Source organism: Pan paniscus, chromosome 11 (assembly GCF_029289425.2).
Source record: "Pan paniscus chromosome 11, NHGRI_mPanPan1-v2.0_pri, whole genome shotgun sequence".
NCBI lineage: Eukaryota > Metazoa > Chordata > Mammalia > Primates > Hominidae > Pan > Pan paniscus.
Window position 1 is genome coordinate 64,444,327 of NC_073260.2, and position 72,089 is coordinate 64,516,415.

Below are 72,089 nucleotides of genomic sequence, written 5' to 3' on the forward strand. Positions count from 1 at the left end.
CCATTCCATTCGGGTGGATTCCATTAAATTCCATTCCATTCCATTCGTGTTGATTCCATTCCGTTCCATTCCATTCCATTCCATTCCAGTCAGGTAAGTTCCATTCCATTTCATTCCATTCCATTCCATTCCATTCCATTCGATTCCATTCCATTCCATTCGATTTGATTCCATTCCATTCCATTCCATTCCATTGTATTCAGGTTGATTCCACTCCATTCCATGGCATTCCAGTCCATACCATTCTGGGTGATTCCATTCCATTCCATTCCATTCCATTCCATTCGGGTTGATTCCATTCCATTCCTTTCCATTCCTTTTGGGTAGATTCCATTCCATTCCATTCCATCCCATTGCATTCCATTCCATTTGGGCTGATTCCATTCCATTCCATTCAGGTTGATTCTATTCCTTTCCATTCCATTCCATTCCATTCTGGTTGATTCCGTTCCATTCCATTCCATTCCATTCCATTGGTATTGATTCCCTTCCATTCCATTCCATTCCATTCGGGTTTATTCCATTCCATTCCATTCCATTCCATTCCATTCCATTCGATTCCATTCGGGCTGATTCCATTCCATTCCATTCCATTAAGGTTGATTCTATTCCTTTCCATTCCATTCCATTCCATTCCATTCCGTTCCATTCCACTCAGGTTGATTCCGTTCCATTCCATTCCATTCCATTCCATTCCATTCGTGTTGATTCCATTCCATTCCATTCCATTCCATTCCATTCCATTCTGGTTGATTCCATTCCATTCCATTCCTTTCCATTCGATTCCATTCCATTCCATTCCATTCCATTCCATTCCATTCCATTCCATTCTATTCGGGTTGATTCCACTCCATTCCATTGAATTCCAGCATATAGCATTCTGGGTGATTCCATTCCATTCCATTCCATTCCATTCCATTCCATTCCATTCCATTCCATTCGTGTTGATTCCATTCCGTTCCATTCCATTCCATTCCATTCCATTCCATTCCATTCCATTCAGCTTGGTTCCATTCCATTTCATTCCATTCCATTCCATTCAATTCCATTCAATTCCATTCCATTCCATTCGAGTTGATTCCATTCCATTCCATTCCATTCCATTCCATTCCATTCCACTCTCTTCGGGTTGATTCCTCTCCATTCCATTGCATTCCAGTCCATACCATTCTGGGTGATTCCATTCCATTCCATTCCATTCCATTCCATTCCATTCCATTCGGGTTGATTCCATTCCATTCCATTCCATTCCATTCCATTCCATTGGGGTGATTCCATTCCATTCGATTTCATTCCATTCCATTCCTTTCCATTCCATTTTATTCGGGTTGATTCCATTCCATTCCATTCCATTCCATTCCGGTAGATTCCATTCCATTCCATTCCATTCCATTAGATTCCAATCCATTCCATTCGGGTAGATTCCTTTCCATTCCATTCGATTCCATTCCATTCCATTCGGGTGGATTCCATTCCATTCCATTCCATTCTGTTCGTGATGATTCCATTTCATTCGATTCCATTCCATTCCATTCCATTCCATTAGATTCCAATCCATTCAATTCGAGTTGATTCCTTTCCATTCCATTCCATTCGGGTGGATTCCATTCCATTTCATTCCATTCCATTCCATACCATTCAGGTTGGTTCCATTCCATTTCATTCCATTCCATTCCATTCCATTCCATTCGATTCCATTCCATTACATTCTAGTGGATTCCATTCCATTCCATTCCATTCCATTCCATACCATTCAGGTTGGTTCCATTCCATTTCATTCCATTCCATTCCATTCCATTCCATTCGATTCCATTCCATTCCATTCGAGTTGATTCCATTCCATTCCATTCCATTCCATTCCATTCCATTCCATTCCATTCCATTGTATTCAGGTTGATTCCACTCCATTCCTTTGCATTCCAGTCCATACCATTCTGGGTGATTCCATTCCATTCCATTCCATTCGGGTTGATTCCGTTCCATTCCATTCCATTCCATTCCATTCCATTCCATTCCATTCGTGTTGATTCCATTCCATTCCATTCCATTCCATTGGGGTGATTCCATTCTATTCCATTCCATTCCATTCCATTCTATTCGGGTTGATTCCATTCCATTACATTCCATTCCGGTTGATTCCATTCCATTCCATTCAATTCCATTCCGGTGGATTCCATTCCCTCCCATTCCATTCCATTCCATTTTATTCGGTTTGATTCCATTCCATTCGATTCCATTCCATTCCTTTCCATTTCATTCCATTCCATTCCATTCGGGTTGATGGCATTTCATTCCATTCCTTTCCATTCCATTTGGGTTGATTCCATCCCATTCCATTTGCACTCTATTGCATTCCATTCCATTCCATTCTATTCCATTCCATTCCATTCCATTCCACTCCAATCCCGTCCACTCCACTCCACTCCACTCCATTCCAATCCAATCAATTCCATTCGGGTTGATTCCATTCCATTCCATTCCATTCAATTCCATGCCATTCCATTGGGGTGATTCGATTCTATTCCGTTCCGTTCCATACCATTCCATTCCATTCCATTCCATTCGGGTTGATTCCATTCCATTCCATTCCATTCTGGTTGATTCCATTCCATTCCATTCCATTCCATTCCATTCCACTCCATTCCGTTTGATTCTATTCCATTCCATTCCATTCCATTCCATTCCATTCCATTCCATTCCATTCCATTCATGTTGATTCCATTCCGTTCATGTTGATTTCATTCCATTGCAATCGGGTTGATTCCATTCCATTCCATTCCATTCCATTTGGGTAGATTCCATTCCATTCCATTCCATCCCATTGCATTCCATTCCATTTGGGCTGATTCCATTCCATTCCATTCCATTCCGTTCAGGTTGATTCTATTCCATTCCATTCCATTCTGGTTGATTCCGTTCCATTCCATTCCATTCCATTCCATTGGTATTGATTCCCTTCCATTCCATTCCATTCATTCGGGTTGATTCCATTCCATTCCATTCCTTTCCATTCGATTCGATTCCATTCCATTCCATTCCATTCCATTCCATTCCATTCTATTCGGGTTGATTCCACTCCATTCCATTGAATTCCAGCATATAGCATTCTGGGTGATTCCATTCCATTCCATTCCATTCCATTCCATTCCATTCCATTCCATTCGTGTTGATTCCATTCCGTTCCATTCCATTCCATTCCATTCCATTCCATTCCATTCCATTCAGCTTGGTTCCATTCCATTTCATTCCATTCCATTCCATTCAATTCCATTCAATTCCATTCCATTGCATTCGAGTTGATTCCATTCCATTCCATTCCATTCCATTCCATTCCATTCCATTCCACTCTCTTCGGGTTGATTCCTCTCCATTCCATTGCATTCCAGTCCATACCATTCTGGGTGATTCCATTCCATTCCATTCCATTCCATTCCATTCGGGTTGATTCCATTCCATTCCATTCCATTCCATTCCATTCCATTGGGGTGATTCCATTCCATTCGATTTCATTCCGTTCCATTCCTTTCCATTCCATTTTATTCGGGTTGATTCCATTCCATTCCATTCCATTCCGGTAGATTCCATTCCATTCCATTCCATTCCATTAGATTCCAATCCATTCCATTCGGGTAGATTCCTTTCCATTCCATTCGATTCCATTCCATTCCATTCGGGTGGATTCCATTCCATTCCATTCCATTCTGTTCGTGATGATTCCATTTCATTCGATTCCATTCCATTCTATTCCATTCCATTAGATTCCAATCCATTCAATTCGAGTTGATTCCTTTCCATTCCATTCCATTCGGGTGGATTCCATTCCATTTCATTCCATTCCATTCCATACCATTCAGGTTGGTTCCATTCCATTTCATTCCATTCCATTCCATTCCATTCCATTCGATTCCATTCCATTACATTCTAGTGGATTCCATTCCATTCCATTCCATTCCATTCCATACCATTCAGGTTGGTTCCATTCCATTTCATTCCATTCCATTCCATTCCATTCCATTCGATTCCATTCCATTCCATTCGAGTTGATTCCATTCCATTCCATTCCATTCCATTCCATTCCATTCCATTCCATTCCATTGTATTCAGGTTGATTCCACTCCATTCCATTGCATTCCAGTCCATACCATTCTGGGTGATTCCATTCCATTCCATTCCATTCGGGTTGATTCCGTTCCATTCCATTCCATTCCATTCCATTCCATTCCATTCGTGTTGATTCCATTCCATTCCATTCCATTCCATTGGGTGATTCCATTCTATTCCATTCCATTCCATTCCATTCTATTCGGGTTGATTCCATTCCATTACATTCCATTCCGGTTGATTCCATTCCATTCCATTCAATTCCATTCCGGTGGATTCCATTCCCTCCCATTCCATTCCATTCCATTTTATTCGGTTTGATTCCATTCCATTCGATTCCATTCCATTCCTTTCCATTTCATTCCATTCCATTCCATTCGGGTTGATGGCATTTCATTCCATTCCTTTCCATTCCATTTGGGTTGATTCCATCCCATTCCATTTGCACTCTATTGCATTCCATTCCATTCCATTCTATTCCATTCCATTCCATTCCATTCCACTCCAATCCCGTCCACTCCACTCCACTCCACTCCATTCCAATCCAATCAATTCCATTCGGGTTGATTCCATTCCATTCCATTCCATTCAATTCCATGCCATTCCATTGGGGTGATTCGATTCTATTCCGTTCCGTTCCATACCATTCCATTCCATTCCATTCCATTCGGGTTGATTCCATTCCATTCCATTCCATTCTGGTTGATTCCATTCCATTCCATTCCATTCCATTCCATTCCACTCCATTCCGTTTGATTCTATTCCATTCCATTCCATTCCATTCCATTCCATTCCATTCATGTTGATTCCATTCCGTTCATGTTGATTTCATTCCATTGCAATCGGGTTGATTCCATTCCATTCCATTCCATTCCATTTGGGTAGATTCCATTCCATTCCATTCCATCCCATTGCATTCCATTCCATTTGGGCTGATTCCATTCCATTCCATTCCATTCCATTCAGGTTGATTCTATTCCATTCCATTCCATTCTGGTTGATTCCGTTCCATTCCATTCCATTCCATTCCATTGGTATTGATTCCCTTCCATTCCATTCCATTCCATTCGGGTTTATTCCATTCCATTCCATTCCATTCCATTCCATTCCATACGGGCTGATTCCATTCCATTCCATTCCATTGAGTTTGATTCTATTCCTTTCCATTCCATTCCATTCCATTCCATTCCGTTCCATTCCACTCAGGTTGATTCCGTTCCATTCCATTCCGTTCCATTCCATTCGTGTTGATTCCATTCCATTCCATTCCATTCCATTCCATTCCATTCCATTCGGGTTGCTTCCATTCCATTCCATTCCTTTCCATTCCATTCCATTCCATTCCATTCCACTCCATTCCCGTCCACTCCACTCCACTCCACTCCATTCCAATCCAATCAATTCCATTCGGGTTGATTCCATTCCATTCCATTCAATTCAATTCCATTCCATTCCATTGGGGTGATTCGATTCTATTCCGTTCCGTTCCATTCCATTCCATTCCATTCGGGTTGATTCCATTCCATTCCATTCCATTCTGGTTGATTCCATTCCATTCCATTCCATTCCATTCCATTCCATTCCATTCCATTCCACTCCATTCCGTTTGATTCTATTCCATTCCATTCCATTCCATTCCATTCCATTCCATTTATGTTGATTCCATTCCATTCATGTTGATTTCATTCCATTGCAATCGGGTTGATTCCATTCCATTCCATTCCATTCCATTTGGGTAGATTCCATTCCATTCCATTCCATCCCATTGCATTCCATTCCATTTGGGCTGATTCCATTGCATTCCATTCCATTCCATTCAGGTTGATTCTATTCCTTTCCATTCCATTCCATTCCATTCTGGTTGATTCCGTTCCATTCCATTCCATTCCATTCCATTGGTATTGATTCCCTTCCATTCCATTCCATTCCATTCGGGTTTATTCCATTCCATTCCATTCCATTCCATTCCATTCCATTCCATTCCATTCCATTCCATTCGGGCTGATACCATTCCATTCCATTCCATTAAGGTTGATTCTATTCCTTTCCATTCCATTCCATTCCATTCCACTCCGTTCCATTCCACTCAGGTTGATTCCGTTCCATTCCATTCCATTCCATCCCATTCCATTCGTGTTGATTCCATTCCATTCCCTTCCATTCCATTCCATTCCATTCCATTCCATTCGGGTTGATTCCATTCCATTCCATTCCTTTCCATTCCATTCCATTCGGGTGGTTTCCATTCCATTCCATTCCTTTCCATTCCATTCCATTCCATTCCATTCCATTCCATTCCATTCCATTCTATTCGGGTTGATTCCACTCCATTCCATTGAATTCCAGTATATACCATTCTGGGTGATTCCATTCCATTCCATTCCATTCCATTCCATTCCATTCGTGTTGATTCCATTCCATTCCATTCCATTCCATTCCATTCCATTCAGCTTGGTTCCATTCCATTTCATTCCATTCCATTCCATTCAATTCCATTCAATTCCATTCCATTCCATTCGAGTTGATTCCATTCCATTCCATTCCATTCCATTCCATTCCATTCCATTCCACTCTATTCGGGTTGATTCCTCTCCATTCCATTGCATTCCAGTCCATATCATTCTGGGTGATTCCATTCCATTCCATTCCATTCCATTCCATTCCATTCGGGTTGATTCCATTCCATTCCATTCCATTCCATTCCATTCCATTGGGGTGATTCCATTCCATTCGATTTCATTCCATTCCATTCCTTTCCATTCCATTTTATTCGGGTTGATTCCATTGCATTCCATTCCATTCCATTCCATTCCGGTAGATTCCATTCCATTCCATTCCATTCCATTAGATTCCAATCCATTCCATTCGGGTAGATTCCTTTCCATTCCATTCGATTCCATTCCATTCCATTCATGTGGATTCCATTCCATTCCATTCCATTCCGTTCGTGATGATTCCATTTCATTCGATTCCATTCCATTCCATTCCATTCCATTAGATTCCAATCCATTCAATTCGAGTTGATTCCTTTCCATTCCATTCCATTCGGGTGGATTCCATTCCATTTCATTCCATTCCATTCCATACCATTCAGGTTGGTTCCATTCAATTCCATTCCATTCCATTCCATTCCATTCGAGTGGATTCCATTCCATTCCATTCCATTCCATTCCATTCCATTCCATTGTATTCAGGTTGATTCCACTCCATTCCATTGCATTCCAGTCCATACCATTCTCGATGATTCCATTCCATTCCATTCCATTCGGGTTGATTCCGTTCCATTCCATTCCATTCCATTCCATTCCATTCCATTCGTGTTGATTCCTTTCCATTCCATTCCATTCCATTGGGGTGATTCCCTTCTATTCCTTTCCATTCCATTCCATTCTATTCGGGTTGATTCCATTCCATTACATTCCATTCCGGTTGATTCCATTCCATTCCATTCCATTCCATTCCGGTGGATTCCATTCCCTCCCATTCCATTCCATTCCATTTTATTCGGTTTGATTCCATTCCATTCCATTCCATTCCATTCCATTCCTTTCCATTTCATTCCATTCCATTCCATTCGGGTTGATGGCATTTCATTCCTTTCCTTTCCATTCCATTTGCGTTGATTCCATCCCATTCCATTGCACTCTATTGCATTCCATTCCATTCCAATCTATTCCATTCCATTCCATTCCATTCCACTCCAATCCCGTCCACTCCACTCCACTCCACTCCATTCCAATCCAATCAATTCCATTCGGGTTGATTCCATTCCATTCCATTCCATTCAATTCCATGCCATTCCATTGGGGTGATTCGATTCTATTCCGTTCCGTTCCATACCATTCCATTCCATTCCATTCCATTCGGGTTGATTCCATTCCATTCCATTCCATTCTGGTTGATTCCATTCCATTCCATTCCATTCCATTCCACTCCATTCCGTTTGATTCTATTCCATTCCATTCCATTCCATTCCATTCCATTCCATTCCATTCCATTCCATTCATGTTGATTCCATTCCGTTCATGTTGATTTCATTCCATTGCAATCGGGTTGATTCCATTCCATTCCATTCCATTTGGGTAGATTCCATTCCATTCCATTCCAACCCATTGCATTCCATTCCATTTGGGCTGATTCCATTCCATTCCATTCCATTCCATTCAGGTTGATTCTATTCCAGTCCATTCCATTCCATTCCATTCCATCCCATTGCATTCCATTCCATTTGGGCTGATTCCATTCCATTTCATTCCATTCCATTCAGGTTGATTCTATTCCATTCCATTCCATTCCATTCCATTCTGGTTGATTCCGTTCCATTCCATTCCATTCCATTCCATTGACATTGATTCCCTTCCATTCCATTCCATTCCATTCGGGTTTATTCCATTCCATTCCATTCCATTCATTCCATTCGGGCTGATTCCATTCCATTCCATTCCATTGAGGTTGATTCTATTCCTTTCCATTCCATTCCATTCCATTCCGTTCCATTCCACTCAGGTTGATTCCGTTCCATTCCATTCCGTTCCATTCCCTTCGTGTTGATTCCATTCCATTCCATTCCATTCCATTCCATTCCATTCCATTCCATTCGGGTTGATTCCATTCCATTCTTTCCTTTCCATTCCATTCCATTCCATTCCATTCCATTCCATTCCATTCCATTCCACTCCAATCCCGTCCACTCCACTCCTCTCCACTCCATTCCAATCCAATCAATTCCATTCGGGTTGATTCCATTCCATTCCATTCCATTCCATTCCATTCCATTCCACTCTATTCGGGTTGATTCCTCTCCATTCCATTGCATTCCAGTCCATATCATTCTGGGTGATTCCATTCCATTCCATTCCATTCCATTCCATTCGGGTTGATTCCATTCCATTCCATTCCATTACATTCCATTCCATTGGGGTGATTCCATTCCATTCGATTTCATTCCATTCCATTCCTTTCCATTCCATTTTATTCGGGTTGATTCCATTCCATTCCATTCCATTCCATTCCATTCCGGTAGATTCCATTCCATTCCATTCCATTCCATTAGATTCCAATCCATTCCATTCGGGTAGATTCCTTTCCATTCCATTCGATTCCATTCCATTCCATTCATGTGGATTCCATTCCATTCCATTCCATTCCGTTCGTGATGATTCCATTTCATTCGATTCCATTCCATTCCATTCCATTCCATTAGATTCCAATCCATTCAATTCGAGTTGATTCCTTTCCATTCCATTCCATTCGGGTGGATTCCATTCCATTTCATTCCATTCCATTCCATACCATTCAGGTTGGTTCCATTCAATTCCATTCCATTCCATTCCATTCCATTCGAGTGGATTCCATTCCATTCCATTCCATTCCATTCCATTCCATTCCATTGTATTCAGGTTGATTCCACTCCATTCCATTGCATTCCAGTCCATACCATTCTCGGTGATTCCATTCCATTCCATTCCATTCGGGTTGATTCCGTTCCATTCCATTCCATTCCATTCCATTCCATTCCATTCCATTCGTGTTGATTCCTTTCCATTCCATTCCATTCCATTGGGGTGATTCCATTCTATTCCTTTCCATTCCATTCCATTCTATTCGGGTTGATTCCATTCCATTACATTCCATTCCGGTTGATTCCATTCCATTCCATTCCATTCCATTCCGGTGGATTCCATTCCCTCCCATTCCATTCCATTCCATTTTATTCGGTTTGATTCCATTCCATTCCATTCCATTCCATTCCTTTCCATTTCATTCCATTCCATTCCATTCGGGTTGATGGCATTTCATTCCATTCCTTTCCATTCCATTTGCGTTGATTCCATCCCATTCCATTGCACTCTATTGCATTCCATTCCATTCCAATCTATTCCATTCCATTCCATTCCATTCCACTCCAATCCCGTCCACTCCACTCCACTCCACTCCATTCCAATCCAATCAATTCCATTCGGGTTGATTCCATTCCATTCCATTCCATTCAATTCCATGCCATTCCATTGGGTTGATTCGATTCTATTCCGTTCCGTTCCATACCATTCCATTCCATTCCATTCCATTCGGGTTGATTCCATTCCATTCCATTCCATTCTATTTGATTCCATTCCATTCCATTCCATTCCATTCCACTCCATTCCGTTTGATTCTATTCCATTCCATTCCATTCCATTCCATTCCATTCCATTCCATTCATGTTGATTCCATTCCGTTCATGTTGATTTCATTCCATTGCAATCGGGTTGATTCCATTCCATTCCATTCCATTTGGGTAGATTCCATTCCATTCCATTCCAACCCATTGCATTCCATTCCATTTGGGCTGATTCCATTCCATTCCATTCCATTCCATTCAGGTTGATTCTATTCCAGTCCATTCCATTCCATTCCATTCCATCCCATTGCATTCCATTCCATTTGGGCTGATTCCATTCCATTCCATTCCATTCCATTCAGGTTGATTCTATTCCATTCCATTCCATTCCATTCCATTCTGGTTGATTCCGTTCCATTCCATTCCATTCCATTCCATTGGCATTGATTCCCTTCCATTCCATTCCATTCCATTCGGGTTTATTCCATTCCATTCCATTCCATTCATTCCATTCGGGCTGATTCCATTCCATTCCATTCCATTGAGGTTGATTCTATTCCTTTCCATTCCATTCCATTCCATTCCATTCCATTCCGTTCCATTCCACTCAGGTTGATTCCGTTCCATTCCATTCCGTTCCATTCCCTTCGTGTTGATTCCATTCCATTCCATTCCATTCCATTCCATTCCATTCCATTCCATTCCATTCCATTCGGGTTGATTCCATTCCATTCTTTCCTTTCCATTTCATTCCATTCCATTCCATTCCATTCCATTCCATTCCACTCCAATCCCGTCCACTCCACTCCTCTCCACTCCATTCCAATCCAATCAATTCCATTCGGGTTGATTCCATTTCATTCCATTCAATTCAATTCCATTCCATTCCACTGGGGTGATTCGATTCTATTCCGTTCCGTTCCATTCCATTCCATTCCATTCGGGTTGATTCCATTCCATTCCATTCCATTCTGGTTGATTCCATTCCATTCCATTCCATTCCATTCCATTCCATTCCACTCCATTCCGTTTGATTCTATTCCATTCCATTCCATTCCATTCCATTCCATTCCATTCCATTCCATTCCATTCCATTTATGTTGATTCCATTCCATTCATGTTGATTTCATTCCATTGCAATCGGGTTGATTCCATTCCATTCCATTCCATTCCATTTGGGTAGATTCCATTCCATTCCATTCCATCCCATTGCATTCCATTCCATTTGGGCTGATTCCATTCCATTCCATTCCATTCCATTCAGGTTGATTCTATTCCTTTCCATTCCATTCCATTCCATTCTGGTTGATTCCGTTCCATTCCATTCCATTCCATTCCATTGGTATTGATTCCCTTCCATTCCATTCCATTCCATTCGGGTTTATTCCATTCCATTCCATTCCATTCCATTCCATTCCATTCCATTCCATTCGGGCTGATTCCATTCCATTCCACTGCATTAAGGTTGATTCTATTCCTTTCCATTCCATTCCATTCCATTCCGTTCCATTCCACTCAGGTTGATTCCGTTCCATTCCATTCCATTCCATTCCATTCCATTCGTGTTGATTCCATTCCATTCCATTCCATTCCATTCCATTCCATTCCATTCCATTCGGGTTGATTCCATTCCATTCCATTCCTTTCCATTCCATTCCATTCCATTCCATTCCATTCCACTCTATTCGGGTTGATTCCACTCCATTCCATTGAATTCCAGTATAGATCATTCTGGGTGATTCCATTCCATTCCATTCCATTCCATTCCATTCGTGTTGATTCCATTCCGTTCCATTCCATTCCATTCCATTCCATTCCATTCCATTCCATTCAGCTTGGTTCCATTCCATTTCATTACATTCCATTCCATTCAATTCCATTCAATTCCATTCCATTCCATTCGAGTTGATTCCATTCCATTCCATTCCATTCCATTGCATTCCATTCCATTCCACTCTATTCGGGTTGATTCCTCTCCATTCCATTGCATTCCAGTCCATACCATTCTGGGTGATTCCATTCCATTCCATTCCATTCCATTCCATTCCATTCGGGTTGATTCCATTCCATTCCATTAGATTCCATTCCATTCCATTGGGGTGATTCCATTCCATTCGATTTCATTCCATTCCATTCCTTTCCATTCCATTTTATTCGGGTTGATTCCATTCCATTCCATTCCATTCCATTCCATTCCATTCCGGTAGATTCCATTCCATTCCATTCCATTCCATTAGATTCCAATCCATTCCATTCGGGTAGATTCCTTTCCATTCCATTCGATTCCATTCCATTCCATTCGGGTGGATTCCATTCCATTCCATTCCATCCCGTTCGTGATGATTCCATTTCATTCGATTCCATTCCATTCCATTCCATTCCATTAGATTCCAATCCATTCAATTCGAGTTGATTCCTTTCCATTCCATTCCATTCGGGTGGATTCCATTCCATTTCATTCCATTCCATTCCATACCATTCAGGTTGGTTCCATTCCATTTCATTCCATTCCATTCCATTCCATTCCATTCGATTCCATTCCATTCCATTCGAGTGGATTCCATTCCATTCCACTCCATTCCATTCCATACTATTCAGGTTGGTTCCATTCCATTTCATTCCATTCCATTCCATTCCATTCCATTCGATTCCATTCCATTCCATTCGAGTTGATTCCATTCCATTCCATTCCATTCCATTCCATTCCATTCCATTGTATTCAGGTTGATTCCACTCCATTCCATTGCATTCCAGTCCATACCATTCTGGGTGATTCCATTCCATTCCATTCCATTCGGGTTGATTCCGTTCCATTCCATTCCATTCCATTCCATTCCATTCCATTCCATTCGTGTTGATTCCATTCCATTCCATTCCATTCCATTGGGGTGATTCCATTCTATTCCATTCCATTCCATTCCATTCTACTCGGGTTGATTCCATTCCATTCCATTCCATTCCGGTGGATTCCATTCCCTCCCATTCCATTCCATTCCATTTTATTCGGTTTGATTCCATTCCATTCCATTACATTCCATTCCTTTCCATTTCATTCCATTCCATTCCATTCGGGTTGATGGCATTTCATTCCATTCCTTTCCATTCCATTTGGGTTGATTCCATCCCATTCCATTGCACTCTATTGCATTCCATTCCATTCCATTCTATTCCATTCCATTCCATTCCATTTCACTCCAATCCCGTCCACTCCACTCCACTCCACTCCATTCCAATCCAATCAATTCCATTCGGGTTGATTCCATTCCATTCCATTCCATTCAATTCCATGCAATTCCATTGGGGTGATTCGATTCTATTCCGTTCCGTTCCATTCCATTCCATTCCATTCCATTCCATTCCATTCGGGTTGATTCCATTCCATTCCATTCCATTCTGGTTGATTCCATTCCATTCCATTCCATTCCATTCCATTCCATTCCATTCCATTCCACTCCATTCCGTTTGATTCTATTCCATTCCATTCCACTATATTCCATTCCATTCCATTCCATTCCATTCATGTTGATTCCATTCCATACATGTTGATTTCGTTCCATTGCAATCGGGTTTATTCCATTCCATTCCATTCCATTCCATTCCATTTGGGTAGATTCCATTCCATTCCATTCCACCCCATTGCATTCCATTCCATTTGGGCTGATTCCATTCCATTCCATTCCATTCCATTCAGGTTGATTCTATTCCTTTCCATTCCATTCCATTCCATTCTGGTTGATTCCGTTCCATTCCATTCCATTCCATTCCAATGGTATTGATTCCCTTCCATTCCATTCCATTCCATTCGGGTTTATTCCATTCCATTCCATTCCATTCCATTCCATTCCATTCCATTCGGGCTGATTCCATTCCATTCCATTCCATTGAGGTTGATTCTATTCCTTTCCATTCCATTCCATTCCATTCCATTCCGTTCCATTCCACTAAGGTTGATTCCGTTCCATTCCATTCCGTTCCATTCCATTCGTGTTGATTCCATTCCATTCCATTCCATTCCATTCCATTCCATTCCATTCGGGTTGATTCCATTCCATTCCATTCCTTTCCATTCCATTCCATTCCATTCCATTCCATTCCATTCCATTCCATTCTATTCGGGTTGATTCCACTCCATTCCATTGAATTCCAGTATATACCATTCTGGGTGATTCCATTCCATTCCATTCCATTCCATTCCATTCGTGTTGATTCCATTCCGTTCCATTCCATTCCATTCCATTCCATTCCATTCCATTCCATTCCATTCAGGTTGGTTCCATTCCATTTCATTCCATTCCATTCCATTCAATTCCATTCAATTCCATTCCATTCAATTCGAGTTGATTCCATTCCATTTCATTCCATTCCATTCCATTCCATTCTATTCGGGTTGATTCCTCTCCATTCCATTGCATTCCAGTCCATACCATTCTGGGTGATTCCATTCCATTCCATTCCATTCCATTCCATTCGGGTTGATTCCATTCCATTCCATTCCATTCCATTCCATTCCATTCCATCCGTGTTGATTCCATTCCATTCCATTCCATTCCATTGGTGTGATTCTATCCTATTCCATTCCATTGCATTCCATTCTATTCGGGTTGATTCCATTCCATTACATTCCATTCCGGTTGATTCCATTCCATTCCATTCCATTCAATTCCATTCTATTCCAGTGGATTGCATTCCATTCCATTCCATTCCATTCCATTCCGTTGGATTGCATTCCCTCCCATTCCATTCCATTCCATTTTATTCGGTTTGATTCCATTCCATTCCATTCCATTCCATTCCTTTCCATTTCATTCCATTCCATTCCATTCGGGTTGATGGCATTTCATTCCATTCCTTTCCATTCCATTTGGGTTGATTCCATCCCATTCCTTTGCAGTCTATTGCATTTCATTCCATTCCATTCTATTCCATTCCATTCCATTCCATTCCACTCCAATCCCGTCCACTCCACTCCACTCCACTCCATTCCATTCCAATCAATTCCATTCGGGTTGATTCCATTCCATTCCATTCAATTCCATTCCATTCCATTCCATTCCATTCGGGTTGATTCCATTCCATTCAATTTCATTCCATTCCATTCCATTCCATTCCATTGGGGTGATTCGATTCTATTCCGTTCCGTTCCATTCCATTCCATTCCATTCAGGTTGATTCCATTCCATTCCATTCCATTCTGGTTGATTCCATTCCATTCAATTCCATTCCATTCCATTCCATTCCATTCCACTCCATTCCGTTTGATTCTATTCCATTCCATTCCATTCCATTCCATTCCATTCCATTCCATTCCATTCCATTCCATTTATGTTGATTCCATTCCATTCATGTTGATTTCATTCCATTGCAATCGGGTTGATTCCATTCCATTCCATTCCATTCCATTTGGGTAGATTCCATTCCGTTCCATTCCATCCCATTGCATTCCATTCCATTTGGGCTGATTCCATTCCATTCCATTCCATTCCATTCAGGTTGATTCTATTCCTTTCCATTCCATTCCATTCCATTCTGGTTGATTCCGTTCCATTCCATTCCATTGGTATTGATTCCCTTCCATTCCATTCCATTCCATTCGTGTTTATTCCATTCCATTCCATTCCATTCCATTCCATTCCATTCCATTCCATTCCATTCGGGCTGATTCCATTCCATTCCATTCCATTAAGGTTGATTCTATTCCTTTCCATTCCATTCCATTCCATTCCATTCCATTGCGTTCCATTCCACTCAGTTTGATTCCGTTCCATTCCATTCCATTCCATTCGTGTTGATTCCATTCCATTCCATTCCACTCCATTCCATTCCATTCCATTCGGGTTGATTCCATTCCGTTCCATTCCTTTCCATTCCATTCCATTCGTGTTGATTCCATTCCATTCCATTCCTTTCCATTCCATTCCATTCCATTCCATTCCATTCCATTCCATTCTATTCGGGTTGATTCCACTCCATTCCATTGAATTCCAGTATATACCATTCTGGGTGATTCCATTCCATTCCATTCCATTCCATTCCACTCCATTCCGTTTGATTCTATTCCATTCCATTCCATTCCATTCCATTCCATTCCATTCATGTTGATTCCATTCCATTCATGTTGATTTCATTCCATTGCAATCGGGTTTATTCCATTCAATTCCATTCCATTCCATTTGGGTAGATTCCATTCCATTCCATTCCATCCCATTGCATTCCATTCCATTTGGGCTGATTCCATTCCATTCCATTCCATTCCATTCAGGTTGATTCTATTCCTTTCCATTCCATTCCATTCCATTCCGGTTGATTCCGTTCCATTCCATTCCATTCCATTCCAATGGTATTGATTCCCTTCCATTCCATTCCATTCCATTCGGGTTTATTCCATTCCATTCCATTCCATTCCATTCGGGCTGATTCCATTCCATTCCATTCCATTGAGGTTGATTCTATTCCTTTCCATTCCATTCCATTCCATTCCATTCCGTTCCATTCCACTCAGGTTGATTCCGTTCCATTCCATTCCGTTCCATTCCATTCGTGTTGATTCCATTCCATTCCATTCCATTCCATTCCATTCCATTCCATTCCATTCCATTCCATTCCATTCGAGTTGATTCCATTCCATTCCATTCCTTTCCATTCCATTCCATTCCATTCCATTCCATTCCATTCTATTCGGGTTGATTCCACTCCATTCCATTGAATTCCAGTATATACCATTCTGGGTGATTCCATTCCATTCCATTCCATTCCATTCCATTCGTGTTGATTCCATTCCGTTCCATTCCATTCCATTCCATTCCATTCCATTCCATTCCATTCCATTCCATTCAGGTTGGTTCCATTCCATTTCATTCCATTACATTCCATTCAATTCCATTCAATTCCATTCCATTCAATTCGAGTTGATTCCATTCCATTCCATTCCATTCCATTCCATTCCATTCTATTCGGGTTGATTCCTCTCCATTCCATTGCATTCCAGTCCATACCATTCTGGGTGATTCCATTCCATTCCATTCCATTCCATTCCATTCGGGTTGATTCCGTTCCATTCCATTCCATTCCATTCCATTCCATCCGTGTTGATTGCATTCCATTCCATTCCATTCCATTGTTGTGATTCAATCCTATTCCATTCCATTGCATTCCATTCTATTCGGGTTGATTCCATTCCATTACATTCCATTCCGGTTGATTCCATTCCATTCCATTCCATTCCATTCCATTCCATTCCATTCCATTCTATTCCAGTGGATTCCATTCCATTCCATTCCATTCCATTCCATTCCGTTGGATTGCATTCCCTCCCATTCCATTCCATTCCATTTTATTCGGTTTGATTCCATTCCATTCCATTCCATTCCTTTCCATTTCATTCCATTCCATTCCATTCGGGTTGATGACATTTCATTCCATTCCTTTCCATTCCATTTGTGTTGATTCCATCCCATTCCATTGCACTCTATTGCATTTCATTCCATTCCATTCTATTCCATTCCATTCCATTCCATTCCACTCCAATCCCGTCCACTCCACTCCACTCCACTCCATTCCATTCCAATCAATTCCATTCGGGTTGATTCCATTCCATTCCATTCAATTCCATTCCATTCCATTCCATTCCATTCGGGTTGATTCCATTCCATTCAATTTCATTCCATTCCATTCCATTCCATTGGGGTGATTCGATTCTATTCCGTTCCGTTCCATTCCATTCCATTCCATTCCATTCGGGTTGATTACATTCCATTCCATTCCATTCTGGTTGATTCCATTCCATTCCATTCCATTCCATTCCATTCCATTCCATTCCACTCCATTCCGTTTGATTCTATTCCATTCCATTCCATTCCATTCCATTCCATTTATGTTGATTCCATTCCATTCATGTTGATTCCATTCCATTCCATTCCATTCCATTTGGGTAGATTCCATTCCATTCCATTCCATCCCATTGCATTCCATTCCATTTGGGCTGATTCCATTCCATTCCATTCCATTCCATTCAGGTTGATTCTATTCCTTTCCATTCCATTCCATTCCATTCTGGTTGATTCCGTTCCATTCCATTCCATTCCATTCCATTGGTATTGATTCCCTTCCATTCCATTCCATTCCATTCGTGTTTATTCCATTCCATTCCATTCCATTCCATTCCATTCCATTCCATTCCATTCGGGCTGATTCCATTCCATTCCATTCCATTAAGGTTGATTCTATTCCTTTCCATTCCATTCCATTCCATTCCATTCCGTTCCATTCCACTCAGGTTGATTCCGTTCCATTCCAATCCATTCCATTCGTGTTGATTCCATTCCATTCCATTCCATTCCATTCCATTCGGGTTGATTCCATTCCATTCGATTCCTTTCCATTCCATTCCATTCGGGTTGATTCCATTCCATTCCATTCCTTTCCATTCCATTCCATTCCATTCCATTCCATTCCATTCCATTCCATTCTATTCGGGTTGATTCCACTCCATTCCATTGAATTCCAGTATATACCATTCTGGGTGATTCCATTCCATTCCATTCCATTCCATTCCATTCCATTCGTGTTGATTCCATTCCATTCCATTCCATTCCATTCCACTCCATTCCATTCCATTCAGCTTGGTTCCATTCCATTTCATTCCATTCCATTCCATTCAATTCCATTCAATTCCATTCCATTCCATTCGAGTTGATTCCATTCCATTCCATTCCATTCCATTCCATTCCATTCCATTCCACTCTATTCGGGTTGATTCCTCTCCATTCCATTGCATTTCAGTCCGTACCATTCTGGGTGATTCCATTCCATTCCATTCCATTCCATTCCATTCCATTCCATTCCATTCGGGTTGATTCCATTCCATTCCATTCCATTCCATTCCATTCCATTGGGGTGATTCCATTCCATTCGATTTCATTCCATTCCATTCCTTTCCATTCCATTTTATTCGGGTTGATTCCATTCCATTCCATTCCATTCCATTCCATTCCGGTAGATTCCATTCCATTCCATTCCATTCCATTAGATTCCAATCCATTCCATTCGGGTAGATTCCTTTCCATTCCATTCGATTCCATTCCATTCCATTCGGGTGGATTCCATTCCATTCCATTCCATTCCGTTCGTGATGATTCCATTTCATTCGATTCCATTCCATTCCATTCCATTCCATTAGATTCCAATCCATTCAATTCGAGTTGATTCCTTTCCATTCCATTCCATTCGGGTGGATTCCATTCCATTTCATTCAATTCCATACCATGCCATTCAGGTTGGTTACATTCCATTTCATTCCATTCCATTCCATTCCATTCCATTCCATTCCATTCGAGTGGATTCCATTCAATTCCATTCCATTCCATTCCATTCCATTCCATTCCATTCCATTGTATTCAGGTTGATTCCACTCCATTCCATTGCATTCCAGTCCATACCATTCTGGGTGATTCCATTCCATTCCATTCCATTCGGGTTGATTCCGTTCCATTCCATTCCATTCCATTCCATTCGTGTTGATTCCTTTCCATTCCATTCCATTCCATTGGGGTGATTCCATTCTATTCCTTTCCATTCCATTTCATTCTATTCGGGTTGATTCCATTCCATTACATTCCATTCCGGTTGATTCCATTCCATTCCATTCCATTCCATTCCGGTGGATTCCATTCCCTCCCATTCCATTCCATTCCATTTTATTCGGTTTGATTCCATTCCATTCCATTCCATTCCATTCCATTCCATTCCTTTCCATTTCATTCCATTCCATTCCATTCGGGTTGATGGCATTTCATTCCATTCCTTTCCATTCCATTTGGGTTGATTCCATCCCATTCCATTGCACTCTATTGCATTCCATTCCATTCCAATCTATTCCATTCCATTCCATTCCATTCCACTCCAATCCCGTCCACTCCACACCACTCCACTCCATTCCAATCCAATCAATTCCATTCGGGTTGATTCCATTCCATTCCATTCCATTCAATTCCATGCCATTCCATTGGGGTGATTCGATTCTATTCCGTTCCGTTCCATACCATTCCATTCCATTCCATTCCATTCCATTCGGGTTGATTCCATTCCATTCCATTCCATTCTGGTTGATTTCATTCCATTCCATTCCATTCCATTCCATTCCACTCCATTCCGTTTGATTCTATTCCACTCCATTCCATTCCATTCCATTCCATTCCATTCCATTCATGTTGATTCCATTCCGTTCATGTTGACTTCATTCCATTGCAATTGTGTTGATTCCATTCCATTCCATTCCATTTGGGTAGATTCCATTCCATTCCATTCCATCCCATTGCATTCCATTCCATTTGGGCTGATTCCATTCCATTCCATTCCATTCCATTCAGGTTGATTCTATTCCAGTCCATTCCATTCCATTCCATTCCATCCCATTGCATTCCATTCCATTTGGGCTGATTCCATTCCATTCCATTCCATTCCATTCAGGTTGATTCTATTCCATTCCATTCCATTCCATTCCATTCTGGTTGATTCCGTTCCATTCCATTCCATTCCATTCCATTGGCATTGATTCCCTTCCATTCCATTCCATTCCATTCGGGTTTATTCCATTCCATTCCATTCCATTCCATTCCATTCGGGCTGATTCCATTCCATTCCATTCCATTGAGGTTGATTCTTTTCCTTTCCATTCCATTCCATTCCATTCCATTCCATTCCGTTCCATTCCACTCAGGTTGATTCCGTTCCATTCCATTCCGTTCCATTCCCTTCGTGTTGATTCCATTCCATTCCATTCCATTCCATTCCATTCCATTCGGGTTGATTCCATTCCATTCCATTCCTTTCCATTCCATTCCATTCCATTCCATTCCATTCCACTCCAATCCCGTCCACTCCACTCCTCTCCACTCCATTCCAATCCAATCAATTCCATTCGGGTTGATTCCATTCCATTCCATTCAATTCAATTCCATTCCATTCCATTGGGGTGATTCGATTCTATTCCGTTCCGTTCCATTCCATTCCATTCCATTCGGGTTGATTCCATTCCATTCCATTCCATTCTGGTTGATTCCATTCCATTCCATTCCATTCCATTCCATTCCATTCCATTCCACTCCATTCCGTTTGATTCTATTCCATTCCATTCCATTCCATTCCATTCCATTCCATTTATGTTGATTCCATTCCATTCATGTTGATTTCATTCCATTGCAATCGGGTTGATTCCATTCCATTCCATTCCATTCCATTTGGGTAGATTCCATTCCATTCCATTCCATCCCATTGCATTCCATTCCATTTGGGCTGATTCCATTCCATTCCATTCCATTCCATTCAGGTTGATTCTATTCCTTTCCATTCCATTCCATTCCATTCTGGTTGATTCCGTTCCATTCCATTCCATTCCATTCCATTGGTATTGATTCCCTTCCATTCCATTCCATTCCATTCTGGTTTATTCTATTCCATTCCATTCCATTCCATTCCATTCCATTCCATTCGGGCTGATTCCATTCCATTCCATTGCATTAAGGTTGATTCTATTCCTTTCCATTACATTCCATTCCATTCCATTCCGTTCCATTCCACTCAGGTTGATTCCGTTCCATTCCATTCCATTCCATTCCATTCCATTCGTGTTGATTCCATTCCATTCCATTCCATTCCATTCCATTCCATTCCATTCCATTCGGGTTGATACCATTCCATTCCATTCATTTCCATTCCATTCCATTCCATTCCATTCCATTCCATTCCACTCTATTCGGGTTGATTCCACTCCATTCCATTGAATTCCAGTATAGACCATTCTGGGTGATTCCATTCCATTCCATTCCATTCCATTCCATTCCATTCGTGTTGATTCCATTCCGTTCCATTCCATTCCATTCCATTCCATTCCATTCCATTCCATTCAGCTTGGTTCCACTCCATTTCATTCCATTCCATTCCATTCAATTCCATTCAATTCCATTCCATTCCATTCGAGTTGATTCCATTCCATTCCATTCCATTCCATTCCATTCCATTCCATTCCACTCTATTCTGGTTGATTCCTCTCCATTCCATTGCATTCCAGTCCATACCATTCTGGGTGATTCCATTCCATTCCATTCCATTCCATTCCATTCCATTCGGGTTGATTCCATTCCATTCCATCCCATTCCATTCCATTCCATTGGGGTGATTCCATTCCATTCGATTTCATTCCATTCCATTCCTTTCCATTCCTTTTTATTAGGGTTGATTCCATTCCATTCCATTCCATTCCATTCCATTCCGGTAGATTCCATTCCATTCCATTCCATTCCATTAGATTCCAAACCATTCCATTCGGGTAGATTCCTTTCCATTCCATTCGATTCCATTCCATTCCATTCGGCTGGATTCCATTCCATTCCGTTCGTGATGATTCCATTTCATTCGATTCCATTCCATTCCATTCCATTCCATTCCATTAGATTCCAATCCATTCAATTCGAGTTGATTCCTTTCCATTCCATTCCATTCGGGTGGATTCCATTCCATTTCATTCCATTCCATTCCATACCATTCAGGTTGGTTCCATTCCATTTCATTCCATTCCATTCCATTCCATTCCATTCGATTCCATTCCATTCCATTCGAGTGGATTCCATTCCATTCCATTCCATTCCATTCCATACTATTCAGGTTGCTTCCATTCCATTTCATTCCATTCCATTCCATTCCATTCCATTCGATTCCATTCCATTCCATTCGAGTTGATTCCATTCCATTCCATTCCATTCCATTCCATTCCATTCCATTCCATTCCATTCCATTCCATTCCATTCCATTCCATTCCATTCCATTCGTGTTGATTCCATTCCATTCCATTCCATTCCATTGGGGTGATTCCATTCTATTCCATTCCATTCCATTCCATTCCATTCTATTCGGGTTGATTCCATTCCATTACATTCCATTCCGGTTGATTCCATTCCATTCCATTCCATTCCATTCCGTTGGATTCCATTCCCTCCCATTCCATTCCATTCCATTTTATTCGGTTTGATTCCATTCCATTCCATTCCATTCCATTCCTTTCCATTTCATTCCATTCCATTCCATTCGGGTTGATGGCATTTCATTCCATTCCTTTCCATTCCATTTGGGTTGATTCCATCCCATTCCATTGCACTCTATTGCATTCCATTCCATTCCATTCTATTCCATTCCATTCCATTCCATTCCACTCCAATCCCGTCCACTCCACTCCACTCCACTCCATTCCAATCCAATCAATTCCATTCGGGTTGATTCCATTCCATTCCATTCCATTCAATTCCATGCCATTCCATTGGGGTGATTCGATTCTATTCCTTTCCGTTCCATTCCATTCCATTCCATTCCATTCCATTCCATTCGGGTTGATTCCATTCCATTCCATTCCATTCTGGTTGATTCCATTCCATTCCATTCCATTCCATTCCACTCCATTCCGTTTGATTCTATTCCATTCCATTCCATTCCATTCCATTCCATTCCATTCCATTCCATTCATGTTGATTCCATTCCATTCATGTTGATTTCATTCCATTGCAATCGGGTTTATTCCATTCCATTCCATTCCATTCCATTTGGGTAGATTCCATTCCATTCCATTCCATCCCATTGCATTCCATTCCATTTGGGCTGATTCCATTCCATTCCATTCCATTCCATTCAGGTTGATTCTATTCCTTTCCATTCCATTCCATTCCATTCTGGTTGATTCCGTTCCATTCCATTCCATTGGTATTGATTCCCTTCCATTCCATTCCATTCCATTCGTGTTTATTCCATTCCATTCCATTCCATTCCATTCCATTCCATTCGGGCTGATTCCATTCCATTCCATTCCATTAAGGTTGATTCTATTCCTTTCCATTCCATTCCATTCCATTCCATTCCGTTCCATTCCACTCAGTTTGTTTCCGTTCCATTCCATTCCATTCCATTCGTGTTGATTCCATTCCATTCCATTCCACTCCATTCCATTCCATTCCATTCGGGTTGATTCCATTCCGTTCCATTCCTTTCCATTCCATTCCATTCGTGTTGATTCCATTCCATTCCATTCCTTTCCATTCCATTCCATTCCATTCCATTCCATTCCATTCCATTCTATTCGGGTTGATTCCACTCCATTCCATTGAATTCCAGTATATACCATTCTGGGTGATTCCATTCCATTCCATTCCATTCCATTCCACTCCATTCCGTTTGATTCTATTCCATTCCATTCCATTCCATTCCATTCCATTCCATTCAAGTTGATTCCATTCCATTCATGTTGATTTCATTCCATTGCAATCGGGTTTATTCCATTCAATTCCATTCCATTCCATTTGGGTAGATTCCATTCCATTCCATTCCATCCCATTGCATTCCATTCCATTTGGGCTGATTCCATTCCATTCCATTCCATTCCATTCAGGTTGATTCTATTCCTTTCCATTCCATTCCATTCCATTCCGGTTGATTCCGTTCCATTCCATTCCATTCCATTCCAATGGTATTGATTCCCTTCCATTCCATTCCATTCCATTCGGGTTTATTCCATTCCATTCCATTCCATTCCATTCGGGCTGATTCCATTCCATTCCATTCCATTGAGGTTGATTCTATTCCTTTCCATTCCATTCCATTCCATTCCATTCCGTTCCATTCCACTCAGGTTGATTCCGTTCCATTCCATTCCGTTCCATTCCATTCGTGTTGATTCCATTCCATTCCATTCCATTCCATTCCATTCCATTCCATTCCATTCCATTCGAGTTGATTCCATTCCATTCCATTCCTTTCCATTCCATTCCATTCCATTCCATTCCATTCCATTCTATTCGGGTTGATTCCACTCCATTCCATTGAATTCCAGTATATACCATTCTGGGTGATTCCATTCCATTCCATTCCATTCCATTCCATTCGTGTTGATTCCATTCCATTCCATTCCATTCCATTCCATTCCATTCCATTCCATTCCATTCCATTCAGGTTGGTTCCATTCCATTTCATTACATTACATTCCATTCAATTCCATTCAATTCCATTCCATTCAATTCGAGTTGATTCCATTCCATTCCATTCCATTCCATTCCATTCCATTCCATTCTATTCGGGTTGATTCCTCTCCATTCCATTGCATTCCAGTCCATACCATTCTGGGTGATTCCATTCCATTCCATTCCATTCCATTCCATTCGGGTTGATTCCGTTCCATTCCATTCCATTCCATTCCATTCCATCCGTGTTGATTGCATTCCATTCCATTCCATTCCATTGTTGTGATTCAATCCTATTCCATTCCATTGCATTCCATTCTATTCGGGTTGATTCCATTCCATTACATTCCATTCCGGTTGATTCCATTCCATTCCATTCCATTCCATTCCATTCCATTCCATTCCATTCCATTCTATTCCAGTGGATTCCATTCCATTCCATTCCATTCCATTCCATTCCGTTGGATTGCAATCCCTCCCATTCCATTCCATTCCATTTTATTCGGTTTGATTCCATTCCATTCCATTCCATTCCTTTCCATTTCATTCCATTCCATTCCATTCGGGTTGATGACAATTCATTCCATTCCTTTCCATTCCATTTGTGTTGATTCCATCCCATTCCATTGCACTCTATTGCATTTCATTCCATTCCATTCTATTCCATTCCATTCCATTCCATTCCACTCCAATCCCGTCCACTCCACTCCACTCCACTCCATTCCATTCCAATCAATTCCATTCGGGTTGATTCCATTCCATTCCATTCAATTCCATTCCATTCCATTCCATTCCATTCGGGTTGATTCCATTCCATTCAATTTCATTCCATTCCATTCCATTCCATTGGGGTGATTCGATTCTATTCCGTTCCGTTCCATTCCATTCCATTCCATTCCATTCGGGTTGATTCCATTCCATTCCATTCCATTCCATTCCATTCCATTCGGGCTGATTCCATTCCATTCCATTCCATTAAGGTTGATTCTATTCCTTTCCATTCCATTCCATTCCATTCCATTCCGTTCCATTCCACTCAGTTTGTTTCCGTTCCATTCCATTCCATTCCATTCGTGTTGATTCCATTCCATTCCATTCCACTCCATTCCATTCCATTCCATTCGGGTTGATTCCATTCCGTTCCATTCCTTTCCATTCCATTCCATTCGTGTTGATTCCATTCCATTCCATTCCTTTCCATTCCATTCCATTCCATTCCATTCCATTCCATTCCATTCTATTCGGGTTGATTCCACTCCATTCCATTGAATTCCAGTATATACCATTCTGGGTGATTCCATTCCATTCCATTCCATTCCATTCCACTCCATTCCGTTTGATTCTATTCCATTCCATTCCATTCCATTCCATTCCATTCCATTCAAGTTGATTCCATTCCATTCATGTTGATTTCATTCCATTGCAATCGGGTTTATTCCATTCAATTCCATTCCATTCCATTTGGGTAGATTCCATTCCATTCCATTCCATCCCATTGCATTCCATTCCATTTGGGCTGATTCCATTCCATTCCATTCCATTCCATTCAGGTTGATTCTATTCCTTTCCATTCCATTCCATTCCATTCCGGTTGATTCCGTTCCATTCCATTCCATTCCATTCCAATGGTATTGATTCCCTTCCATTCCATTCCATTCCATTCGGGTTTATTCCATTCCATTCCATTCCATTCCATTCGGGCTGATTCCATTCCATTCCATTCCATTGAGGTTGATTCTATTCCTTTCCATTCCATTCCATTCCATTCCATTCCGTTCCATTCCACTCAGGTTGATTCCGTTCCATTCCATTCCGTTCCATTCCATTCGTGTTGATTCCATTCCATTCCATTCCATTCCATTCCATTCCATTCCATTCCATTCCATTCGAGTTGATTCCATTCCATTCCATTCCTTTCCATTCCATTCCATTCCATTCCATTCCATTCCATTCTATTCGGGTTGATTCCACTCCATTCCATTGAATTCCAGTATATACCATTCTGGGTGATTCCATTCCATTCCATTCCATTCCATTCCATTCGTGTTGATTCCATTCCATTCCATTCCATTCCATTCCATTCCATTCCATTCCATTCCATTCCATTCCATTCAGGTTGGTTCCATTCCATTTCATTCCATTACATTCCATTCAATTCCATTCAATTCCATTCCATTCAATTCGAGTTGATTCCATTCCATTCCATTCCATTCCATTCCATTCCATTCCATTCTATTCGGGTTGATTCCTCTCCATTCCATTGCATTCCAGTCCATACCATTCTGGGTGATTCCATTCCATTCCATTCCATTCCATTCCATTCGGGTTGATTCCGTTCCATTCCATTCCATTCCATTCCATTCCATCCGTGTTGATTGCATTCCATTCCATTCCATTCCATTGTTGTGATTCAATCCTATTCCATTCCATTGCATTCCATTCTATTCGGGTTGATTCCATTCCATTACATTCCATTCCGGTTGATTCCATTCCATTCCATTCCATTCCATTCCATTCCATTCCATTCCATTCCATTCTATTCCAGTGGATTCCATTCCATTCCATTCCATTCCATTCCATTCCGTTGGATTGCAATCCCTCCCATTCCATTCCATTCCATTTTATTCGGTTTGATTCCATTCCATTCCATTCCATTCCTTTCCATTTCATTCCATTCCATTCCATTCGGGTTGATGACAATTCATTCCATTCCTTTCCATTCCATTTGTGTTGATTCCATCCCATTCCATTGCACTCTATTGCATTTCATTCCATTCCATTCTATTCCATTCCATTCCATTCCATTCCACTCCAATCCCGTCCACTCCACTCCACTCCACTCCATTCCATTCCAATCAATTCCATTCGGGTTGATTCCATTCCATTCCATTCAATTCCATTCCATTCCATTCCATTCCATTCGGGTTGATTCCATTCCATTCAATTTCATTCCATTCCATTCCATTCCATTGGGGTGATTCGATTCTATTCCGTTCCGTTCCATTCCATTCCATTCCATTCCATTCGGGTTGATTCCATTCCATTCCATTCCATTCTGGTTGATTCCATTCCATTCCATTCCATTCCATTCCATTCCATTCCATTCCACTCCATTCCGTTTGATTCTATTCCATTCCATTCCATTCCATTCCATTCCATTTATGTTGATTCCATTCCATTCATGTTGATTCCATTCCATTCCATTCCATTCCATTTGGGTAGATTCCATTCCATTCCATTCCATCCCATTGCATTCCATTCCATTTGGGCTGATTCCATTCCATTCCATTCCATTCCATTCAGGTTGATTCTATTCCTTTCCATTCCATTCCATTCCATTCTGGTTGATTCCGTTCCATTCCATTCCATTCCATTCCATTGGTATTGATTCCCTTCCATTCCATTCCATTCCATTCGTGTTTATTCCATTCCATTCCATTCCATTCCATTCCATTCCATTCCATTCCATTCGGGCTGATTCCATTCCATTCCATTCCATTAAGGTTGATTCTATTCCTTTCCATTCCATTCCATTCCATTCCATTCCGTTCCATTCCACTCAGGTTGATTCCGTTCCATTCCATTCCATTCCATTCGTGTTGATTCCATTCCATTCCATTCCATTCCATTCCATTCCATTCCATTCCATTCCATTCGGGTTGATTCCATTCCATTCGATTCCTTTCCATTCCATTCCATTCGGGTTGATTCCATTCCATTCCATTCCTTTCCATTCCATTCCATTCCATTCCATTCCATTCCATTCCATTCCATTCTATTCGGGTTGATTCCACTCCATTCCATTGAATTCCAGTATATACCATTCTGGGTGATTCCATTCCATTCCATTCCATTCCATTCCATTCCATTCGTGTTGATTCCATTCCATTCCATTCCATTCCATTCCACTCCATTCCATTCCATTCAGCTTGGTTCCATTCCATTTCATTCCATTCCATTCCATTCAATTCCATTCAATTCCATTCCATTCCATTCGAGTTGATTCCATTCCATTCCATTCCATTCCATTCCATTCCATTCCATTCCACTCTATTCGGGTTGATTCCTCTCCATTCCATTGCATTTCAGTCCGTACCATTCTGGGTGATTCCATTCCATTCCATTCCATTCCATTCCATTCCATTCCATTCGGGTTGATTCCATTCCATTCCATTCCATTCCATTCCATTCCATTGGGGTGATTGCATTCCATTCGATTTCATTCCATTCCATTCCTTTCCATTCCATTTTATTCGGGTTGATTCCATTCCATTCCATTCCATTCCATTCCATTCCGGTAGATTCCATTCCATTCCATTCCATTCCATTAGATTCCAATCCATTCCATTCGGGTAGATTCCTTTCCATTCCATTCGATTCCATTCCATTCCATTCGGGTGGATTCCATTCCATTCCATTCCATTCCGTTCTTGATGATTCCATTTCATTCGATTCCATTCCATTCCATTCCATTCCATTAGATTCCAATCCATTCAATTCGAGTTGATTCCTTTCCATTCCATTCCATTCGGGTGGATTCCATTCCATTTCATTCAATTCCATACCATGCCATTCAGGTTGGTTACATTCCATTTCATTCCATTCCATTCCATTCCATTCCATTCCATTCCATTCGAGTGGATTCCATTCAATTCCATTCCATTCCATTCCATTCCATTCCATTCCATTGTATTCAGGTTGATTCCACTCCATTCCATTGCATTCCAGTCCATACCATTCTGGGTGATTCCATTCCATTCCATTCCATTCGGGTTGATTCCGTTCCATTCCATTCCATTCCATTCCATTCGTGTTGATTCCTTTCCTTTCCATTCCATTCCATTGGGGTGATTCCATTCTATTCCTTTCCATTCCATTCCATTCTATTCGGGTTGATTCCATTCCATTACATTCCATTCCGGTTGATTCCATTCCATTCCATTCCATTCCATTCCGGTGGATTCCATTCCCTCCCATTCCATTCCATTCCATTTTATTCGGTTTGATTCCATTCCATTCCATTCCATTCCATTCCATTCCCTTCCTTTCCATTTCATTCCATTCCATTCCATTCGGGTTGATGGCATTTCATTCCATTCCTTTCCATTCCATTTGGGTTGATTCCATCCCATTCCATTGCACTCTATTGCATTCCATTCCATTCCAATCTATTCCATTCCATTCCATTCCATTCCACTCCAATCCCGTCCACTCCACACCACTCCACTCCATTCCAATCCAATCAATTCCATTCGCGTTGATTCCATTCCATTCCATTCCATTCAATTCCATGCCATTCCATTGGGGTGATTCGATTCTATTCCGTTCCGTTCCATACCATTCCATTCCATTCCATTCCATTCCATTCGGGTTGATTCCATTCCATTCCATTCCATTCTGGTTGATTTCATTCCATTCCATTCCATTCCATTCCATTCCACTCCATTCCGTTTGATTCTATTCCACTCCATTCCATTCCATTCCATTCCATTCCATTCCATTCATGTTGATTCCATTCCGTTCATGTTGACTTCATTCCATTGCAATTGTGTTGATTCCATTCCATTCCATTCCATTTGGGTAGATTCCATTCCATTCCATTCCATCCCATTGCATTCCATTCCATTTGGGCTGATTCCATTCCATTCCATTCCATTCCATTCAGGTTGATTCTATTCCAGTCCATTCCATTCCATTCCATTCCATCCCATTGCATTCCATTCCATTTGGGCTGATTCCATTCCATTCCATTCCATTCCATTCAGGTTGATTCTATTCCATTCCATTCCATTCCATTCCATTCTGGTTGATTCCGTTCCATTCCATTCCATTCCATTCCATTGGCATTGATTCCCTTCCATTCCATTCCATTCCATTCGGGTTTATTCCATTCCATTCCATTCCATTCCATTCCATTCCATTCCATTCCATTCGGGCTGATTCCATTCCATTCCATTCCATTGAGGTTGATTCTTTTCCTTTCCATTCCATTCCATTCCATTCCATTCCATTCCATTCCGTTCCATTCCACTCAGGTTGATTCCGTTCCATTCCATTCCGTTCCATTCCCTTCGTGTTGATTCCATTCCATTCCATTCCATTCCATTCCATTCCATTCGGGTTGATTCCATTCCATTCCATTCCTTTCCATTCCATTCCATTCCATTCCATTCCATTCCACTCCAATCCCGTCCACTCCACTCCTCTCCACTCCATTCCAATCCAATCAATTCCATTCGGGTTGATTCCATTCCATTCCATTCAATTCAATTCCATTCCATTCCATTGGGGTGATTCGATTCTATTCCGTTCCGTTCCATTCCATTCCATTCCATTCGGGTTGATTCCATTCCATTCCATTCCATTCTGGTTGATTCCATTCCATTCCATTCCATTCCATTCCATTCCATTCCATTCCACTCCATTCCGTTTGATTCTATTCCATTCCATTCCATTCCATTCCATTCCATTCCATTTATGTTGATTCCATTCCATTCATGTTGATTTCATTCCATTGCAATCGGGTTGATTCCATTCCATTCCATTCCATTCCATTTGGGTAGATTCCATTCCATTCCATTCCATCCCATTGCATTCCATTCCATTTGGGCTGATTCCATTCCATTCCATTCCATTCCATTCAGGTTGATTCTATTCCTTTCCATTCCATTCCATTCCATTCTGGTTGATTCCGTTCCATTCCATTCCATTCCATTCCATTGGTATTGATTCCCTTCCATTCCATTCCATTCCATTCTGGTTTATTCTATTCCATTCCATTCCATTCCATTCCATTCCATTCCATTCGGGCTGATTCCATTCCATTCCATTGCATTAAGGTTGATTCTATTCCTTTCCATTACATTCCATTCCATTCCATTCCGTTCCATTCCACTCAGGTTGATTCCGTTCCATTCCATTCCATTCCATTCCATTCCATTCCATTCGTGTTGATTCCATTCCATTCCATTCCATTCCATTCCATTCCATTCCATTCCATTCCATTCGGGTTGATTCCATTCCATTCGATTCCTTTCCATTCCATTCCATTCGGGTTGATTCCATTCCATTCCATTCCTTTCCATTCCATTCCATTCCATTCCATTCCATTCCATTCCATTCTATTCGGGTTGATTCCACTCCATTCCATTGAATTCCAGTATATACCATTCTGGGTGATTCCATTCCATTCCATTCCATTCCATTCCATTCCATTCGTGTTGATTCCATTCCATTCCATTCCATTCCATTCCACTCCATTCCATTCCATTCAGCTTGGTTCCATTCCATTTCATTCCATTCCATTCCATTCAATTCCATTCAATTCCATTCCATTCCATTCGAGTTGATTCCATTCCATTCCATTCCATTCCATTCCATTCCATTCCATTCCACTCTATTCGGGTTGATTCCTCTCCATTCCATTGCATTTCAGTCCGTACCATTCTGGGTGATTCCATTCCATTCCATTCCATTCCATTCCATTCCATTCCATTCCATTCGGGTTGATTCCATTCCATTCCATTCCATTCCATTCCATTCCATTGGGGTGATTGCATTCCATTCGATTTCATTCCATTCCATTCCTTTCCATTCCATTTTATTCGGGTTGATTCCATTCCATTCCATTCCATTCCATTCCATTCCGGTAGATTCCATTCCATTCCATTCCATTCCATTAGATTCCAATCCATTCCATTCGGGTAGATTCCTTTCCATTCCATTCGATTCCATTCCATTCCATTCGGGTGGATTCCATTCCATTCCATTCCATTCCGTTCTTGATGATTCCATTTCATTCGATTCCATTCCATTCCATTCCATTCCATTAGATTCCAATCCATTCAATTCGAGTTGATTCCTTTCCATTCCATTCCATTCGGGTGGATTCCATTCCATTTCATTCAATTCCATACCATGCCATTCAGGTTGGTTACATTCCATTTCATTCCATTCCATTCCATTCCATTCCATTCCATTCCATTCGAGTGGATTCCATTCAATTCCATTCCATTCCATTCCATTCCATTCCATTCCATTGTATTCAGGTTGATTCCACTCCATTCCATTGCATTCCAGTCCATACCATTCTGGGTGATTCCATTCCATTCCATTCCATTCGGGTTGATTCCGTTCCATTCCATTCCATTCCATTCCATTCGTGTTGATTCCTTTCCTTTCCATTCCATTCCATTGGGGTGATTCCATTCTATTCCTTTCCATTCCATTCCATTCTATTCGGGTTGATTCCATTCCATTACATTCCATTCCGGTTGATTCCATTCCATTCCATTCCATTCCATTCCGGTGGATTCCATTCCCTCCCATTCCATTCCATTCCATTTTATTCGGTTTGATTCCATTCCATTCCATTCCATTCCATTCCATTCCCTTCCTTTCCATTTCATTCCATTCCATTCCATTCGGGTTGATGGCATTTCATTCCATTCCTTTCCATTCCATTTGGGTTGATTCCATCCCATTCCATTGCACTCTATTGCATTCCATTCCATTCCAATCTATTCCATTCCATTCCATTCCATTCCACTCCAATCCCGTCCACTCCACACCACTCCACTCCATTCCAATCCAATCAATTCCATTCGCGTTGATTCCATTCCATTCCATTCCATTCAATTCCATGCCATTCCATTGGGGTGATTCGATTCTATTCCGTTCCGTTCCATACCATTCCATTCCATTCCATTCCATTCCATTCGGGTTGATTCCATTCCATTCCATTCCATTCTGGTTGATTTCATTCCATTCCATTCCATTCCATTCCATTCCATTCCACTCCATTCCGTTTGATTCTATTCCACTCCATTCCATTCCATTCCATTCCATTCCATTCCATTCATGTTGATTCCATTCCGTTCATGTTGACTTCATTCCATTGCAATTGTGTTGATTCCATTCCATTCCATTCCATTTGGGTAGATTCCATTCCATTCCATTCCATCCCATTGCATTCCATTCCATTTGGGCTGATTCCATTCCATTCCATTCCATTCCATTCAGGTTGATTCTATTCCAGTCCATTCCATTCCATTCCATTCCATCCCATTGCATTCCATTCCATTTGGGCTGATTCCATTCCATTCCATTCCATTCCATTCAGGTTGATTCTATTCCATTCCATTCCATTCCATTCCATTCTGGTTGATTCCGTTCCATTCCATTCCATTCCATTCCATTGGCATTGATTCCCTTCCATTCCATTCCATTCCATTCGGGTTTATTCCATTCCATTCCATTCCATTCCATTCCATTCCATTCCATTCCATTCGGGCTGATTCCATTCCATTCCATTCCATTGAGGTTGATTCTTTTCCTTTCCATTCCATTCCATTCCATTCCATTCCATTCCATTCCGTTCCATTCCACTCAGGTTGATTCCGTTCCATTCCATTCCGTTCCATTCCCTTCGTGTTGATTCCATTCCATTCCATTCCATTCCATTCCATTCCATTCGGGTTGATTCCATTCCATTCCATTCCTTTCCATTCCATTCCATTCCATTCCATTCCATTCCATTCCACTCCAATCCCGTCCACTCCACTCCTCTCCACTCCATTCCAATCCAATCAATTCCATTCGGGTTGATTCCATTCCATTCCATTCAATTCAATTCCATTCCATTCCATTGGGGTGATTCGATTCTATTCCGTTCCGTTCCATTCCATTCCATTCCATTCGGGTTGATTCCATTCCATTCCATTCCATTCTGGTTGATTCCATTCCATTCCATTCCATTCCATTCCATTCCATTCCATTCCACTCCATTCCGTTTGATTCTATTCCATTCCATTCCATTCCATTCCATTCCATTCCATTTATGTTGATTCCATTCCATTCATGTTGATTTCATTCCATTGCAATCGGGTTGATTCCATTCCATTCCATTCCATTCCATTTGGGTAGATTCCATTCCATTCCATTCCATCCCATTGCATTCCATTCCATTTGGGCTGATTCCATTCCATTCCATTCCATTCCATTCAGGTTGATTCTATTCCTTTCCATTCCATTCCATTCCATTCTGGTTGATTCCGTTCCATTCCATTCCATTCCATTCCATTGGTATTGATTCCCTTCCATTCCATTCCATTCCATTCTGGTTTATTCTATTCCATTCCATTCCATTCCATTCCATTCCATTCCATTCGGGCTGATTCCATTCCATTCCATTGCATTAAGGTTGATTCTATTCCTTTCCATTACATTCCATTCCATTCCATTCCGTTCCATTCCACTCAGGTTGATTCCGTTCCATTCCATTCCATTCCATTCCATTCCATTCCATTCGTGTTGATTCCATTCCATTCCATTCCATTCCATTCCATTCCATTCCATTCGGGTTGATACCATTCCATTCCATTCCTTTCCATTCCATTCCATTCCATTCCATTCCATTCCATTCCACTCTATTCGGGTTGATTCCACTCCATTCCATTGAATTCCAGTATAGACCATTCTGGGTGATTCCATTCCATTCCATTCCATTCCATTCCATTCCATTCGTGTTGATTCCATTCCGTTCCATTCCATTCCATTCCATTCCATTCCATTCCATTCCATTCAGCTTGGTTCCATTCCATTTCATTCCATTCCATTCCATTCAATTCCATTCAATTCCATTCCATTCCATTCGAGTTGATTCCATTCCATTCCATTCCATTCCATTCCATTCCATTCCATTCCACTCTATTCTGGTTGATTCCTCTCCATTCCATTGCATTCCAGTCCATACCATTCTGGGTGATTCCATTCCATTCCATTCCATTCCATTCCATTCCATTCGGGTTGATTCCATTCCATTCCATCCCATTCCATTCCATTCCATTGGGGTGATTCCATTCCATTCGATTTCATTCCATTCCATTCCTTTCCATTCCTTTTTATTAGGGTTGATTCCATTCCATTCCATTCCATTCCATTCCATTCCGGTAGATTCCATTCCATTCCATTCCATTCCATTAGATTCCAATCCATTCCATTCGGGTAGATTCCTTTCCATTCCATTCGATTCCATTCCATTCCATTCGGGTGGATTCCATTCCATTCCATTCCATTCCGTTCGTGATGATTCCATTTCATTCGATTCCATTCCATTCCATTCCATTCCATTCCATTAGATTCCAATCCATTCAATTCGAGTTGATTCCTTTCCATTCCATTCCATTCGGGTGGATTCCATTCCATTTCATTCCATTCCATTCCATACCATTCAGGTTGGTTCCATTCCATTTCATTCCATTCCATTCCATTCCATTCCATTCGATTCCATTCCATTCCATTCGAGTGGATTCCATTCCATTCCATTCCATTCCATTCCATACTATTCAGGTTGCTTCCATTCCATTTCATTCCATTCCATTCCATTCCATTCCATTCGATTCCATTCCATTCCATTCGAGTTGATTCCATTCCATTCCATTCCATTCCATTCCATTCCATTCCATTCCATTCCATTCCATTCCATTCCATTCCATTCGTGTTGATTCCATTCCATTCCATTCCATTCCATTGGGGTGATTCCATTCTATTCCATTCCATTCCATTCCATTCTATTCGGGTTGATTCCATTCCATTACATTCCATTCCGGTTGATTCCATTCCATTCCATTCCATTCCATTCCGTTGGATTCCATTCCCTCCCATTCCATTCCATTCCAATTTATTCGGTTTGATTCCATTCCATTCCATTCCATTCCATTCCTTTCCATTTCATTCCATTCCATTCCATTCGGGTTGATGGCATTTCATTCCATTCCTTTCCATTCCATTTGGGTTGATTCCATCCCATTCCATTGCACTCTATTGCATTCCATTCCATTCCATTCTATTCCATTCCATTCCATTCCATTCCACTCCAATCCCGTCCACTCCACTCCACTCCACTCCATTCCAATCCAATCAATTCCATTCGGGTTGATTCCATTCCATTCCATTCCATTCAATTCCATGCCATTCCATTGGGGTGATTCGATTCTATTCCGTTCCGTTCCATTCCATTCCATTCCATTCCATTCCATTCCATTCGGGTTGATTCCATTCCATTCCATTCCATTCTGGTTGATTCCATTCCATTCCATTCCATTCCATTCCAATCCATTCCGTTTGATTCTATTCCATTCCATTCCATTCCATTCCATTCCATTCCATTCCATTCATGTTGATTCCATTCCATTCATGTTGATTTCATTCCATTGCAATCGGGTTTATTCCATTCCATTCCATTCCATTCCATTTGGGTAGATTCCATTCCATTCCATTCCATCCCATTGCATTCCATTCCATTTGGGCTGATTCCATTCCATTCCATTCCATTCCATTCAGGTTGATTCTATTCCTTTCCATTCCATTCCATTCCATTCTGGTTGATTCCGTTCCATTCCATTCCATTCCATTCCAATGGTATTGATTCCCTTCCATTCCATTCCATTCCATTCGGGTTTATTCCATTCCATTCCATTCCATTCCATTCCATTCCATTCCATTCGGGCTGATTCCATTCCATTCCATTCCATTGAGGTTGATTCTATTCCTTTCCATTCCATTCCATTCCATTCCATTCCGTTCAATTCCACTCAGGTTGATTCCGTTCCATTCCATTCCGTTCCATTCCATTCGTGTTGATTCCATTCCATTCCATTCCATTCCATTGCATTCCATTCCATTCGGGTTGATTCCATTCCATTCCATTCCTTTCCATTCCATTCCATTCCATTCCATTCCATTCCATTCTATTCGGGTTGATTCCACTCCATTCCATTGAATTCCAGTATATACCATTCTGGGTGATTCCATGCCATTCCATTCCATTCCATTCCAAACGTGTTGATTCCATTCCGTTCCATTCCATTCCATTCCATTCCATTCCATTCCATTCCATTCCATTCAGGTTGGTTCCATTCCATTTCATTCCATTCCATTCCATTCAATTCCATTCAATTCCATTCCATTCAATTCGAGTTGATTCCATTCCATTCCATTCCATTCCATTCCATTCCATTCTATTCGGGTTGATTCCTCTCCATTCCATTGCATTCCAGTCCATACCATTCTGGGTGATTCCATTCCATTCCATTCCATTCCATTCCATTCGGGTTGATTCCATTCCATTCCATTCCATTCCATCCGTGTTGATTCCATTCCATTTCATTCCATTCCATTGGTGTGATTCAATCCTATTCCATTCCATTGCATTCCATTCTATTCGGGTTGATTCCATTCCATTACATTCCATTCCGGTTGATTCCATTCCATTCCATTCCATTCCATTCCATTCCATTCCATTCTATTCCAGTGGATTCCATTCCATTCCATTCCATTCCATTCCATTCCATTCCATTCCGTTGGATTGCATTCCCTCCCATTCCATTCCGTTCCATTTTATTCGGTTTGATTCCATTCCATTCCATTCCATTCCATTCCTTTCCATTTCATTCCATTCCATTCCATTCGGGTTGATGGCATTTCATTCCATTCCTTTCCATTCCATTTGGGTTGATTCCATCCCATTCCATTGCACTCTATTGCATTTCATTCCATTGCATTCTATTCCATTCCATTCCATTCCATTCCACTCCAATCCCGTCCACTCCACTCCACTCCACTCCATTCCATTCCAATCAATTCCATTCGGGTTGATTCCATTCCATTCCATTCCATTCCATTCCATTCCATTCCATTCCATTCGGGTTGATTCCATTCCATTCAATTTCATTCCATTCCATTCCATTCCATTGGTGTGATTCGATTCTATTCCGTTCCGTTCCATTCCATTCCATTCCATTCCATTCCATTCCATTCCATTCGGGTTGATTCCATTCCAATCCATTCCATTCTAGTTGATTCCATTCCATTCCATTCCATTCCACTCCATTCCGTTTGATTCTATTCCATTCCATTCCATTCCATTCCATTCCATTCCATTCTATTCTGTTTGATTCCTTTCCATTCCATTCCATTGCATTTAGTTCCATTCGTGTTGATTCCATTCCATTCCATTCCATTCCATTCCATGCGGGTTGATTCCATTCCATTCCCCTCCATTCCACTCCGCTTGATTCCATTCCATTCCATTGCATTCCATTCCATTCCATTGGGGTGATTCCATTCCATTCGATTTCATTCCATTCCATTCCTTTCCATTCAGTTTTATTCGGGTTGATTCCATTCCATTCCATTCCATGCCATTCCGGTAGATTCCATTCCATTCCATTCCATTCCATTAGATTCCAATCCATTCCATTCGGGTTGATTCCTTTCCATTCCATTCGATTCCATTCCATTCCATTCGGGTGGATTCCATTCCATTCCATTCCATTCCGTTCGCCATGATTCCATTTCATTCGATTCCATTCCATTCCATTCCATTAGATTCCAATCCATTCAATTCGAGTTGATTCCTTTCCATTCCATTCCATTCGGGTGGATTCCATTCCATTTCATTCCATTCCATTCAATACCATTCAGGTTGATTCCATTCCGTTCCATTCCATTCCATTCCATTCCATTCCATTCAGGTTGGTTCCATTCCATTTCATTCCATTCCATTCCATTCCATTCCATTCCATTCCATTCCATTCCATTCCATTCGAGTTGATTCCATTCCATTCCATTCCATTCCATTCCATTCCATTGTATTCAGGTTGATTCCACTCCATTCCATTGCATTCCAGTCCATACCATTCTGGGTGATTCCATTCCATTCCATTCCATTCCTTTCCTTTCGGGTTGATTCCATTCCATTCCATTCCATTCGTGTTGATTCCATTCCATTCCATTCCATTCCATTGGGGTGATTCCGTTCTATTCCATTCCATTCCATTCCATGCTATTCGGGTTGATTCCATTCCATTACATTCCATTCCGGTTGATTCCATTCCATTCCATTCCATTCCATACCATTCCAGTGGATTCCATTCCATTCCATTCCATTCCATTCCGGTGGATTCCATTCCCTCCCATTCCATTCCATTCCATTTTATTCGTTTTGATTCCATTCCATTCCATTCCATTCCATTCCTTTCCATTTCATTCCATTCCATTCCATTCGGGTTGATGGCATTTCATTCCATTCCTTTCCATTCCATTTGGGTTGATTCCATCCCATTCCATTGCACTCTATTGCATTCCATTCCATTACATTCTATTCCATTCCATTCCATTCCATTCCACTCCAATCCCGTCCACTCCACTCCACTCCACTCCATTCCAATCCAATCAATTCCATTCGGGTTGATTCCATTCCATTCCATTCAATTCAATTCCATTCCATTCCATTGGGGTGATTCGATTCTATTCCGTTCCGTTCCATTCCATTCCATTCCATTCGGGTTGATTCCATTCCATTCCATTCCATTCTGGTTGATTCCATTCCATTCCATTCCATTCCATTCCATTCCATTCCACTCCATTCCGTTTGATTCTATTCCATTCCATTCCATTCCATTCCATTTATGTTGATTCCATTCCATTCATGTTGATTTCATTCCATTGCAATCGGGTTGATTCCATTCCATTCCATTCCATTCCTTTTGGGTAGACTCCATTCCATTCCATTCCATCCCATTGCATTCCATTCCATTTGGGCTGATTCCATTCCATTCCATTCCATTCCATTCAGGTTGATTCTATTCCTTTCCATTCCATTCCATTCCATTCTGGTTGATTCCGTTCCATTCCATTCCATTCCATTCCATTGGTATTGATTCCCTTCCATTCCATTCCATTCCATTCGGGTTTATTCCATTCCATTCCATTCCATTCCATTCCATTCGGGCTGATTCCATTCCATTCCATTCCAATAAGGTTGATTCTATTCCTTTCCATTCCATTCCATTGCATTCCATTCCGTTCCATTCCACTCAGGTTGATTCCGTTCCATTCCATTCCATTCCATTCCATTCCATTCGTGTTGATTCCATTCCATTCCATTCCATTCCATTCCATTCCATTCGGGTTGATTCCATTCCATTCCATTCCTTTCCATTCCATTCCATTCCATTCCATTCCATTCCATTCCATTCTATTCGGGTTGATTCCACTCCATTCCATTGAATTCCAGTATAGACCATTCTGGGTGATTCCATTCCATTCCATTCCATTCCATTCCATTCCATTCCATTCCATTCCATTCGTGTTGATTCCATTCCGTTCCATTCCATTCCATTCCATTCCATTCCATTCCATTCCATTCCATTCAGCTTGGTTCCATTCCATTTCATTCCATTCCATTCCATTCAATTCCATTCAATTCCATTCCATTCCATTCGAGTTGATTCCATTCCATTCCATTCCATTCCATTCCATTCCATTCCATTCCACTCTATTCGGGTTGATTCCTCTCCATTCCATTGCATTCCAGTCCATACCATTCTGGGTGATTCCATTCCATTCCATTCCATTCCATTCCATTCGGGTTGATTCCATTCCATTCCATTCCATTCCATTCCATTCCATTGGGGTGATTCCATTCCATTCGATTTCATTCCATTCCATTCCTTTCCATTCCATTTTATTCGGGTTGACTCCATTCCATTCCATTCCATTCCATTCCGGTAGATTCCATTCCATTCCATTCCATTCCATTAGACTCCAATCCATTCCATTCGGGTAGATTCCTTTCCATTCCATTCGATTCCATTCCATTCCATTCGGGTGGATTCCATTCCATTCCATTCCATTCCGTTCGTGATGATTCCATTTCATTCGATTCCATTCCATTCCATTCCCTTCCATTAGATTCCAAACCATTCAATTCGAGTTGATTCCTTTCCATTCCATTCCATTCGGGTGGATTCCATTCCATTTCATTCCATTCCATTCCATACCATTCAGGTTGGTTCCATTCCATTTCATTCCATTCCATTCCATTCCATTCCATTCCATTCCATTCCATTCGTGTTGATTCCATTCCATTCCATTCCATTCCATTCCATTGAGGTTGATTCTATGCCTTTCCATTCCATTCCATTCCATTCCATTCCGTTCCATTCCACTCAGGTTGATTCCGTTCCATTCCATTCGTGTTGATTCCATTCCATTCCATTCCATTCCATTCCATTCCATTCCATTCCATTCGGGTTGATTCCATTCCATTCCATTCCTTTCCATTCCATTCCATTCCATTCCATTCCATTCCATTCTATTCGGGTTGATTCCACTCCATTCCATTGAATTCCAGTATATACCATTCTGGGTGATTCCATTCCATTCCATTCCATTCCATTCCATTCCATTCCATTCGTGTTGATTCCATTCCGTTCCATTCCATTCCATTCCATTCCATTCCATTCCATTCCATTCCATTCAGGTTGGTTCCATTCCATTTCATTCCATTCCATTCCATTCAATTCCATTCAATTCCATTGCATTCAATTCGAGTTGATTCCATTCCATTCCATTCCTTTCCATTCCATTCCATTCTATTCGGGTTGATTCCTCTCCATTCCATTGCATTCCAGTCCATACCATTCTGGGTGATTCCATTCCATTCCTTTCCATTCCATTCCATTCCATTCGGGTTGATTCCATTCCATTCCATTCCATTCCATTCCATTCCATTCCATCCGTGTTGATTCCATTCCATTCCATTCCATTCCTTTGGTGTGATTCAATCCTATTCCATTCCATTCCATTCCATTCTATTCGGGTTGATTCCATTCCATTCCATTCCATTCCATTCCATTCCATTCCATTCCATTCCATTCTATTCCAGTGGATTCCATTCCATTCCATTCCATTCCATTCCATTCCATTCCGTTGGATTGCATTCCCTCCCATTCCATTCCATTCCATTTTATTTGGTTTGATTCCATTCCATTTCATTCCATTCCATTCCTTTCCATTTCATTCCATTCCATTCCATTCGGGTTGATGGCATTTCATTCCATTCCTTTCCATTCCATTTGGGTTGATTCCATCCCATTCCATTGCACTCTATTGCATTTCATTCCATTCCATTCTATTCCATTCCATTCCATTCCATTCCACTCCAATCCCGTCCACTCCACTCCACTCCACTCCATTCCATTCCAATCAATTCCATTCGGGTTGATTCCATTCCATTCCATTCAATTCCATTCCATTCCATTCCATTCCATTCGGGTTGATTCCATTCCATTCAATTTCATTCCATTCCATTCCATTCCATTGGTGTGATTCGATTCTATTCCGTTCTGTTCCATTCCATTCCATTCCATTCGGGTTGATTCCATTCCAATCCATTCCATTCTAGTTGATTCCATTCCATTCCATTCCATTCCACTCCATTCCGTTTGATTCTATTCCATTCCATTCCATTCCATTCCATTCCATTCTATTCTGTTTGATTCCTTTCCATTCCATTCCATTGCATTTAATTCCATTCGTGTTGATTCCATTCCATTCCATTCCATTCCATTCCATTCGGGTTGATTCCATTCCATTCCATTCCATTCCACTCCGCTTGATTCCATTCCATTCCATTCCATTCCATTCCAGTGGGGTGATTCCATTCCATTCGATTTCATTCCATTCCATTCCTTTCCATTCAATTTTATTCGGGTTGATTCCATTCCATTCCATTCCATTCCATTCCGGTAGACTCCATTCCATTCCATTCCATTCCATTAGATTCCTATCCATTCCATTCGGGTTGATTCCTTTCCATTCCATTCGATTCCATTCCATTCCATTCGGGTGGATTCCATTCCATTCCATTCCATTCCGTTCGTCATGATTCCATTTCATTTGATTCCATTCCATTCCATTCCATTAGATTTCAATCCATTCAATTCGAGTTGATTCCTTTCCATTCCATTCCATTCGGGTGGATTCCATTCCATTTCATTCCATTCCATTCCATACAATTCAGGTTGATTCCATTCCGTTCCATTCCATTCCATTCCATTCCATTCAGGTTGGTTCCATTCCATTTCATTCCATTCCATTCCATTCCATTCCATTCGATTCCATTCCATTCCATTCGAGTTGATTCCATTCCATTCCATTCCATTCCATTCCATTCCATTCCATTGTATTCAGGTTGATTCCAATCCATTCCATTGCATTGCAGTCCATACCATTCTGGGTGATTCCATTCCATTCCATTCCATTCCTTTCCATTCGGGTTGATTCCATTCCATTCCATTCCATTCCATTCCATTCGTGTTGATTCCATTCCATTCCATTCCATTCCATTCCATTGGGGTGATTCCATTCTATTCCATTCCATTCCATTCCATGCTATTCGGGTTGATTCCCTTCCATTACATTCCATTCCGGTGGATTCCATTCCATTCCATTCCATTCCATACCATTCCAGTGGATTCCATTCCATTCCATTCCATTCCATTCCATTCCATTCCATTGGGGTGATTCCATTCTATTCCATTCCATTCCATTCCATGCTATTCGGGTTGATTCCCTTCCATTACATTCCATTCCGGTGGATTCCATTCCATTCCATTCCATTCCATACCATTCCAGTGGATTCCATTCCATTCCATTCCATTCCATTCCGGTGGATTCCATTCCCTCCCATTCCATTCCATTCCATTTTATTCGGTTTGATTCCATTCCATTCCATTCCATTCCATTCCTTTCCATTTCATTCCATTCCATTCCATTCGGGTTGATGGCATTTCATTCCATTCCTTTCCATTCCATTTGGGTAGATTCCATCCCATTCCATTGCACTCTATTGCATTCCATTCCATTCCATTCTATTCCATTCCATTCCATTCCATTCCACTCCATTCCGTTTGATTCTATTCCATTCCATTCCATTCCATTCTATTCTGTTTGATTCCTTTCCATTCCATTCGATTCCATTCCATTCCATTCGGGTGGATTCCATTCCATTCCATTCCATTCCGTTCCTCATGATTCCATTTCATTCGATTCCATTCCATTCCATTCCATTAGATTCCAATCCATTCAATTCGAGTTGATTCCTTTCCATTCCATTCCATTCGGGTGGATTCCATTCCATTTCATTCCATTCCATTCCATACCATTCAGGTTGATTCCATTCCGTTCCATTCCATTCCATTCCATTCCATTCAGGTTGGTTCCATTCCATTTCATTCCATTCCATTCCATTCCATTCCATTCCATTCCATTCCATTCCATTCGAGTTGATTCCATTCCATTCCATTCCATTCCATTCCATTCCATTCCATTCCATTCCATTGTATTCAGGTTGATTCCACTCCATTCCATTGCATTCCAGTCCATACCATTCTGGGTGATTCCATTCCATTCCATTCCATTCCTTTCCATTCGGGTTGATTCCATTCCATTCCATTCCATTCCATTCCATTCGTGTTGATTCCATTCCATTCCATTCCATTCCATTGGGGTGATTCCATTCTATTCCATTCCATTCCATTCCATGCTATTCGGGTTGATTCCATTCCATTACATTCCATTCCGGTTGATTCCATTCCATTCCATACCATTCCAGTGGATTCCATTCCATTCCATTCCATTCCATTCCGGTGGATTCCATTCCCTCCCATTCCATTCCATTCCATTTTATTCGGTTTGATTCCATTCCATTCCATTCCATTCCATTCCTTTCCATTTCATTCCATTCCATTCCATTCGGGTTGATGGCATTTCATTCCATTCCTTTCCATTCCTTTTGGGTTGATTCCATCCAATTCCATTGCACTCTATTGCATTCCATTCCATTCCATTCTATTCCATTCCATTCCATTCCATTCCACTCCATTCCGTTTGATTCTATTCCATTCTATTCCATTTCATTCCATTCCATTCCATTCCATTCCATTCCATTCTATTCTGTTTGATTCCTTTCCATTCCATTCCATTGCATTTAGTTCCATTCGTGTTGATTCCATTCCATTCCATTCCATTCCATTCCATTCCATTCGGGTTGATTCCATTCCATTCCATTCCATTCCACTCCGCTTGATTCCATTCCATTCCATTCCATTCCATTGGGGTGATTCCATTCCATTCGGTTTCATTCCATTCCATTCCTTTCCATTCAATTTTATTCGGGTTGATTCCATTCCATTCCATTCCATTCCATTCCGGTAGATTCCATTCCATTCCATTCCATTCCATTAGATTCCAATCCATTCCATTCGGGTTGATTCCTTTCCATTCCATTCGATTCCATTCCATTCCATTCGGGTGGATTCCATTCCATTCCATTCCATTCCGTTCGTCATGATTCCATTTCATTGGATTCCATTCCATTCCATTCCATTAGATTCCAATCCATTCAATTCGTGTTGATTCCTTTCCATTCCATTCCATTCGGGTGGATTCCATTCCATTTCATTCCATTCCATTCCATACCATTCAGGTTGATTCCATTCCGTTCCATTCCATTCCATTCCATTCCATTCAGGTTGGTTCCATTCCATTTCATTCCATTCTATTCCATTCCATTCCATTCCATTCCATTCCATTCCATTCGAGTTGATTCCATTCCATTCCATTCCATTGCATTCCATTCCATTCCATTGTATTCAGGTTGATTCCACTCCATTCCATTGCATTCCAGTCCATACCATTCTGGGTGATTCCATTCCATTCCATTCCATTCCTTTCCATTCGGGTTGATTCCATTCCATTCCATTGGGGTGATTCCATTCTATTCCATTCCATTCCATTCCATGCTATTCGGGTTGATTCCATTCCATTACATTCCATTCCGTTTGATTCCATTCCATTCCATTCCATTCCATACCATTCCAGTGGATTCCATTCCATTCCATTCCATTCCATTCCATTCCGGTGGATTCCATTCCCTCCCATTCCATTCCATTCCATTTTATTCGGTTTGATTCCATTCCATTCCATTCCATTCCATTCCTTTCCATTTCATTCCATTCCATTCCATTCGGGTTGATGGCATTTCATTCCATTCCTTTCCATTCCATTTGGGTTGATTCCATCCCATTCCATTGCACTCTATTGCATTCCATTCCATTCCATTCTATTCCATTCCATTCCATTCCATTCCACTCCAATCCAGTCCACTCCACTCCACTCCACTCCATTCCAATCCAATCAATTCCATTCGGGTTGATTCCATTCCATTCCATTCAATTCAATTCCATTCCATTCCATTGGGGTGATTCGATTCTATTCCGTTCCGTTCCATTCCATTCCATTCCATTCGGGTTGATTCCATTCCATTCCATTCCATTCTGGTTGATTCCATTCCATTCTGGTTGATTCCATTTCATTCCATTCCATTCCATTCCATTCCATTCCATTCCATTCCATTTATGTTGATTCCATTCCTTTCATGTTGATTTCATTCCATTGCAATCGGGTTGATTCCATTCCATTCCATTCCATTCCATTTGGGTAGATTCCATTCCATTCCATTCCATCCCATTGCATTCCATTCCATTTGGGCTGATTCCATTCCATTCCATTCCATTCCATTCAGGTTGATACTATTCCTTTCCATTCCATTCCATTCCATTCTGGTTGATTCCGTTCCATTCCATTCCATTCCATTCCATTGGTATTGATTCCCTTCCATTGCATTCCATTCCATTCGCGTTTATTCCATTCCATTCCATTCCATTCCATTCCATTCGGGCTGATTCCATTCCATTCCATTCCATTAAGGTTGATTCTATTCCTTTCCATTCCATTCCATTCCATTCCATTCCGTTCCATTCCACTCAGGTTGATTCCGTTCCATTCCATTCCATTCCATTCCATTCCATTCCATTCCACTCTTGTTGATTCCATTCCATTCCATTCCATTCCATTCCATTCCATTCCATTCCATTCCATTCGGGTTGATTCCATTCCATTCCATTCCTTTCCATTCCATTCCATTCCATTCCATTGCATTCCATTCCATTCCATTCTATTCGGGTTGATTCCACTCCATTCCATTGAATTCCAGTATATACCATTCTGGGTGATTCCATTCCATTCCATTCCATTCAATTCCATTCCATTCCATTCCATTCGTGCTGATTCCATTCCATTCCATTCCATTCCATTCCATTCCATTCCATTCCATTCCATTCCTTTCCATTCCATTCCATTCCATTCCATTCGGGTTGATTCCCTTCCATTCCATTCTATTCCTTTCCATACAATTCCATTCGGATTGATAACTTTCCATTCCAATCCGTTCCATTCCATTCCATTCCATTTCCTTCCATTCCATTAGGGTTGATTGAATTCCACGCCATTCCATTCCTTTCCTTTCCATTTAGGTTGGTTCCATTCCATTCCATTCCATTCCGGTTGATTCCATTCCATTCCATTCCATTCCATTCCATTCCATTCCATTCCATTCCATTCGGGTTGATTCCATTCCATTCCATTGCATTCCATTCCATTCCATTCCATTCCGGTTCATTCCATTCCATTCCATTCCATTCCGTTCCATTCCATTCCATTCCATTAGTGGTGACTCCATTCCCTTCCATTCCATTCCACTCCATTCCATTCGTGTTGATTCCATTCCATTCCATTCCATTCCATTCCGGTTGACTCCTTTCCATTCCATTCTATTCCATTATATTCCATTCCGGTTGATTCCATTCCATTCAATTACATTCCATTCCTTTCCATTTGGGTTGATTCCATTCGATTCCATTCCATCCGATTCCATTCCATTCCATTCGGGATGATTCCATAGCATTCCATTCCATTCCATTCCGTTCCGTTCCAATCGGGTTTATTCTATTCCATTGCGTTCCATTCCATTCCATTCCATTCCATTCCACTTGGGTTGACTCCATTCCATTCCAATCTATTCTATTCCATTCCATTCGGGTTGATTCCATTCCACTCCATTCCATTCCATTCCATTCCATTTCATTCGGGTTGATTCCATTGCATTCCATTCCGGTTCATTCCATTCCATTCCATTCCATTCCATTCCATTCCATTCCATTAGTGTTGATTCCATTCCAATCCATTGCATTCCACTCCATTCCATTCGTGTTGATTCCATTCCATTCCATTCCATTCCATTCGGTTTGACTCCATTCCATTCCTTTCCTTTCCATTTAGGTTGATTCCATTCCATACCATTCCATTCCATTCCGGTTGAGTCCATTCCATTCCATTCCATTCCATTCCATTCCATTCCGGTTGACTCCTTTCCATTCCATTCCATTCCATTATATTCCATTCCAGTTGACTCCATTCCATTCTATTCCATTCAATTCCTTTCCATTTGGGTTGATTCCATTCCATTCCATTCCATGCGATTCCATTCCATTCCATTCGGGTTGATTCCATAGCATTCCATTCCATTCCATTCCGTTCCGTTCCAATCGGGTTTATTCTATTCCATTGCGTTCCATTCCATTCCATTCCATTCCATTCCACTTGGGTTGACTCCATTCCATTCCAATCAATTCCATTCCATTCCATTCCATTCCATTCGGGTTGATTCCATTCAACTCCATTCCATTCCATTCCATTTCATTCGGGTTGATTCCATTCCATTCCATTCCGTTCCATTCGGGTTGATTCTATTCCATTCCATTCCATTCCATTCCATTCCATTCCATTCCACTTGGGTTGCTTTCATTCCATTCCATTCCATTCCATTCGTGTTGATTCCATTCCATTCCATTCGGGTTTATTCCATTCCATTCCATTCCATTCCATTCCATTCCATTCGGGTTGATTCCATTCCATTCCATTCCAAATCATTTTATTCGGGTTGATAATATTCTATTCCATTCCGTTCCATTACATTACATTCCATTTCATTCCATTCCATTCCGGTTGATTCCATTCCACTCCATTCCATTCGATTCCATTCCGTTCCGGTTGATTCCATTCCATTCCATTCCATTCCATTCCATTCCATTCGGGTTGAATCCATTCAATTCCATTCCATTCGGGTTGATTCCATTCCGTTCCATTCCATTCGGGCTGATTCCTTTGTATTCCATTCCAGCCCATTATATTCAATTCCATTCGGGTTGATTCCATTCCATTGCATTCCATTGCATTCCATTCCATTCGAGTTGATTCCATTCCATTTCATTCCATTCCTTTCCATTCCATTCCATTCCATTCCTTTCCATTCCATTCCATTCCATTCCATTTGTGTTGATTCCATTCCATTCCATTCCATTCAATTCCATTCCATTCCATTCGTGTTGATTCCTTTCCATTCCATTCCATTCCATTCGAGTTGATTCCTTTCCATTCCTTTCCATTCGGGTTGATTCCATTCCATTCCATTGCATTCCATTACATTCCATTCCATTCCAGTTCATTCCATTCCATTCCATTCCATTCCATTCCATTCCATTCCATTCCATTCCATTAGTGTTGATTCCATTCCATTCCATTCCATTCCACTCCATTCCATTCGTGTTGATTTCATTCCATTCCATTCCATTCCATTCGGTTTGACTCCATTCCACTCCTTTCCTTTCCATTTAGGTTGATTCCATTCCATTCCATTCCATTCCATTCCGGTTGATTGCATTCCATTCCATTCCATTCCATTCCATTCCATTCCATTCCGGTTGACTCCTTTCCATTCCATTCCATTCCATTATATTCCATTCCGGTTGATTCCATTCCATTCAATTACATTCCATTCCTTTCCATTTGGGTTGATTCCATTCGATTCCATTCCATCCGATTCCATTCCATTCCTTTCGGGATGATTCCATAGCATTCCATTCCATTCCATTCCGTTCCGTTCCAATCGGGTTTATTCTATTCCATTGCGTTCCATTCCTTTCCATTCCATTCCATTCCATTCCACTTGGGTTGACTGCATTCCATTCCAATCTATTCTATTCCATTCCATTCCATTCCATTCGGGTTGATTCCATTCCACTCCATTCCATTCAATTCCATTCCATTTCATTGGGGTTGATTCCATTCCATTCCATTCCGTTCCATTCGGGTTGATTCTATTCCATTCCATTCCATTCCATTCCATTCCACTTGGGTTGCTTCCATTCCATTCCATTCCATTCCATTCGGGTTTATTCCATTCCATTCCGTTCCAAATCATTCCATTCGGGTTGATAATATTCTATTCCATTCGGTTCCATTCCATTACATTCCATTTCATTCCATTCCATTCCGGCTGATTCCATTCCATTCCATTCCATTCGGTTTGACTCCATTCCATTCCATTCCGGTTGATTCCATTCCATTCCTTTCCATTCCATTTAGGTTGATTCCATTCCATTCCATTCCTTTCCATTCCATTTAGGTTGATTCCATTCCATTAAATTCCATTCCATTCCATTTCATTCGGGTTCATTCCATTCCATTCCATTCCATTCCATTCCATTCCATTCCGTTCCATTCGGGTTGGTTCTATTCCATTCCATTTCATTCCATTCCATTTGGGTTGATTCCATTCCATTCCAAACTATTCCATTCTTTCCATTCCATTCCATTCCATTCTGGTTGATTCCATTCCATTCAAATCCATTCCATTCAATTAGGGTTGAATCCATTCCATTCCATTCCATTCCATTCCATTCCATTCCATTCCATTCCATTCGGGTTGATTCCATTCCATTCCGTTCCTTTCAATTCCATTCCATTCCATTCAGGTTAATTCCATTCCATTCCATTCCATTAGGTTTGATTCCATTCCATTCCATTCCATTCCATTCCATTCCATTCCACTCCATTCCATTCCATTCCATTAAATTCGGGTTGATTCGCTTGCATTCCATTCCATTCTATTCCATACCATTCCATTCGGGTTGATAACATTCCATTCCAATCCGTTCCATTCCATTCCATTTCATTCCATTCCATTCGGGTTGATTCCTTTCCACTCCATTCCATTCTTTCCATTTAGGTTGATTCCATTCCATTCCATTCCATTCCATTCCATTCCATTCCATTCCGGTTGATTCCATTCCATTCCATTCCATTCCATTCGGGCTGATTCCATTCCATTCCATTCCATTCCATTCCATTCCATTCCTTTCCATTCCAATCCATTCCATTCGGGTTGATTCCCTTCCATTCCATTCCATTCTATTTCATACCATTCCATTCAGGTTGATAACATTCCATTCCAATCCGTTCCATTCCATTCCATTCCATTTCATTCCATTCCATTCGGGTTGATTCCATTCCACTCCATTCCATTCTTTTCCTTTCCATTTAGGTTGATTCCATTCCATTCCATTCCATTCAATTCCATTCCATTCCATTCCATTCCGGTGGATTCCATTCCATTCCATTCCATTCCATTCGTGCTGATTCCATTCCATTCCATTCCATTCCATTCCATTCCTTTCCATTCCATTCCATTCCATTTCATTCGGGTTGATTCCCTTCCATTCCATTCCATTCTATTCCATACAATTCCATTCGGATTGATAACTTTCCATTCCAATCCATTCCATTCCATTCCATTCCATTTCATTCCATTCCATTCGGGTTGATTCCATTCCATTCCATTGCATTCCATTCCATTCCATTCCATTCCGGTTCATTCCATTCCATTCCATTCCATTCCGTTCCATTCCATTCCATTCCATTAGTGTTGATTCCATTCCATTCCATTCCATTCCACTCCATTCCATTCGTGTTGATTCCATTCCATTCCATTCCGGTTGATTCCATTCCATTCCATTCCATTCCATTCCATTCCATTCCATTCCGGTTGACTCTTTCCATTCCATTCCATTCCATTATATTCCATTCTGGTTGATTCCATTCCATTCAATTCCATTCCATTCCTTTCCATTTGGCTTGATTCCATTCCATTCCATTCCATCCGATTCCATTCCATTCCATTCGGGTTGATTCCATAGCATTCCATTCCATTCCATTCCGTTCCGTTCCAATCGGGTTTTTTCTATTCCATTGCGTTCCATTCCATTCCATTCCATTCCTTTCCACTTGGGTTGACTCCATTCCATTCCAATCTATTCCATTCCATTCGATTCCGTTCCATTCGGGTTGATTCCATTCCACTCCATTCCATTCCATTCCGTTCCATTCCATTCCATTTCATTCGGGTTGATTCCATTCCTTTCCATTCCGTTCCATTCGGGTTGATTCTATTCCATTCCACTCCATTCCATTCCTTTCCATTTAGGTTGATTCCATTCCATTCCATTCCATTCCATTCCATTCCATTCCATTCCGGTTGATTCCATTCCATTCCATTCCATTCCATTCGTGCTGATTCCATTCCATTCCATTCCATACCATTCCATTCCATTCCATTCCATTCCATTCCAATCGGGTTGATTCCCTTCCATTCCATACCATTCTATTCCATACCATTCCATTCGGGTTGATAACATTCCATTCCAATCCGTTCCATTCCATTCCATTCCATTTCATTCCATTCCATTCGGGTTGATTCCATTCCACTCCATTCCATTCCTTTCCTTTCCATATAGGTTGATTCCATTCCATTCCATTCCATTCCATTCCATTCCGGTTGATTCCATTCCATTCCATTCCATTCCATTCGTGCTTATTCCATTCCATTCCATTCCATTCCATTCCATTCCATTCCATTCCATTCCATTCGAGTTGATTCCATTCCATTCCATTCCATTCCATTCCATTCCATTATATTCAGGTTGATTCCTCTCCATTCCATTGAATTCCAGTCCATACAATTCTGGGTGATTCCATTCCATTCCATTCAATTCCATTCCATTCCATTCGGGTTGATTCCATTCCATTCCATTCCATTCCATCCGTGTTGATTCCATTCCATTCCATTCCATTCCATTGGTGTGATTCCATTCTATTCCATTCCATTGCATTCCATTCTATCCGGGTTGATTCCATTCCATTCCATTCCATTCCATTCCATTCCGGTTGATTCCATTCCATTCCATTCCATTCGTGCTTATTCCATTCCATTCCATTCCATTCCATTATATTCCATTCCGGTTGATTCCATTCCATTCCATTCCATTCCATTCCACTCCATTCCATTTCATTCCATTCCATTAGTGTTGGTTCCATTCCATTCCATTCCATTCCACTCCATTCCATTCGTGTTGATTCCGTTCCATTCCATTCCATTCCATTGGGTTTGACTCCATTCCATTCCTTTCCTTTCCATTTAGGTTGATTCCATTCCATTCCATTCCATTCCATTCCGGTTGATTCCATTCCATTCCATTCCATTCCATTCCATTCGGGTTGATTCCGTTCCATTCCATTGCATTCCATTCCATTCCATTCCATTCCGGTTCATTCCATTCCATTCCATTCCATTCCATTCCATTCCATTCCATTCCATTCCATTCCATTAGTGTTGATTCCATTCCATTCCATTCCATTCCACTCCATTCCATTCGTGTTGATTCCATTCCATTCCATTCCATTCCATTCGGTTTGACTCCATTCCATTCCTTTCCTTTCCATTTAGGTTGATTCCATTCCATACCATTCCATTCCATTCCGGTTGAGTCCATTCCATTCCATTCCATTCCATTCCGGTTGACTCCTTTCCATTCCATTCCATTCCATTATATTCCATTCCGGTTGATTCCATTCCATTCCATTCCATTCGATTCCATTATATTCCATTCCGGTTGATTCCATTCCATTCCATTCCATTCCATTCCATTCCTTTCCATTTGGGTTGATTCCATTCCATTCCATTCCATTCCATCCGATTCCATTCCATTCCATTCGGGTTGATTCCATAGCATTCCATTCCATTCCATTCCGTTCCGTTCCAATCGGGTTTATTCTATTCCATTGCGTTCCATTCCATTCCATTCCATTCCGTTCCACTTGGGTTGACTTCATTCCATTCCAATCTATTCCATTCCATTCCATTCCATTCGGGTTGATTACATTCCACTCCATTCCATTCCATCCCATTCCATTTCATTCGGGTTGATTCCATTCCATTCCATTCTGTTCCATTCGGGTTGATTCTATTCCATTCCATTCCATTCCATTCCATTCCACTTGGGTTGCTTCCATTCCATTCCATTCCATTCCAATCGGGTTTATTCCATTCCATTCCATTCCATTCCATTCCATTCCATTCCATTCCATTCGGGTTGATTCCATTCCATTCAATTCCAAATCATTCCATTCGGGCTGATAATATTCTATTCCATTCCGTTCCATTACATTACATTCCAATTCATTCCATTCCATTCCGGTTGATTCCATTCCATTCCATTCCATTCCATTCCATTATATTCCATTCCGGTTCATTCCATTCCATTCCATTCCATTCTATTCCACTCCATTCCATTTCATTCCATTCCATTCGGGTTGATTCCATTCCATTCCATTGCATTCCATTCCATTCCATTCCATTCCGGTTCATTCCATTCCATTCCATTCCATTCCGTTCCATTCCATTCCATTCCATTAGTGTTGGTTCCATTCCATTCCTTTCCATTCCACTCCATTCCATTCGTGTTGATTCCGTTCCATTCCATTCCATTCCATTCGGTTTGACTCCATTCCATTCCTTTCCTTTCCATTTAGGTTGATTCCATTCCATTCCATTCCATTCCATTCCAGTTGATTCCATTCCATTCCATTCCATTCCATTCCATTCCGGTTGACTCCTTTCCATTCCATTCCATTCCATTATATTCCATTCCGGTTGATTCCATTCCATTCAATTCCATTCAATTCCTTTCCATTTGGGTTGATTCCATTCCATTCCATTCCAACCGATTCCATTCCATTCCATTCGGGTTGATTCCATAGCATTCCATTCCATTCCATTCCGTTCCGTTCCAATCGGGTTTATTCTATTCCATTGCGTTCCATTCCATTCCATTCCATTCCATTCCACTTGGGTTGACTCCATTCCATTCCAATCTATTCCATTCCATTCCATTCCATTCCATTCGGGTTGATTCCATTCCACTCCATTCCATTCCATTCCATTCCATTCCATTCCATTTCATTCGGGTTGATTCCATTCCTTTCCATTCCGTTCCATTCGGGTTGATTCTATTCCATTCCATTCCATTCCATTCCATTCCATTCCATTCCATTCCATTGGGGTTTATTCCATCCCATTCCATTCCATTCCATTCCATTACATTCGGGTTGATTCCATTCCATTCCATTCCAAATCATTCCATTCGGGTTGATAATATTCTATTCCATTCCGTTCCATTACATTACATTCCATTTCATTCCATTCCATTCCGGTTGATTCCATTCCATTCCACTCCATTCGGTTTGACTCCATTCCATTCCATTCCGGTTGATTCCATTCCATTCCTTTCCATTCCGTTTAGGTTGATTCCATTCCATTCCATTCCTTTCCATTCCATTTAGGTTGACTCCATTCCATTCCATTCCATTCCATTCCATTCCATTTCATTCGGGTTCATTCCATTCCATTCCATTCCATTCCGTTCCATTTGGGTTGGTTCTATTCCATTCCATTCCATTCCATTCCATTTGGGTTGATTCCATTCCATTCCAAACTATTCCATTCTTTCCATTCCATTCCATTCCATTCTGGTTGATTCCATTCCATTCCATTCCATTCCATTCCATTCGGGTTGAATCCATTCCATTCCATTCCATTCCATTCCATTCCACTCCATTCCATTCCATTCCATTCCATTCGGGTTGATTCCCTTCCATTCCATTCCATTCTATTCCATACCATTCCATTCGGGTTGATAACATTCCATTCCAATCCGTTCCATTCCATTCCATTCCATTTCATTCCATTCCATTCGGGTTGATTCCATTCCACTCCATTCCATTCCTTTCCATTTTGGTTGATTCCATTCCTTTCCATTCCATTCCATTCCATTCCATTCCATTCCATTCCATTCCGGTTGATTCCATTCCATTCCATTCCATTCCATTCGTGCTGAATCCATTCCATTCCATTCCATTCCATTCCATTCCATTCCATTCCATTCCATTCGGGTTGACTCCCTTCCATTCCATTCCATTCTATTCCGTACCATTCCATTCGGGTTGATAACATTCCATTCCAATCCGTTCCATTCCATACCATTCCATTTCATTCCCTTCCATTCGGGTTGATTCCATTCCACTCCATTCCATTCCTTTCCTTTCCATTTAGGTTGATTCCTTTCCATTCCATTCCATTCCATTCCATTCCTTTCCATTCCATTTAGGTTGATTCCATTCCATTCCATTCCTTTCCATTCCATTTTGGTTGACTCCATTCCATTCCATTCCATTCCATTCCATTCCATTTCATTCGGGTTCATTCCATTCCATTCCATTCCATTCCGTTCCATTTGGGTTGGTTCTATTCCATTCCATTCCATTCCATTCCATTTGGGTTGATTCCATTCCATTCCAAACTATTCCATTCTTTCCATTCCATTCCATTTGGGTTGATTCCATTCCATTCCAAACTATTCCATTCTTTCCATTCCATTCCATTCCATTCTGGTTGATTCCATTCCATTCCATTCCATTCCATTCCATTCCACTCCATTCGGGTTAAATCCATTCCATTCCATTCCATTCCATTCCATTCGGGTTGATTCCCTTCCATTCCATTCCATTCTATTCCATACCATTCCATTCGGGTTTTTAACATTCCATTCCAATCCGTTCCATTCCATTCCATTCCATTTCATTCCATTCCATTTGGGTTGATTCCATTCCACTCCATTCCATTCCTTTCCATTAAGGTTGATTCCATTCCATTCCATTCCATTCCATTCCATTCCGGTTGATTCCATTCCATTCCATTCCATTCCATTCGTGCTGATTCCATTCCATTCCATTCCATTCCATTCCATTCCATTCCATTCCATTCCATTCCATTCCTTTCCATTCCATTCCATTCCATTCCAATCGGGTTGATTCCCTTCCATTCCATACCATTCTATTCCATACCATTCCATTCGGGTTGATAACATTCCATTCCAATCCGTTCCATTCCATTCCATTCCATTTCATTCCATTCCATTCGGGTTGATTCCATTCCACTCCATTCCATTCCTTTCCTTTCCATATAGGTTGATTCCATTCCATTCCATTCCATTCCATTCCATTCCGGTTGATTCCATTCCATTCCATTCCATTCCATTCGTGCTTATTCCATTCCATTCCATTCCATTCCATTCCATTCCATTCCATTCCATTCCTTTCCATTCCATTCCATTCCATTCCATTCGGGTTGGTTCCCTTCCATTCCATTCCATTCTATTCCACACAATTCCATTCGGATTGATAACTTTCCATTCCAATCCTTTCCATTCCATTCCATTCCATTTTATTCCATTCCATTCGGGTTGATTGAATTCCACTCCATTCCATTCCTTTCCTTTCCATTTAGGTTGGTTCCATTCCATTCCAATCCATTCCATTCCGGTTGATTCCATTCCATTCCATTCCATTCCATTCCATTCGGGTTGATTCCGTTCCATTCCATTGCATTCCATTCCATTCCATTCCATTCCGGTTCATTCCATTCCATTCCATTCCATTCCATTCCATTCCGTTCCATTCCATTAGTGTTGATTCCATTCCATTCCATTCCATTCCACTCCAGTCCATTCGTGTTGATTCCATTCCATTCTATTCCATTCCATTCGGTTTGACTCCATTCCATTCCTTTCCTTTCCATTTAGGTTGATTCCATTCCATACCATTCCATTCGATTCCGGTTCAGTCCATTCCATTCCATTCCATTCCATTCCGGTTGACTCCTTTCCATTCCATTCCATTCCATTATATTCCATTCCGGTTGATTCCATTCCATTCCATTCCATTCCATTCCATTCCATTCCTTTCCATTTGGGTTGATTCCATTCCATTCCATTCCATCCGATTCCATTCCATTCCATTCGGGTTGATTGCATAGCATTCCATTCCATTCCATTCCGTTCCGTTCCAATCGGGTTTATTCTATTCCGTTGCGTTCCATTCCATTCCATTCCATTCCGTTCCACTTGGGTTGACTTCATTCCATTCCAATCTATTCCATTCCATTCCATTCCATTCCATTCGGGTTGATTCCATTCCACTCCATTCCATTCCATTCCATTCCATTTCTTTCGGGTTGATTCCATTCCATTCCATTCCGTTCCATTCGGGTTGATTCTATTCCATTCCATTCCATTCCATTCCATTCCATTCCACTTGGGTTGCTTCCATTCCATTCCATTCCATTCCAATCGGGTTTATTCCATTCCATTCCATTCCATTCCATTCCATTCGGGTTGATTCCATTCCATTCCATTCCAAATCATTCCATTCGGGTTGATAATATTCTATTCCATTCCGTTCCATTACATTACATTCCAATTCATTCCATTCCATTCCGGTTGATTCCATTCCATTCCATTCCATTCTGTTTGACTCCATTCCATTCCATTCCGGTTGATTCCATTCCATTCCTTTCCATTCCATTTAGGTTGATTCCATTCCATTCCATTCCTTTCCATTCCATTTAGGTTGACTCCATTCCATTCCATTCCATTCCATTCCATTCCATTTCATTCAGGTTCATTCCATCCCATTCCATTCCATTTCGTTCCATTCGGGTTGGTTCTATTCCATTCCATTCCATTCCATTCCATTCCATTCCATTCCATTCCATTCGGGTTGAATCCATTCCATTCCATTCCACTCCATTTCATTCCATTCCATTCGGGTTGATTCCATTCCATTCCGTTCCTTTCAATTCCATTCCATTCCATTCCGGTTAATTCCATTCCATTCCATTCTATTCCATTCCATTCGGGTTGATTCCATTCCATTCCACTCCATTCCATTCCACTCCATTCCATTCCATTCCATTCCATTCTGGTTGATTCCCTTCCATTCCATTCCATTCTATTTCATAACATTCCATTCGGGTTGATAACATTCCATTCCAATCCGTTCCATTCCATTCCATTCCATTTCATTCCATTCCATTCGGGTTGATTCCATTCCACTCCATTCCATTCCTTTCCTTTCCATTTAGGTTGATTCCATTCCATTCCATTCCATTCCATTCCATTCCATTCCATTCCATTCCATTCCGGTTGATTCCATTCCATTCCATTCGTGCTGATTCCATTCCATTCCATTCCATTCCATTCCATTCCATTCCATTCCATTCCTTTCCATTCCATTCCATTCCACTCCATTCGGGTTGATTCCCTTCCATTCCATTCCATTCTATTCCATACAATTCCATTCGGATTGATAACTTTCCATTCCAATCCGTTCCATTCCACTCCATTCCATTTCATTCCATTCCATTCGGGTTGATTCCATTCCACTCCATTCCATTCTTTCCTTTCCATTTAGGTTGGTTCCATTCCATTCCATTCCATTCCATTCTGGTTGATTCCATTCCATTCCCTTCCATTCCATTCCATTCCATTCCGGTTGATTCCATTCCATTCCTTTCCATTCCATTTAGGTTGATTCCATTCCATTCCATTCCTTTCCATTCCATTTAGGTTGATTCCATTCCATTCCATTCCATTCCATTCCATTCCATTCCATTCCATTACATTCGGGATGACTCCATTCCATTCCATTCCATTGCATTCCATTCCATTCCATTCAAGTTGATTCCATTCCATTCCATTCCATCCAATTCCATTCCATTCCATTCGGTTTGACTCCATTCCCTTCCATTCCGGTTGATTCCATTCCATTCATTTCCATTCCATTTAGGTTGATTCCATTCCATTCCATTCCTTTCCTTTCCATTTGTATTGACTCCATTCCATTCCATTCCATTCAATTCCATTCCGGTTGATTCCATTCCATTCTATTCCATTCCATTCCTTTCTATTCGGATTGATTCCATTCCATTCCATTCTATCCGATTCCATTCCATTCCATTCGGTTTGATTCCATAGCATTCCATTCCATTCCGTTCCATTCCGTTCCAATCGAGTTGATTCTATTCCATTGCATTCCATTCCATCCCGTTCCATTCCATTCGACTTGGGTTGACTCCATTCCAATCCAATCTAGTCCATTCCATTCCATTCCATTCTGGTTGATTCCATTCCACTTCATTCCATTCCATTCCATTCCATTCCATTCCAATCAATTCCATTCCATTCCATTCCATTCCATTCGGGTTGATTACTTTCCATTCCATTCCATTCCATTCCATTCCAAACCATTCCATTCGTGGTGATAATATTCTATTCCATTCCGTTCCATTCCATTCCATTCGTGTTGATTCCATTTCTTTCATTTCGATCCCACTACATTCCATTCCATTTGATTCCATTCCATTCAGTTTGATTCCATTCCATTCCATTCCATTCGATTCCACTCCATTACGGTTGATTCCATTCCATTCCAATCCACTCCATTCCATTCCATTTGGTTTGATTCCATTCCATTCCATTCCATTCCACTCCATTCCAATCCATTCAGGTTGATTCCATTCCATTCCATTCCATTCCATTCGGTTTTATTCCATTCCATTCCATTCCATTCCATTCCATTCCATTCCATTTGTGTTGATTCCATTCCATTCCATTCCATTCCATTCCATTCGAGTTGATTCCATTCCATTCCATTCCATTCCATTCGATTTCATTCAATTCCATTCCATGCGAATTCATTCCATTCCAGTCGATTTCATTCCATTCCATTCCATTCGTGTTGTTTCCATTCCATTCCATTTCATTTTTTTTTCATTCCATTCCATTCCATTCGGGTTGATTCCATTCCATTCCATTGCTTTCCATTCCATTCCATTCCATTCCACTTGGTTCCATTCCATTCCATTCCACTCCATTCTATTCGTGTTTATTCCATTCCATTCCATTCGTGTTGATTCCATTCCATTCCATTCCATTCCATTCCATTCCATTCGGTTTGATTCCATTCCATTCCATTCCATTCCATTCCGGTTAATTCCATTCCAGTCCATTCCATTCAATTCGGGTTGATTCCATTCCATTCCATTGCATTCCATTCCTTTCCATTCCATTCCATTCCATTCCATTCGTGTTGATTCCCTTCCATTCCATTCCATTCTTTTCCATACGATTCCATTCGGTTTGATAACATTCCATTCCAATCCGTTCCATTCCATTCCATTGCATTTCATTCCATTCCATTCGGGTTGATTCCATTCCACTCCATTCCATTCTTTCCTTTCCATTTAGGTTGATTCCATTCCATTTCATTCCATTCCATTCCATACGTGTTGATTCCATTTCATTCCATTCCATTCCATTCGAGTTGATTCCATTCCACTCCATTCCATTCCATTCCATACGTGTTGATTCCATTTCATTCCATTCCATTCCATTCGAGTTGATTCCATTACATTCCATTCCTTTCCATTCGATTTCATTCCATTCCATTCCACTCGGGTTGGTTCCATTCCATTCCGTTTCATTCCATTTCATTCCATTCCATTCCGGTTGATTCCATTCCATTCCATTCCATTCCATTCCATTCCATTCCATTGCATTCTACTCGTGTTGATTCCATTCCATTCCATTCGTGTTGATTCCACTCCATTCCATTCGATTCCATTCCATTCGGGTTGATTCCATTCCATTCCGTTCCTTTCAATTCCATTCCATTCCATTCCAGTTAATTCCATTCCATTCCATTCCATTCCATTCGGTTTGATTCCATTCCATTCCATTCCGGTTGATTCCATTCCATTCATTTCCATCCCATTTAGGTTGATTCCATTCCATTCCTTTCCATTCCTTTCCATTGCATTTAGGTTGACTCCATTCCATTCCATTGCATTCCATTCCGGTTGATTCCATTCCATTGCATTCCATTCCATTCCTTTCGATTCGGATTGATTCCATTCCATTCCATTCCATCCGATTCCATTCCATTCCATTCTGGTTGATTCCATAGCATTCCATTCCATTCCATTCCGTTCCGTTCCAATCGGGTTGATTCTATTCCATTGCGTTCCATTCCATTCCATTCCATTCCTTTGCACTTGGGTTGACTCCATGCCATTCCAATCGATTCCATTCCATTCCATTCCATTCCATTCTGGTTGATTCCATTCCACTCCATTCCATTCCATTGCATTCCATTCCATTCCATTCCATTCCGGTTGATTACTTTCCATTACATTCCATTCCATTCCAGACCATTCCATTCGGGTTGAAAATAGTCTATTCCATTCCGTTCCATTCCATTCCATTATATTTCATTTCATTCCATTCCGATTGTTTCCATTCCATTCCATTCCATTCGGTTTGACTTCATTCCATTCCATTCCGGTTGATTCCATTCCATTCCTTTCCATTCCATTTAGGTTGATTCCATTCCATTCCATTCCTTTCCATTCCATTTAGGTTGACTTCATTCCATTCCATTCCATTCCATTCCATTTCATTCCGGTTGATTCCTTTCCATTCCATTCCATTCCTTTCCATTCCATTCCATTCCATTCCATTCGGGTTGATTCCCTTCCATTCCATTCCATTCTATTCCATACCATTCCATTCGGGTTGATAACATTCCATTCCAATCCGTTCCATTCCATTCCATTTCATATCGTTCCATTCCATTCGGGTTGATTCCATTCCACTGCATTCCATTCCTTTCCTTTCCATTTAGGTTGATTCCATTCCATTCAATTCCGGTTGATTCCATTCCATTCCATTCCATTCCATTCGTGCTGATTCCATTCCATTCCATTCCATTCCATTCCATTCCATTCCATTCCTTTCCATTCCATTCCATTCCATTCCATTCGTGTTGATTCCCTTCCATTCCATTCCATTCTATTCCATACAATTCCATTCGCATTGATAACTTTCCATTCCAATCTGTTCCATTCCATTCCATTCGGGCTGATTGAATTCCACTCCATTCCATTCCTTTCCTTTACATTTAGGTTGGTTCCATTCCATTCCATTCCATTCCATTCCATTCCGGTTGATTCCATTCCATTCCATTCCATTCCATTCGGGTTGATTCCATTCCATTCCATTGCATTCCATTCCATTCCATTCCATTCCGGTTCATTCCATTCCATTCCATTCCATTCCATTCCATTCCATTCCACTCCATTCCATTCGTGTTGATTCCATTCCATTACATTCCATTCCATTCGGTTTGACTGCATTCCATTCCTTTCCATTACATTCCATTCGTGTTGATTCCCTTCCATTCCATTCCGTTCTTTTCCATACGATTCCATTCGGTTTGATAACATTCCATTCCAATCCGTTCCATTCCATTCCATTGCATTTCATTCCATTCCATTCGGGTTGATTCCATTCCACTCCATTCCATTCTTTCCTTTCCATTTAGGTTGATTCCATTCCATTCCATTCCATTCCATTCCATTCCATTCCATACGTGTTGATTCCATTTCATTCCATTCCATTCCATTCGAGTTGATTCCATTCCATTCCATTCCTTTCAATTCCATTTGTATTGACTCCATTCCATTCCATTCCATTCAATTCCATTCCGGTTGATTCCATTCCATTCTATTCCATTCCATTCCTTTCCATTCGGATTGATTCCATTCCATTCCATTCTATCCGATTCCATTCCATTCCATTCGGTTTGATTCCATAGCATTCCATTCCATTCCATTCCATTCCGTTCCAATCGAGTTGATTCTATTCCATTGCGTTCCATTCTATCCCATTCCATTCCATTCGACTTGGGTTGACTCCATTCCAATCCAATCTATTCCATTCCATTCCATTCCATTCAATTCTTGTTGATTCCATTCCACTTCATTCCATTCCATTCCATTCCATTCCATTCCAATCCATTCCATTCCATTCCGTTCCATTCGTGTTGATTACTTTCCATTCCATTCCATTCCATTCCATTCGAAACCATTCCATTCGGGGTGATAATATTCTATTCCATTCCGTTCCATTCCATTCCATTCGGGTTGATTCCATTCCATTCATTTCGATCCCACTACATTCCATTCCATTCGATTCCATTCCATTCAGTTTGATTCCATTCCATTCCATTCCAATCCGTTACGGTTGATTCCATTCCATTCCAATCCACTCCATTCCATTCCATTTGGTTTGATTCCATTCCATTCCATTCCATTCCACTCCATTCCAATCCATTCAGGTTGATTCCATTCCATTCCATTCCATTCCATTCCATTCGGGTTGATTCCATTCCATTCCATTCCATTCCATTCCATTCCATTCCATTTGGGTTGATTCCATTCCATTCCATTCTATTCCATTCGAGTTGATTCCATTCCATTCCATTCCATTCCATGCGATTTCATTCAATTCCATTCCAGGCGATTTCATTCCATTCCATTCGATTTCATTCCATTCCATTCCATTCGTGTTGGTTCCATTCCATTCCATTTCATTTTTCTTCATTCCATTCCATTACATTCGGGTTGATTCCATTCCATTCCATTGCTTTCCATTCCATTCCATTCCATTCCACTTGATTCCATTCCATTCCATTCCACTCCATTCTATTCGTGTTGATTCCATACCATTCCATTCGTGTTGATTCCATTCCATTCCATTCCATTCCATTCCATTCCATTCGGGTTGATTCCATTCCATTCCATTCCGGTTAATTCCATTCCAGTCCATTCCATTCAATTCGGGTTGATTCCATTCCACTCCATTCCATTCTTTCCTTTCCATTTAGGTTGATTCCATTCCATTCCATTCCATTCCATTCCATTCCATTCCATTCCATTCCATACGTGTTGATTCCATTTCATTCCATTCCATTCCATTCGAGTTGATTCCATTACATTCCATTCCTTTCCATTCGATTTCATTCCATTCCATTCCACTCGGGTTTGTTCCATTCCATTCCGTTTCATTCCATTTCATTCCATTCCATTCCAGTTGATTCCATTCCATTCCATTCCATTCCATTCCATTCCATTGCATTCTACTCGTGTAGATTCCACTCCATTCCATTCGTGTTGATTCCACTCCATTCCATTCGATTCTATTCCGTTCAGGTTGATTTCATTCCATTCCGTTCCTTTCAATTCCATTCCATTCCATTCCGGTTAATTCCATTCCATTCCATTCCATTCCATTCGGTTTGATTCCATTCCATTCCATTCCGGTTGATTCCATTCCATTCATTTCCATTCCATTTAGGTTGATTCCATTCCATTCCATTCCATTCCATTCCAATGCATTTAGGTTGACTCCATTCCATTCCATTGCATTCCATTCCGGTTGATTGCATTCCATTCCATTCAATTCCATTCCTTTCGATTCGGATTGATTCCATTCCATTCCATTCCATTCAGTTTGCCTCCATTCCACTCCATTCCGGTTGAATCCATTCCATTCCTTTCCATTCCATTTAGGATGATTCCATTCCATTCCATTCTATTCCATTCCATTCCATTCCATTCCATTCGGGTTGATTCCATTCCATACCATTACATTGCATTCCATTCCATTCGTGTTGATTCCATTCCATTGCATTCCATTCCATTCGGGTTGATTCCATTCCGTTCCATTGCATTCCATTCCATTCCATTTGGGTTGATTCCATTCCATTCCATTCCATTCCATTCCATTCCATTCGTGTTGATTCCATTCCATTCCATTCGTGTTGATTCCTTTCCATTCCATTCCATTCCGTTCCATTCGGGTTTATTCCGTTCCATTCCATTCCATTCCATTCCATTCTGGTTGATTCCATTCCACTTCATTCCATTCCATTCCATTCCATTCCATTCCATTCCAATCCATTCCATTCCATTCCATTCCATTCGGGTTGATTACTTTCCATTCCATTCCATTCCATTCCATTCCAAACCATTCCATTCGGTGTGATAATATTCTATTCCATTCCGTTCCATTCCATTCCATTCGGGTTGATTCCATTCCATTCACTTCGATCCCACTGCATTCCATTCCATTCGATTCCATTCCACTCAGTTTGATTCCATTCCATTCCATTCCATTCGATTCCACTCCGTTACGGTTGATTCCATTCCATTCCAATCCACTCCATTCCATTCCATTTGGTTTGATTCCATTCCATTCCATTCCATTCCACTCCATTCCAATCCATTCAGGTTGATTCCATTCCATTCCATTCCATTCCATTTGGGTTCATTCCATTCCATTCCATTCCATTCCATTCCATTCCATTCCATTTGTGTTGATTCCATTCCTTTCCATTCCATTCCATTCGAGTTGATTCCATTCCATGCCATTCCATTCCATTCGATTTCATTCAATTCCATTCCATGCGATTTCATTCCATTCCATTCGATTTCATTCCATTCCATTCCATTCGTGTTGGTTCCATTCCATTCCATTTCATTTTTTTTCATTCCATTCCATTTCATTCGGGTTGATTCCATTCCATTCCATTGCTTTCCATTCCATTCCATTCCATTCCACTTGATTCCATTCCATTCCATTCCACTCCATTCTATTCGAGTTGATTCCATTCCATTCCATTCGTGTTGATTCCATTCCATTCCATTCCATTCCATTCCATTCCATTCCATTCGGGTTGATTCCATTCCATTCCATTCCATTCCATTCCGGTTAATTCCATTCCAGTCCATTCCATTCAATTCGGGTTGAATCCATTCCATTCCATTGCATTCCATTCCTTTCCATTCCATTCCATTCCATTCCATTCGGGTTGATTCCCTTCCATTCCATTCCATTCTTTTCCATACGATTCCATTCGGTTTGATAACATTGCATTCCAATCCGTTCCATTCCATTCCATTGCATTTCATTCCATTCCATTCGGGTTGATTCCATTCCACTCCATTCCATTCCTTTCCTTTCCATTTAGGTTGATTCCATTCCATTCCATTCCATTCCATTCCATTCCATTCCAATCCATTCCATTCCGGTTGATTCCATTCCATTCCATTCCATTCCATTCGTGCTTATTCCATTCCATTCCATTCCATTCCATTCCATTCCATTCCTTTCCATTCCATTCCATTCAGGTTGATTCCCTTCCATTCCATTCCATTCCATTCCATACAATTCCGTTCGGATTGATAACTTTCCATTCCAATCCGTTCCATTCCATTCCATTCCATTTCATTCCATTCCATTCGGGTTGATTCCATTCCACTTCATTCCATTCCTTTCCTTTCCATTTAGGTTGGTTCCATTCCATTCCATTCCGGTTGATTCCATTCCATTCCATTCCATTCCATTCCGGTTGATTCCATTCCATTCCATTCCATTCTATTCCATTCCATTCGGGATGACTCCATTCCATTACATTCCATTGCATTGCATTCCATTCCATTCAAGTTGATTCCATTCCATTCCATTCCATTCCATTCCTTTCTATTCAGGTTGATTCCATTCCATTCCATTCCATCCAATTCCATTCCATTCCATTCGGTTTGACTCCATTCCCTTCCATTCCGGTTGATTCCATTCCATTCCCTTCCATTCCATTTAGGTTGATTCCATTCCATTCCATTCCATTCCTTTCCATTCCATTTGTATTGACTCCATTCCATTCCATTCCATTCAATTCCATTCCGGTTGATTCCATTCCATTCCCTTCCATTCCATTTAGGTTGATTCCATTCCATTCCATTCCATTCCTTTCCATTCCATTTGTATTGACTCCATTCCATTCCATTCCATTCAATTCCATTCCGGTTGATTCCATTCCATTCCCTTCCATTCCATTTAGGTTGATTCCATTCCATTCCATTCCATTCCTTTCCATTCCATTTGTATTGACTCCATTCCATTCCATTCCATTCAATTCCATTCCGGTTGATTCCATTCCATTCTATTCCATTCCATTCCTTTCCATTCGGATTGATTCCATTCCATTCCATTCTATCCGATTCCATTCCATTCCATTCTGTTTGATTCCATAGCATTCCATTCCATTCCATTCCATTCCGTTCCAATCGAGTTGATTCTATTCCATTGCGTTCCATTCCATCCCATTCCATTCCATTCGACTTGGGTTGACTCCATTCCAATCCAATCTATTCCAATCCATTCCATTCCATTCCATTCTGGTTGATTCCATTCCACTTCATTCCATTCCATTCCATTCCATTCCATTCCATTCCAATCCATTCCATTCCATTCCATTCCATTCGGGTTGATTACTTTACATTCCATTCCATTCCATTCCATTCCAAACCATTCCATTCGGGGTGATAATATTCTATTCCATTCTGTTCCATTCCATTCCATTCGGTTTGATTCCATTCCATTCATTTCGATCCCACTACATTCCATTCCATTCGATTCCATTCCATTCAGTTTGATTCCATTCCATTCCTTTCCATTCCATTCCACTCCGTTACGGTTGATTCCATTCCATTCCAATCCACTCCATTCCATTCCATTTGGTTAGATTCCATTCCATTCCATTCCATTCCACTCCATTCCAATCCATTTAGGTTGATTCCATTCCATTCCATTCGGGTTGATTCCACTCCATTCCATTCCATTCCATTCCATTCCATTCCATTCCATTTGGGTTGATTCCATTCCATTCCATTCCATTCCATTCGAGTTGATTCCATTCCATTCCATTCCATTCCATTCGATTTCATTCAATTCCATTCCATGCGATTTCATTCCATTCCATTCGATTTCATTCCATTCCATTCCATTCGTGTTGGTTCCATTCCATTCCATTTCATTTTTTTTCATTCCATTCCATTTCATTCGGGTTGATTCCATTCCATTCCATTGCTTTCCATTCCATTCCATTCCATTCCACTTGATTCCATTCCATTCCATTCCACTCCATTCTATTCGAGTTGATTCCATTCCATTCCATTCGTGTTGATTCCATTCCATTCCATTCCATTCCATTCGCGTTGATTCCATTCCATTCCATTCCGGTTAATTCCATTCCAGTCCATTCCATTCAATTCGGGTTGATTCCATTCCATTCCATTGCATTCCATTCCTTTCCATTCCATTCCATTCCATTCCATTCCATTCGGGTTGATTCCCTTCCATTCCATTCCATTCTTTTCCATACGATTCCATTCGGTTTGATATCATTGCATTCCAATCGGTTCCATTCCATTCCATTGCATTTCATTCCATTCCATTCGGGTTGATTCCATTCCACTCCATTCCATTCCTTTCCTTTCCATTTAGGTTGATTCCATTCCATTCCATTCCATTCCATTCCATTCCATTCCGGTTGATTCCATTCCATTCCATTCCATTCCATTCGTGCTTATTCCATTCCATTCCATTCCATTCCATTCCATTCCATTCCATTCCATTCCATTCCATTCCTTTCCATTCCATTCCATTCAGGTTGATTCCCTTCCATTCCATTCCATTCTATTCCATACAATTCCGTTCGGATTGATAACTTTCCATTCCAATCCGTTCCATTCCATTCCATTCCATTTCATTCCATTCCATTCGGGTTGATTCCATTCCACTCCATTCCATTCCTTTCCTTTCCATTTAGGTTGGTTCCATTCCATTCCATTCCGGTTGATTCCATTCCATTCCATTCCATTCCATTCCGGTTGATTCCATTCCATTCCATTCCATTCCATTCCATTCCATTCCATTCCATTCCATTCGGGATGACTCCATTCCATTACATTCCATTGCATTCCATTCCATTCCATTCAAGTTGATTCCATTCCATTCCATTCCATTCCATTCCTTTCTGTTCAGGTTGATTCCATTCCATTCCATTCCATCCAATTCCATTCCATTCCATTCGGTTTGACTCCATTCCCTTCCATTCCGGTTGATTGCATTCCATTCCCTTCCATTCCATTTAGGTTGATTCCATTCCATTCCATTCCTTTCCATTCCATTTGTATTGACTCCATTCCATTCCATTCCATTCAATTCCATTCCGGTTGATTCCATTCCATTCTATTCCATTCCATTCCTTTCCATTCGGATTGATTCCATTCCATTCCATTCTATCCGATTCCATTCCATTCCATTCGGTTTGATTCCATAGCATTCCATTCCATTCCATTCCATTCCGTTCCAATCGAGTTGATTCTATTCCATTGCGTTCCATTCCATCCCATTCCATTCCATTCGACTTGGGTTGACTCCATTCCAATCCAATCTATTCCATTCCTTTCCATTCCATTCCATTCTGGTTGATTCCATTCCACTTCATTCCATTCCATTCCATTCCATTCCATTCCAATCCATTCCATTCCATTCTATTCCATTCGGGTTGATTACTTTACATTCCATTCCATTCCAAACCATTCCATTCGGGGTGATAATATTCTATTCCATTCTGTTCCATTCCATTCCATTCGGTTTGATTCCATTCCATTCATTTCTATCCCACTACATTCCATTCCATTCGATTCCATTCCATTCAGTTTGATTCCATTCCATTCCTTTCCATTCCATTCCACTCCGTTACGGTTGATTCCATTCCATTCCAATCCACTCCATTCCATTCCATTTGGTTTGATTCCATTCCATTCCATTCCATTCCACTCCATTCCAATACATTCAGGTTGATTTCATTCCATTCCATTCGGGTTGATTCCACTCCATTCCATTCCATTCCATTCCATTCCATTCCATTCCATTCCATTTGGGTTGATTCCATTCCATTGCATTCCATTCCATTCCATTCGAGTTGATTCCATTCCATTCCATTCCATTCCATTCGATTTCATTCAATTCCATTCCATGCGATTTCATTCCATTCCATTCGATTTCATTCCATTCCATTCCATTCGTGTTGGTTCCATTCCATTCCATTTAATTTTTTTTCATTCCATTCCATTACATTCGGGTTGATTCCATTCCATTCCATTGCTTTCCATTCGGGTTGATTCCATTCCATTCCATTCCATTCCATTCCGGTTAATTCCATTCCAGTCCATTCCATTCAATTCGGTTTGATTCCATTCCATTCCATTCCATTCCATTCCTTTCCATTCCATTCCATTCCATTCCCCTCCATTCTATTCGTGTTGATTCCATTCCATTCCATTCGTGTTGATTCCATTCCATTCCATTCCATTCCATTCGGGTTGATTC